Genomic DNA, 72,089 nt, shown 5'->3' on the forward strand with positions numbered 1-72,089 from the left:
ACTCCGCCATTGACCTTTCCATCTGTAGCCATAGCCTCTTACCGTCTGTCCAATGGAGTGTGCATGACGACCTGTGTGGTAGTGACCACTTTCCGATCTTTTTGTCACTACCACAGCGCCACTGTTCTGGGCGCCCTAGCAGATGGGCTCTGAATAAGGCTGACTGGGACTTGTTCTCCTCCACTGCCGCTTTTGAGCCTCTCTCTACCGATGACATTGATGCGGTGGTTCAATCGGTCACCACCGGCATCGTTACTGCCGCCGAATCTGCCATTCCCCATTCCTGTGGGTCCCCTCGGCGGAAGGCTGTGCCTTGGTTGTCGCCTGATATCGCTGAAGCGATTAAAGATCGCCGGCGGGCGCTCCAGCGTCACAAGCGACACCCCTCCCTCGACCACCTTATCGCCTTCAAACGGCTGCGTGCGCGGGCCCGCCTCCTTATCCGCCAAGGCAAGAAGGAGTGCTGGGAGCGGTATGTGTCCACCATTGGCCTCCATGTCACTCCCTCGCAGGTCTGGGCCAAGATTCGACGCGTCTACGGCTATCGGCCACCTGCCAGCGTCCCTGCGCTCTCACTGAATGGAGCAGTTTGTACTGACTCCGACGTCTATGCCCATCGCTTAGCAGAGCATTTTGCTATGAGTTCCGCTTCTGCGAATTACCCCCAGGCCTTCCGCTCTATTAAAGAGCGGCTGGAACGTCGGAGCCTTTCGTTTCGCACCAACCACCCAGAATCTTACAATGCTCCATTTAGTGAGTGGGAATTTCGCAGTGCCCTCGCTGCTTGCCCTGATACCGCTCCTGGGCCAGATGGCATCCACTGTCAGATGCTGAAACACCTTTCAGTGGACTGCCAGCGGCGCCTTCTCGATCTTTACAACCGTCTTTGGGTCGAGGGGGAGTTTCCGTCGCAATGGCGGGAAGGCATTGTCATCCCCGTTTTGAAACCTGGAAAGAACCCTCTGGAGGTGGACAGCTACCGTCCCATTAGCCTCACCAACGTTCTTTGCAAGTTGCTTGAACGGATGGTGAGCCGGCGCTTGAATTGGGTACTGGAGTCTCGGGGCCTTCTGGCTCCATCTCAGGGTGGGTTCCGTAAAGGCCGCTCCGCCGCCGACAATCTGGTGAGCCTGGAGTCGGCCATCCGTACTGCCTTTTCCCGCCGTCAGCACCTGGTCGCTGTCTTTTTCGACATGCGGAAGGCGTACGATACGACGTGGCGTCATCACATTCTTTCTACGCTCCATGGATGGGGTCTTCGGGGTCCTCTGCCGATTTTTATCCGCAATTTCCTGTCGTGTCGTACCTTCCGCGTGCAAGTCGCGGCCTCGTATAGTTCCTCCCACGTCCAGGAGAACGGTGTGCCACAGGGCTCTGTTTTAAGTGTCTGTCTGTTTTTAATAGCCATTAACGGGCTTGCTGCGGCCGTGGGAAATTCTGTCTCCGCTTCCCTGTATGCTGACGACTTCTGCCTTTATTACAGCTCTACTGGCATTGCAGCTGTTGAACGTCAGCTACAGGGCGCTATCCGTAAGGCGCAGTCTTGGGCTGTAGCGCATGGGTTTCAGTTTTCGGCAGCCAAGACCTGCGTTATGCATTTCTGCCGGTGCCGAACAGTCCATCCTGAGCCGCGGCTTTATCTTGCCGACGAACTCCTTGCTGTGGTGGAGACCCACAGGTTTCTGGGGGTGGTTTTCGATGCCCGGTTGACTTGGCTGCCTCATATCCGGCAGCTGAAACAGACGTGTTGGCGGCATCTAAACGCTCTGCGATGCTTGAGCAACACCCACTGGGGCGCCGACCGCTCTACACTGTTGCGGCTCTACCAGGCGTTAATCCAGTCCCGTCTGGATTATGGGTGCCTGGCATATGGCTCAGCATCCCCATCTGCGTTGCGGGTGCTGGACCCAATCCTCCACAGCGGGATACGCCTTGCCACTGGTGCTTTCCGCACCAGCCCTGTGGACAGCTTACTCGTGGAGGCAGGTGTCCCTCCACTGCGGTTCCGGCGCCAACGTTTGCTGGCCGCTTATGCTGCCCATGTTCTAAGCTCGCCCGGGCATCCTAACTATCGTCTCCTGTTCCCACAGTCAGTCGTCCGTCTGCCGGAACGTCGGCCCCGGTCGGGTTGTCCGATCGCCATACGCGTCAAGGAGCTTCTCTCCGGGCTTGGGCTTGTCCCTGTTCCACCTCCTTTCCGGGCACCTCTGCGTACACCCCCGTGGTGCGTTTCTCGCCCTTGCCTTCGGCTAGACTTGGCACAGGGCTCGAAGGACTCAGTCCCTCCAGAGGCCTTCCGCCGCCGCTTTTATTCCATCCTGGCCACGTATCAGGGCTCTGGCATTGTTTACACTGACGGCTCGATGGTTGCTGGTCGAGTCGGGTATGCGCTCACTCTAGGGGACCATTCCGAACAACGTTCCTTGCCGGCTGGCTGCAGCGTTTACACTGCTGAGCTGGTCGCCATCTTTCGAGCCCTAGAGTATATCCGCTCCTGCTCAGGTGAGTCCTTCGTTATCTGTAGCGATTCCCTGAGCAGTTTACGAGCACTCGACCAGTGTTTTCCTCGTTCCCGTCTGGTGATGGCTATCCATGAGTCCCTGCATACTCTTGCGCGTTGCGGCCGCTCTGCGGTCTTCGTGTGGACCCCAGGCCATGTTGGGATCCCTGGCAACGAGAATGTTGACCGGCTGGCGAAAGAGGCGACTAGTGCACCATCTCTGGACGTTGGCCTCCCAGAGACTGATTTGCGGGCAGTCTTCCGCCGCAAAATCTTGGCGCTATGGGACGATGAATGGCGCGAACTGCCAATGCGCAATAAACTCCGTGCTGTCAAGGAGACGACGGCTGTGTGGCGGTCGTCTCTGCGAGCCACTCGCCGGGACTCAGTAGTTCTTTGCCGGCTCCGCATTGGCCACTCCCGGCTGACACACAGTTATTTACTGCGCCGGGAGGACCCTCCTCTCTGTCGCTGTGGGGCAGCTTTGACAGTGGCCCACATTTTGCTGGCCTGCCCCCTTTTAGCAGTGGTCAGGCAGACATTTGCGCTGCCTGCTGCGCTCCCTGCCCTTTTAACAGACGACTCCACTGTGGCTGACTTAGTTTTACGTTTTCTTCGGGCAGGGGGATTTTATCATTTACTCTGAGTGTTTCTGTTTTATTTTATTGTTTTGTGTTGACTCTGGCCTTTGGCCTATGATTTTCCACTGTTTTTTTTAATGTGTTTCTAAGTGGTTGGCTTTTCCTTATTTATTTCTATGGTCGGCCAACCACCGTCACACTCTGTGTGGTTTTAGTTCGTTTTGTCTTGTCCTTGTCTCCGTCTCTCTTGTTCTGTATCGTCTGTGATCTCTTCTGTTCCTCTTTTTTTATTCTCTGTGGGTGTTCTTTGTCTTTGGAAAAAGGGACCGATGACCATGGCAGTCTGGTCCCTTTCATCCCCCAAACCAACCAACCAAACCAATCTAAAATTTATAAACTAGTCTACACCAGGCCTCTGGTCTTTGAAAGTAATGGACAAAAATGGTTTTGGCTTATATCGATAAGAAGTTTTGGATTTAATTCAATGTTACATCAGATAAAACTGCATCCCTTGTAGATTCAATCAGTTCACAATCTCATCTTCTTTAGCAGCAAACTCTTCGATTCACCACCACCACCACCACCACCACCACCTCTGCTGTTTCTTGAAGTGAATCCTTCACGACGAGTGCCCAGAATACGATGTTTCAGTGTAGATCTAGGAACACTGTGGAATGTAGCTGCTCTTGGTGGTTCTATTGCCATTCCGAACATTTTAGATAGCTTTTTCTAAATCCTCTTCAGAGTAGCTAATGCTAGTTCCCTCTGAATTTTTCTGACGTATGTTCTCACCATTATCTGCAAAAATAGTTAGCGAAATAGTCAAAAGAAGTTTCGGCTAGGTTAAATTAATGTTAGATTAGACAGTTAGAACTCTAATTCTACCTGATGTCTACAATTTAACATAATAATTTAGGGACGGAAACCTGGCTGAAACCAGATGTAAACAGTAATGAAATTCTAAACTCGGATTGGAATATATACCGCAGAGACTGGCTGGACAGTGAAGGGGAGGCGTGTTTATAGCGATAAAAATTGCAATAGTATTGAAGGAAATTGACGGAGATCCGAAATTTGAAATAATTTGGGTGAAGGTCACGGTTAAAGCAGGCTCAAACATGACAATTGGATGTCTCTATAGGACCCCTGGCTCAGCAGCTGTTGTGGCAGAGCACCTGAAGGAAAATTTGGAAAATATTTCGAGTAGATTTCCCGACCATGTTATAGTTTTGGGTGGAGATTTTAATTTGCCGTACATAGACTGGGAGAGACAAACGTTTATAACGGGTGGCAGGGACAGAGAATCGAGTGAAATTTTTTTAAGTGCATTATCTGAAAACTAGCTTGAGCAGTTGAACAGAGAACCGACTCATGGCGATAACGTATTAGACCCTCTGGTGACAAACAGACCCGAACTATTTGAAACAGTTAATGCAGAACAGGGAATCAGCGATCACAAAACGGTTACTGCATCGATGATTTCATCCGCAAATAGAAATATTGAAAAAGGTAGGAAGATTCTTCTGTTTAGCAAAAGTGACAAAAAGCAGATTTCAGAGTACTTGACTGCTCAACACAAAAGTTTTGTCTGAAGTACAGATAGTGTTGAGTATCAGTGGACAAAGTACTGACTTGGCATAAAATCCTAAGAAATTTTGGTCTTATGTCAAAGCGGGAGGTGGATCAAAACAAAATATCCAGACACTCTGTGACCAAAATGGTACTGAAACAGAGGATGACAGACTAAAGGCCGAAATACTAAATGTCTTTTTCCAAAGCTGTTTCCCAGAGGAAGACAGCACTGTAGTTCTTCTCTAGATTGCCGCACATATGACAAAATGGTAGATATCGAAATAGATGACAGAGGGATAGAAAAACAATTAAAATCGCTCAAAAGAGGGAAGGCCGCTTGACCTGATGGTACACCAGTTCGATTTTACGCAGAGTACGTGAAGGAACTAGCCCCTTCTTGCAGCGGTGTACCATAGGTCTCTAGATGAGCGTAGCGTTCCAAAAGATTGGAAAAGGGCACAGATCATCACCGTTTTCAAGGAAGAACGTCGAACAGATGTGCAGAACTATAAACCTATATATCTAACATAGATCAGTTGTAGAATTTTGGAACACATATTGTGTTCGACTATAATGAATTTTCTGGAGACTAGAAATCTATTCTGTAGGAATCAGCATGGGTTTCGGAAAAGACGATCGTGTGAAACCCAGCTCGCGCTATTCGTCCACGGGACTCATAGAGCCATAGACTCGGGTTCCCAGGTAGACGCCGTATGTCTTGACTTCCGCAAAGCGTTTGATACAGTTCCCCACAGTCGTTTAATGAACAAAGTAAGAGCATATGGACTATCAGACAAATTGTGTGATTGGATTGAAGAGTTCCTAGATAACGTCATTTTCATTGGAGAGAAGTCTTCCGAAGTAAGAGTGATTTCAGGTGTAGCGCAGGGGAGTGTAGTAGGACCGTTGCTATTCACAATACATATAAATAACCTTGTGGATAACATCGGAAGTTGACTGAGGCTTTTTGCGGATGATGCTGTAGTATATCGAGAGGTTTTAACAATGGAAAGTTGTACTGAAATGCAGGAGGATCTGCAACAAATTGACGCAAGGTGCAGGGAATGGCAATTGAATCTCAATGTAGACAAGTGTAATGTGCTGCGAATATATAGAAAGAAAGATCCTTTATCACTTAGCTACAATATAGAGGGTAAGCAAATGGAAGCAGTTAATTCCATAAATTATCTGGGAGTAGGCTTTAGGAGTGATTTAAAATGGAATGACCACATAAAATTAATCTTCGGTAAAGTAGATGCCAGACTGAAATTCATTGGAAGAATCCTAAGGAAACGCAGTCCGAAAACAAAGGATGTAGGTTATAGTAAACTTGTTCGCCCTCTGCTTGAATATTGCTCACCAGTGTGGGATCCGTGCCGGATAGGGTTGATAGAAGAGATAGAGAAGATGTAATCACCCCACGGAAAATTACCCTCTACCATGCAATAATTAATAATGGTCAATCAAATCGTCCACATTTATTCACTTTTGAAAAGTATCTGATCGGATTTTCTAGTAATATATGCGCCGACAGCTCGTCGACGCCAAGGTATTTTTCTAGTACGTTTATTCTTTGGAATAACAGAGATACATATATGGATTCTCCATGGTTATTATAGACGGATAACTAGGACAGCTTCGGAATTATCTGTTGGAAGATTGTCGGGTTGCTAAAAGAGACATATTTGCTCTTCTTCTCGCTAAAGCGAGCTATTAACGTTTGTGCCACTAGCGGGTTATTTGAAGAGAGAGAAAAATTGTAAACGCAAATTAAGTAAGACTGGGAATCAACAGAAAACGGAACATGTAATGGAGATGGATTGAATATACAATTTTCCTCAGAAATAAGGTTTGTGACCCTTTTATTCTAGAGTGAATGACGAATGAGTTCTCTGTCTGAATCATTGATGATAGTCTTGGCCCTGTAATTAGTGGGGAAGTTTCAGTTGTGACGAAGAGAGCCTGCAATCACCGAGATTTTATAAAATCGTCCAAAAAGGCTTCGGACACATCTGAAATTCTAAATCTGTCGTAAAATAAACGAATTGTTCAAACGATCGATTTTCCCAATTGAATGCAGCGCTTAACAATAATAATGGATATAAAGATCTTTTACAGCAAGCCAGCCGCTGAATATTAAGACGAAGGGCTCCACCAGAGATTCTATTGGGCTGAGTTCACGTAATGAAATATTATATTTAAAACTGTATATAGATAAAGGACAGAGAGAGAGAGAGAGAGAGAGAGAGAGAGAGAGAGAGAGAGAGAGAGAGAGAGCGAGCGAATGAAATTAGAGAAAATACGCGGAATCCTCCATTAGTATAATTGTTTGCCTGTCTTATCACGGATCAGCCTAAAGATAAAACAGGAGGCCTTTACTTTACTGTACAGGTTTATGTGTGAGAGACATTACACCAAGTTAGCGGCAAGCTGCATTCACATACTTTCATCATTTACAGTATAATCCATTATAAAGATCCAACAGAGAGCAGCACGCTTAGTTACAGGATAATTTAGTAATAGCGAAAGCGTTACAGAGATGACAGATAAACTCCAGTGGAAGATCTGCAAGAGAGACGCTCAGTAGCTCGGTATGGGCTTTTGTTGAAGTTTCGAGAACATACCTTCACCGAGGAGTCAAGCCGCATTTTGCTACCTCCTACGTATATCTGGAGAAGAGACCATGAGGATACAATTAGAGAGATTAGAGCCCACGCAGAGACATACCGACAATATTTCTTTCCACGAACAATACGAGATTGGAATAGAAGGGAGAACCGATAAAGGTACTCAGGGCACCCTCCACCACACCCCGCCAGGTGGCTTGAGCGGAGTATGGATGTAGATGTAGAGGTAGATTCACAAGTAAATAATAAAAACTCACTTGAGTAATGAATTAAAGAATAAAAATAATGATAATTAATGTACTTGCGGTAAATGGATATACGTGGGATAAATGTGTCCTGGGTGGGCCCAGGTACCCCAAGCACCTGGCCCAATTGCCCCATTTTTGGCAAACTTTTGGGGTAACTGGGCCACCCCCTCAAACTTACAACCTAAAGGATCACACATGCTGCCAGTAATATTTCAGGTGTCTAGCATAAAGTAGAAGCATGACAAATTACTTGTAACATTGATAATACTTGCAGTGAACCCTTAGATATTCTGTCAAATCGTGATGACACCACGTTGATATACAAATCCAGCACTACAAAATTGAAAACTTCCACATACGAAAACCAAAAGATGAGACTGCTTTCTCAAGGAAGACGCCATTATCCTTCAGTGCTGCCAACCACTTGAAGTGAAATTCCTCTGACAACTGTTGCAGGAAAAACTCGTGGCCCATTAACCCCCTGGGCCCGCATACCCCAACTGACCTTAGTCATTGATAGAAGCCATGTTAGGCAACGTTCAAGAGAAGTGCAAAAATACGGCAGTCAGTGTGAAACCTAAGGCTTTTCTTAGAAGGTAGACTGGAAGATTTGTTGACTTAAAAAGCCTGTTGACAAGCTGACTGGAATACGAGAACATTGAAATCTGGATATATGTTATACCTCATGATAAGTAATTTGTACGCTGAGTAAGCACTAAAGAAAACTGAAGATAAATTTGGAGTCACTATCAAAGTTCAAATGGTTTGTCTGTGCCATTATAATTGTCAGGGACAGGAAAGGACTTGCCAAAACGGTTAAACAGTATGAATAATACCTTCAAACCTGGTTATAATGTGAACATCAACAAATGTAAATAAGGGTGAAGGACCGTTGTCGAATTAAAACAAATGATCCAGAAGGTATTACAGTATGAAGGTAGTTACACAAACAGACGAGTTTTGATATTTGGGCAGCTAAACAACGAAAGAGTACAGAAGTGGAGAACTTATAAACCCCAGACTGGGAGCAGCAAGAAAATCTCTTCCGAACAGGAAACTATGTGGTAGGAAGACTTTTGTTCAAGTAACTGTTGGGAGACTTTTCTGGGACTGTTTGTCTGGAGGGTAGCCCTACATGAAAGCGAAACATTTACAATAAACTCTCTTAACAAGAAGATAGTAGAAACTTTTAAGATTTGGTGTTACACAAGATTTGATGTGTGGATCAGATAACCACCTGAGAGTTACTACTACTGAAATTAGTTGGGAAGAAAATATTTTAATGCCAACTTTTCATTAAAGGAAGGGATCAGTTGGTAGGGCATTATCCTGAGACAGCAAGAAATCAACTACAGTTGAACTTTCTAATGACATTGGCCGTAGCACAGAAATCACAACGTTATGATCCAGTCGTCGTTGTCGCCGTATTCCTCGTAAGGAACATACTTCTCATCCTTGATTAACTATACGAATGTATATGAGTATATCTCATATGTAAAGAAACTTTCAGTCTCAATTATCAACAAGATTTTCCAAATCAGTGTACCGTAGAAGTAAATCTGATGTAATATCGCAACCTGACGTATTCACCTCTGTGTCCTTCCGTCAACAGTAGGTACAGTATAGACTTCCCAGTCCAGTGTTACCCTAGCGCATTTGTATTACAGTAGTTGTACTGTTGGCGAGTCCTGTGATCATCGCAATTCACATCTGTTTCATAACAGTTCGTTATGAAGCTCACGCATTTTATAACTGCATGGCCAGTAAAAGAAATGTCTTTACGGTGGAAGAAAAAGTGTAAGTGATTCATGAAATCGAGAATGGAGCTAAAAAGGTTGACGTTTGTCGTCAACTTGGCCTCGTTCTTCCAAACCATTTGGACTGTGGAATTCACAAGGATAAAATTGTTACTGCGTTTGAACAAAACGCATCTAAAACTAAGCGATTTCGAAAATCTGAACGGGACGACGTGGATGAAGAGCTGCTTATGTGGTTTAAGTAACGGGGAAGCATCCATATTCCCATGAGTGGACCTCTCCTTATGGTGAAAGCAGAAGAATTTGCCATGAAATTATATTTTGGGGTATTTGTGAGCAGTAGTTGATGGGTTGACAGATTCAAGCAACGCCACGGCATTGCTTTTGGCGAAGTGAATGGTGAAACCAATAGTGTGACACTGAAACAATCCAACAATGGCTCACTATCGTGTGACCTACAATTCATGAACGACATGCAGATGTGACATCTTTAATGCAGGCGAGACTGGCATCTTCTTTAAATTGACACCTCACAAAACTCTGAACTGCAAGGGCGAAAAATGTGTTGGTGGCAAGTTATCTAAAGAACGAGTAACAGTTCCATCTGCGTCAGCACAAACCAGAATTGAGAAGAAGAAAATGTTAGTGATAGGTAAATCAAAAACTCCTAGGTGTTTTGAGCATGAAGGAAATCTTCCAGTGCACTACAATGCTAATAAAAAGTCCTGGATGACCTCCAAACACCTTGAAATTGAGATAAGCGTAGGGATCGGAGGTCAGAAGTCAGGGAAGGAAGATTGACGCAGTCCAGCACATCCTGCACTCTCCAGTCTGGAGAATATTAAGCTTGCTTTTCGTCCTGCGAATACGACATACTTGTTGCAGCCTACGGACCAAGGAGTAATTAGGAATCTGAAATGCCACTATTGTAAACTCGTATTAATGAAAATGGTACAATGCATTGAGAAAAAGTAGGGTTATTCTATTACACTGGTGGATGCGATTAGATGCATTACCAAAGCTTGGAGCCAACTAACAGCCCAAACAATCAAGAACTGTTTCCGTAATGCTGGATCACAACTGGAGGAATAAATGCATCCGAAACTGTAGACACGTTCTATGACACAGATGATCTGACGCCATCTGCATTGCAGCCAGAAATCAACTGTGATATTCTCAATCAGAGCGGCTATGAAATGTATGCAACAACAGCTGATGACCTATTTACAATCGAAGCGCAAAATGAAGACGAAATGGTAAATGAAGTGAAAATCAGGGCCACACTGACAATGAAGTGAGCGAGGGAGATGAAGAACAGGAAGAAGAAATAGATAGAGTGCCTATACCATCTGTGAGTGACGCTTTAGGAGCCACTAGAATTGTAAATATATTCTGTGAAGCTCGGGGAGGGAGCAGTGAAATTGCAAATGAAATAATGAAGATAGAACGTAATTTAGAAAGTGTGTGTTGGGCAAATAGACAGCAGAGTAAAATGACTGACTACTTCACCCCCCCAAGTAAAGAAGTTTGGTGAGCACACGACGTACTGCTGTATATACTGCTTTCATGTAAGATTAAGAGTGAATACTGTATGTAAAGTAAAACAAGGCTAAATAAATTTGTTGTTTACCATTTGTCACCAGAATAGACACCCCCTGCGGGTTCGGGGGTTAGAATAGGCCCGCGGTATTCCTGCCTGTCGTAAGAGGCGACTCAAAGGAGTCTCAAACGTTTCGGCCTTATGTGATGGTCCCCTCTCGGGTTTGACCTCCATCTATCCAAATTATTCCGAAGAGCGAGCCAATTGGGGAAGGGCACCTTACATGGTGCACTGTATCCTTCGTGCAATTAGACCTATTGCCGTCTTTCTCGTCGTTGCGATGGTGTCCCGCTCGTTTTCGATCTCATGGGCGATTACCACGCTGCACTCTGCAGTGTTTCTTTTAACTGTGACGACGACCTTGGCCATTTTTGCACCTAAGATCCAGCACGGTAGCCAGTCCGTTGTGGTGGGGTCGCCATGTACCCTCTTGGTTGTAGCCCCCTGACAACACAGGGATCGCTCTACTGATGCCTGCGCCGTTCACTCCCCACGTATGCCAAGGAGTAGATGCCCATCTCCCTGGGGCATCAGGACTCCCGGCAACGGCCATCCTGCCAGGTGGCCTTTGCTGTGGCTGGGTGGCGCCCGTGGGGAGGGCCCTTGGTCGGAGTAGGTGGCATCAGGGCGGATGACCCGCAATGAAGCGTGGTACATCATCTATCGCTGGTGGGCCTCCACCAGCAGTCTCTAAGCGATCGAGGTCTAACCTCAACGGGAAGAAATTGGATCAGAGATCGTTTCCCTCCCTAGCTACTCCATGGGAGGAACGTCTTGCTAAAGAAGGCAGTGGCGAATATTCACCCCGGTACCTTGTGTGTACGCGGGTTGATGGAGAATCGTTCGTGTCGACCAAGCCCCAGTTTTTTGTGGAGCATTTAGAGGACAAGTTCGGGGAGGTGGAGGGCTTGTCCAAGATGTGCTCTGGCTCTGTGCTCATCAAAACGGCATCCTCTGCCCAGTCACGGAGGTTGCTCAATTGTGACAAGTTGGGGAATGTTTCAGTTACCATCACGCCGCATAAGAGTCTCAACATGGTCCAGGGTATTATATTCCATAGGGATCTTCTTCTGCAGTCCGACGAAGAATTACGCGCCAACCTCGAACGACGAGGTGTTCACTTCGTCCGGCGCGTCCATCGGGGTCCGAGGGATAATCAGGTAGCCACCGGTGCCTTCATCTTGGCCTTTGAGGGTGATGTCTTACCCGAAAAGGTTAAGGTGATGGTTTACCGTTGTGATGTGAAACCATATATCCCTCCTCCGATGCGGTGTTTTAAATGCTGGAAGTTCGGGCACATGTCATCTCGCTGTACTTCCAGCATCACGTGTCAGGATTGCGGACGTCCTTCGCATCCTGATACTCCATGTGCTCCGCCTCCCGTCTGTGTTAACTGTGGAGAACACCATTCCCCCTGCTCACCGGACTGTCGGATCTTCCAGAAGGAAAGGAAGATAATGGAATATAAGACCCTGGACCGCCTGACCTACACAGAGGCACGGCGGAAATATGAGCGGCTCCATCCTGTGCCCATGACATCCACCTATGCCGCTGCTGCAACAGCGGTCCGATCCTCTCCCGTGTCGTCACGTACTGTTGCCTCTCAGCTATGTCGAAATGACCCGGCCCCCTTGGTTGTGGGGAGCACTTCGCCCTCTGTTGCTCCATCTACTCCAGGAGCGACACCACCCCAACCATCGGGGACATTCGTCCCCCCTTCCCAGCCGGAGAAGCGTAGGGCTTCTTCGGCTACTCTAGCCAGGAAGGGGTCCCTTGGGGCCCTCCCTTCCCAGGCTTTGCCCAGTGTCAAAGCGGATACCCGCAAAGTTTTGAAGCAACAACCGGTCGCTGGTCATAGGGCTTCACGGTCGTCGTCCGTCCCTGAGACTGACCCAGTGGGGCCCTCCCAGCCAGACCCTCCCAAGGCACAGCGTGCGAAGCCGTTGAAGAAAAAGGCTCCCAAGCATCCTGACATTGCGGTGGCACCTGTCCCACCGCAACCTTCAACCTCTGCGTCTGAGGACGAGGTGGAGATCCTGGCGTCCGCTGAGGACCTCGATCTCGCCAGTCCCTCCGACGCCATGGAAAGCACTGGCACAGGTGCTCACTTGGAGGCAGCGGGTGACCCAGTGGCGTAATCTGCCTTCCCCGTCCCGTCACGCCTTTCCCAGCAATGGCCAGTACCATCCTCCAGTGGAACTGCAGCGGTTTATTCCACCATTTAGCTGAGCTCCGCCAACTTATCAGCCGTCATCCTTTCCTTTGCATTGCTCTGCAGGAAACTTGGTTTCCAGCAATGCGAACCCCCGCCCTCCGTGGCTATCGGGGTTATTTTAAGAACCGGGCAACTTACGAAAGGGTGTCTGGTGGCGTCTGCATATATGTCCTGAACTCTCTTCACAGCGAGTTTGTACCTCTACAGACAGCTTTAGAGGCTGTCGCTGTTCGGGTGTGGACGCCACAGGCTATCACCGTCTGCAGTATTTACCTTCCACCTGATGGTACTGTCGCGCAGCATGTCCTGGCTGCTCTGATAGCACAACTGCCGCCACCTTTTTTGCTGCTGGGCGATTTCAATGCCCACAACCCTCTATGGGGTGGGACTGTCTCCGATGATCGTGGTCGGGCCGTGGAGCATGTGTTGGCTCAGCTCGACCTTAGCCTCTTAAACTCCGGTGCTCCCACGCATTTCAGTGTGGCCCATGGCTCGTTCTCGGCCATCGATCTCTCTATTTGCAGCCCTGGACTTGTCCCATCCCTCCACTGGAGGGTGCATCCTGACCTGTGTGGTAGTGACCATTTTCCCATCTATTTGTCACTGCCACAGTCATTCTTCTGGGCGCTTACCCCGCTGGGCTTTCCACAGGGCTGACTGGCCAGCTTTTACTTCCGCTGTAACCATTGCGTCTCCCCCACAGGGTGACATTGACGAGGTGGTCCGTGTTTTAACCACGTCCATCGTTTCAGCGGCCGAGGCTACCATCCCCCGTTCCTCTGGCCTCCCTCGGCGGAAGGCTGTCCCCTGGTGGTCGCCGGAGATTGCTGAGGCTATTCGCGACCGTAGGCGGGCTCTCCAGCGTCATAGGCGGCACCCGTCTCTGGAGACCCTCATCGCCTTTAAGAGGCTCCGTGCCTTCGCCCGTCGACTTATTGCACGGCGTAAGCAGGAGTGCTGGGAGAGGTACGTCTCCTCCCTGGGCTCCCGTGTCTCGTCCTCGCACGTGTGGTCCCGTATCCGGCGGATTTATGGCTCCCAGACCCCTATGGGTGTCCCTGGGCTCTCCTTGGACGGCGCTGTCTGCACGGACGCTGCCGCCATTGCTGAACGGCTAGCCGCGCACTTTGCTCAGAGCTCTGCGACTGCATCCTATCCCCCCGCCTTTCGCTCTCTAAAGGAGCGAGCCGAGCGGACGCCGTTCTCATTCCACACGCGTCGTTCTGAAACATACAATGCTCCTTTCAGCGAGAGGGAATTCCTCGCCGCCCTCGCCGATTGCCCTGATACAGCACCAGGCCCAGACTGCATCCACGCGCAGATGCTGAAGCATCTCTCCAGGGACTGCCAGAGACACATTCTCGCGATATTTAATCGCATTTGGAGCGAAGGCGTGTTCCCGTCGCAATGGCGGGAGGGCGTTATTGTCCCCATCTTGAAACCCGGTGCGGACCCACTGGCGGTGGACAGCTATCGTCCCATTACCCTCACCAACGTTTTGTGCAAATTGCTCGAACGTATGGTGGGGCGGCGTTTGTGTTGGGTCCTTGAGTCGCGCGGTCTCCTCGCTCCATCCCAGGGTGGCTTCCGTCGGGGCCGGTCTGCAGTGGACAATTTGGTGCGGCTGGAATCTGCTGTCCGTACGGCTTTTGCCCGACGTCAGCATCTTGTTGCTGTATTTTTTGATCTGCGGAAGGCGTATGACACCACATGGAGGCATCACATCCTCGCCACGTTGCATGGGTGGGGACTTCGTGGTCGGCTCCCGGCTTTCCTTCAAACCTTTTTATTGCGCCGCTCTTTCCGGGTGCAAGTCGGTGCCACCTCTAGTTCCTCTTATATACAGGAAAATGGGGTCCCACAGGGCTCGGTGTTGAGCGTCTCCTTATTTTTAGTGGCCATTAATGGTCTGGCAGCAGCAGTGGGGTCGTCGGTGTCTCCTTCTTTGTATGCCGACGACTTCTGCATCTCATTTAGCTCCACGACTACGGGAGTCGCCGAACGCAGGCTGCAAGTCGCCGTTCGCAAGGCAGCATCTTGGGCACTGACTCATGGCTTTCAGTTCTCTGCTGCCAAGACTCGAGTAATGCACTTCTGCAGGCGTCGGACGGTCCACCCTCATCCTGCACTTTACCTCGACGGCCACCTGCTTGAAGTGGTGGACACTTGCCGCTTCTTGGGACTCGTGTTTGATGCCCGGCTCACATGGGTTCCTCATGTTACTCAGCTGAAGCAAAAATGCTGGCGGCACCTCAACGCCCTCCGCTGCCTTAGCCACACGTCTTGGGGTGCGGATCGCTGCACGCTGCTGCGATTGTACAGAGCCCTTGTGCAGTCTCGGCTTGATTATGGGAGCCTGGCTTATGGGTCTGCATCACCCTCAGTGTTGCAGTTGTTAGACCCCATACACCACTGTGGGGTCCGGCTTGCAACTGGCGCTTTTCGAACGAGCCCCGTGGATAGTCTACTGGTGGAGGCCGGGGTTCCACCGCTGCGGATTCGCCGCCATCGTCTGCTCGCCGACTATGCTGTCCACGTACATTGCTCGCCAGGCCATCCCAATCGTCGCTTGCTTTTCCTTGCCATGGTCCTCCATCTGCCCGAACGGCGACCTAGGTCTGGGCTTTCCGTCGCTGTCCGCGTTCAGTCCCTGCTGTCGGAATTGGGTTCATTCCCTCTTCCGCCTCCCTTCCGGGTCCGTGCACCTACGCCTCCCTGGTGTTTGTCCCGGCCATCTGTCCGTCTGGATTTGGCACAGGGCCCTAAGGACTCGGTTGCGCCTGTGGCCCTCCGTCGCCGTTTTCTTGCGCTCCTCGACTCATTTCCGGGCTGTGAGCCTGTCTACACTGATGGTTCCCTGGTTAATGGTCGCACTGCCTACGCTTTTGCTCACGCTGCCCATGTTGAGCAACGCTCCTTGCCGGCTGGCAGCAGTATTTTTACTGCAGAGCTGGTGGCAATCTTGCGAGCTCTTGAGCATATGCGTTCCTGCTCAGATGCATCCGTCGTCATCTGCAGTGACTCCCTGAGCAGCCTTCAGGCCATCGACCGCTGCTATCCCTCCTCTCCTCTGGTGTCCTCCGTTCAGGAGACTGTTTCCGACATTGCCCGTTCTGGTCGTTCGGTGGTCCTGGTTTGGACGCCCGGTCATGTTGGCATCCCAGGGAACGAACGTGTAGACAGGCTGGCCAAAGGGGCGATCGACGCCCCGGCTTTGGAGATCGGCCTTACGGCTCGCGACCAGCAGATGGTGTTGCGCCGTAAGCTGATTGGGATGTGGGCTGCTGAGTGGCGTGGCATGACAGCCCCGAATAAACTGCGGGCTGTCAAGGAGACGACCGCCGTGTGGCGTTCCTCCCTGCGGGCTTCTCGCAGGGACTCGGTAGTCCTGTGTCGGCTGCGCATCGGCCATACGTACCTGACGCACGGCCATCTCTTGCGTCAGGAGGATCCCCCCCTGTGTCAGTGTGGGTCCCGGCTGACGGTCGGCCACATTTTGCTGGAGTGTCCTCGACTGCGCACACTCCGGCAATCGTTTAATCTCCCGGGCACTTTGGCTTTGGTTTTATCTGACGATGCCTCCAGGGCTGATGACGTTTTAAATTTTATCCGTGGTAGTCCGTTTTATGGTTCGATTTAGGGAGGTCCTGCACCTTTCCCTTTCTGTGTCTTTTGTCCTTGTGTCTGTTGCTGTTCTGGTGTGCCGTGAGATGGTTGACTCTTTCCCATTTTTGTTCTCGTGGTCAGTCAACCAGTCTCCGGCCATCTTCCTTTCTTCTGTTTCTTTCTGTCTGGTGTGCCTCTGTCCTGTTCTTGTTTGTAGTGTTTGTTGCTGCATTTGTGTTCTTTTAGCGCCTGGGGGGACGTCTCCTCCCCCTTTGGTTTTTACCTTCTCCGTCGATTTTGGGCTCGCCTGATTTTGGAATGGGGGACTGATGACCTTCGCTGTTTAGTCCCCCTTAAACATCCCAACAACCACCACCACCACCAGAATAGACTGAAAATACGAATCTCGGTTACAACGACACTCGTTTATTGCAGCATAACTCAAAGTCATTTTGTGACGCTTCCTATTGCTGCCTGCTGGCACTTCTACGTAATATCTTTTTTCTATGGCCAGCCAGTTTTCTTCACGTCGTCGAGAACGTGAAAGCCAGATGACACATTGTAGTCAATATTTGCTGATCAATAAGTTTAAATTCAAATTAACACCACCGATTGGCTGCGTTGTTTAGCGGTTTCTGCCAGGGATGCTCATTAACAGTTATTAGGCGCCCGATTCGGTTTTCAGAATGATCTGATTCGCGTAGTCCCTGTACACCGAATTAATTCCTTCAAAGATCACTGGGTTCATTTAACCGAGCACGATATTTTGCCCGTTGAAAACTATTCCCTTTAATATTAATGTTGAATAATTTATTATTATTATTACTCTTGTCCAGAGGGAATCCGATATACGGTTCACTTCTCGTGATACTCTGTTTGAAATCGTAGGACACTATAGTTTTTCCTTAACTCTGTTTTTACTGACACAGTTTCTTTGATATGATTCACTACGATGAACGTTCATACTTATGCCTGATGATAAATGTCCCAACAGGGTCTATAATCGAAAGTAAAGAAATTTACTTTTAATTTTCCCGGCTTCCAACGAAGTTAACTCTTTCACGCAATGATGCTTGAACTTAAGAGACAGGAATATTTAGAACTCTAGCGCTGAAAGCTCGGTCACTAAAACCCCAAACGCTAAAGTCTCCCAGAAGCCAAAGACTCACAGACGCTAGAGACGTTAACAATACATACGTTGTGTCTATATCATAATTATGAAATAATAGGGACGTTCATTAGAACTCTTTGAAAAAAGCCCTTTGCTACTGACCATATAATACTCTAAATAAAAGAATAACAACAGCCAATGGAATAATTTTCTCTGCTTTGAAACGAGAATTCGTTATTCTGTACGAAATATGGAAATTGTTCATGGCCAGTTCGAATAAATTTTTGTTTCAAAAAGACCAGATATTTAACAAGGAGCTACACTTTGAATGTTGTTGTAGCCACGTTGCACTGTACTCTCCAACGCTTCCCTTCATTGCGAAATAATCATTATAGACGCAGACTAGGAGTTGAAGACAGTAAGCAGGTTCAAAAGGACGTGGCTTACTGTGGTCACGCAGAGATGGAGAGATCTGCACAGAACGGACTAGCGTGCCGAGCTGAACCGAATTAGTCTTGGAACTGAAGACCTCAACAAGAGAAAGCGCCCTGACGACGAAAGGAAATTCGGGCGTACTGTGATTAAAATCTTCTGATATCCCTAAGATCTATATTACAGATTCCCTTTGAGATTTTCCGGCCATGACGGTGAGGGATGTTTTGGGTGTGCTTTGGCTTCCGAAGCGTCGATGCGTGGTCGGCTTCGGGCGGGCGCAGCGGAGTGGCTGTCCCAGCAGCAGCAGCAGCATGTGCTGGGCGAGCCGGTGCGGTAAACTGGACTGCAGCGCAAGTACGTGAGTAGTATTATCGGTGTTGTTATTTGGGTCGTCCCGGAGCTGGAACTTGTTGAACAGTTCTCGCAGTGTGAATTACCGTCGCGAGGCCGGATCCGTAGACGATCCGTAGACTACGAGCTAAACTTGCTTATTACATGAATATTATTAGTCATTTCTTAGCACTTGTTAGGGATGAGAAGGTTGCGGAGTAAAGTGAGTTCGAGAAGAGGTGGGCCCATCAATGTTTCCAATGCTAGAGAATCGTGCTCACTGAAACAACGTCACTCAAGATGATACGATGCAAGATACTGAAGTAGAGTTGTCGGCAAGGTAGCTATAGTTACAGTTTTCTGGGATTCCTCACTCCATAACGGCAACATTTTATCGTAAGTATATCTCTATTGATTAAATATCTGATATGGTCAAATGTCTTTGTGATGCCGGCCGTGGTGGCCGTGCGGTTCTAGGCGCTGCAGTCCGGAACTGCTACGGTCGCAGGTTCGAATCCTGCCTCGGGCATGGATGTGTGTGATGTCCTTAGGTTAGTTAGGTTTAAGTAGTTCTAAGTGCTAGGGGCTGATGACCTAAGACGTTAAGTCCCACAGCGCTCAGAGCCATTTGAACCATTTTTTTTGTCTTTGTGATGTGGTGTGGTGTGGTTGACTAAACAAAAGAATGTTTAACCGTAAGATTTCTATGGCCCGCAATTTAATGTAGCCACGTTGTAAGAGTAGTTGGACAATTAGGATAGCGAAGGATGTGGTGAAGGGGAGACGTTGAAAGACACCCACCCGCTGTTATGTTATACCTGCACGTGCTGAGAAAAGCATCACGGAGTCACCTTACGGACGCGAGCGAGCAGTAAACGAGCAGTTCTACATCTACATACATACTCCACAATCCAGCATACAGTGCGTGGCGGAGTGTACCTCATACCACAACTAGCATGTTCTCTCCCTGTTCCACTCCCAAACAGATCGAGGGAAAAATGACTGCCTGTATGCCTCTGTACGAGCCCTATCTCTCTTATCTTATCTTTGTGGTCTTTCCGCGAAAGATAAGTTGGCGGCATTAAAATTGTACTGCAGTCAGCCCCAAATGCTGTTTCTCTAAATTTCCTCGGTAGCGATTCACGAAAAGAACGTCTCCATTCCTCCAGAGACTCCCACCCGAGTTCCTAAAGCATTTGCGTAATATTCGCGTGATAATCAAACGTACCAGTAACAAATCTAGAAGCCCGCCTCTGAATTGCTTCTATGTCCTCCCTCAAACCGACCTTATAGGGATCCCAAATGCTCGAGCAGTGCTCAACAATAGGTCGTATTAGTGTTTAATAAGCGGCCTCCTTTACAGATGAACCACATCTTCCCAAAATTCTACCAATGAACCGAAGACGACTGTCTGCCTTCCCCACAACTGCCATTACACGCTTGTCCCACTTCATGTCACTCTGCAATGTTACGTCCAAATATTTAATCGACGTGACTGTGTCAAGCGCTACACTACTAATGGAGTATTCAAACATTACGGGATTCTTTTTCCTATTCATCTGTATTAATTTACATTTATCTATATTTAGAGTTAGCTGCCATTCTTTACACCAATCACAAATCCCGTCCAAGTCATCTTGTATCCTCCTACAGTCACTAAACGACGGCACCTTCCCGTACACCACAGCATCATCAGCAAACAGCCTCAAATTGCTATCCACCCTATCCAAAAGATCACTTATGTAGATAGAAAACAACAGCGGACCTACCACACTTCCCTGGGGCACTCCAGATGATACCCTCACCTCCGATGAACACTTACCATCGAGGACAACGTTAACAGACGACGTTAACCAGGTCTGCGCCGCACTTTGTGTACCCAGGACACGGCGTGCGAGATGGTTGCTCGTATTGTGGAAAGCATTAAACCAGACGATAGAACGGGGGTGATATTCGTGCTACTACCTTGTAAGCTCAGTGATTTGCGAAATTTAGTGGACGGTATTGAGGCACTACGGTATGTAGAGCAGTGCAGAGAAAATTATTCTCCAGGGAATACAGTTGATGACAAAGGGACAGAAGTCTTACGGGTGTTGGTTTCGATGTGATGTGAAGGGACGTTTCACCTCTTACTGCTTGCGACAAAGGGAGACGCCTGAACCAATACAAGATGGGTGGTCAGGTGTATCTAAGGAACTGCATTAAGCTGGGTTGTGCGGAATCAACGCTGAACGGTATGCTCCCACCACGCTTTTGGGGACTTTGGAGAGGGTGTGCGGGTTGTTAGTCCGGTCTCAGGGCTGATTTCCATATATCCACACTAGGCAACACGGGGCACACTTCTCTCCACTCAAACCAGCTTCTAATACTAACTGTTTCTGTACGTGTAGTGACGGACGAAATAACACTTGTCAGCACTATATTTAGTCGTTGATTTACTTCTGGAAGAGATCGAGTGGATACTACAACACACACGAAATTTAAGTATTTCAGTCCTTGTGCATACGAATATCACTTGTATTTGTTACTGTCGCTCAGCACTGACATGTCGCTTGTGGCAGGACACAGTGATAATCTCTTCTCTCAGTGTACAGGTGACTGTCAATTTCAATACACTTCCGGGTTGTAATACAGCTCGTGCTGCTGGATCCGACGCAAGACGGTGCTGTCGCCGTAAGCGACGACTGTAGACTGGGCCGAGCGGCGCAGGAATGCCCTGGCTGCGGTGGGGCGCGGAGCCTCTCGAGGGTGTGTCCGCACCGACGCCTCTGGTCCGCCACTACGTCTGGTTCCGTCGTGAGGTACCAACTTCGGTGTCGGCTGAAGAACGTGGTCCCACAGCACATTCCTGCCCCACAGACCTCTGCACCACCGTCTTGTAGTGCTGTGTCACGTGAATGGCGGGGTGGATGCCCGAATTCGGATGTAGTTGAGCAGGCAGGAAGTGTAATGACAGACGATGACAGGACCCCGGTAACTACCCGCGAGTGGCTGGGAACAGCAGCCGTAAAACTGGAGACCAGCGTGCACGCCCTCTGACGCTGCGGTCGGGCTGACCGCAAGAGGTGCCGCGACGGCTGTCTGGGGATGGCGCCTCCGCAGAGATCGGCTGGGGCTGCAGGACGGGCGACAGAGGTGGCCCGCCGTCCGCCTCTCCACCTCCGCCGCCCTGAACGGTGTCGACGGCGACTGCTGGAAGGGCGGGGGCGATTGCAGCGGCGGGCTGCGTCTGCGGGCCATTATTTGGCGGTGGAAGCTCTGACGTACGGGATCCGCATCCGGTTTAGCAGATGCTGGTGCGGCGCAGAGGAACCTTACACAAGTCTCGGGCCATCCCCAGAATATTGTTTAATGACACTGTGCTACCGACGCTGTTTCTTTCCAAAAACTCGTCCTGTGCCTCGACGTAGTCTGATTGGCGGAACGAAATGTTTCCACACTGGTCACAGGAGACGCTAAAAAGTATGGTGATGATCGTGTAATAATTACGCCGGCGATTTCCCCTCATTTCGCAAAGGAAAACCTTTAACGCTCACTCCAATACGTGGGAGGACTGGAGTTCCTCCGTGTGACTTTTGAGCCTTCCAAAGAACCATTCAGCTTCACCATTAGACTGATAGTGAAAAACAACAGTAGTTACGTGGTGGATGCCGTTAGCAGAGCAGAACTGTTGAAAACTGGCAGATGTGAACTGCGTTCCATTATACGAGACGAGGACCTCAGAAAGAACTTTGGTGTGGATGACATGGTGACAACACTAGGAAATTTACTGTATGCGTCGGTCACCAACAACGGTTCCTGTTCGAGAATTAGCCCGGAAAATCACTGCGGACACGTCGCCACTGTCGGAACGGTCGTGGCGTAGCGGAGACGGCGGTCGATTGATACTCCTCGCGCACGCACGCACACACGCTACAGCGAGAGATAATTTCCTGAATTTGGGTGTCCATAACCTGCCTAGTACAGTGACGGTGGGCAAGTTACTGCGTGTGAACAACGTTCCAATCACTTTGATGCAACAGTGACAAAACCCGCCACTGGAGGGAGTGAGGAATCACAACCTGTGCATCGTCATTCTCTGTGCGCAGCAGCAGAACACCAGACCGCACGAATACCGCGTGACAATTCAAAAAGCGCCATTGGGTGGGGAATTTCTTTCAGACCGTGTGATCACAATGTCGTACTTACTGCAAAACTACCTGAAGAGCTGCGTCGGCGGTTGTTAGTCCAGCAATACGCCTAAAGTCAAGTGGAAAACTTTGAAGAATTTCCTAATCTTGAGTATCAGTGTGATAACACTATACCTCAAACCCTGTGTCGGTACCAACCTGTATCCGAGACAAGGAATCAGCATTCGAATGTTGTGCAGTGGGCCTGTACAACAAATTGTATTCATAATTTGACAGTAACAGTGTCCACAGTATCAATTTTTGCGCTATCTGTTTTGAGACAGACCTGGAAGTACTGAACAAAGCATTAAAGGTAGGTGATCTATAATCAGATAGAACTTCTGAACATACAAGCATCGGTGGAACTTGAGAACATCATAGATAATACCGAGTGACTCTTATTCAGATTGTAATTGCACTCCGCTTTGTTGATCGTTTTCGAGCCAAAAGTAATCGTTTCATCAGATGGATCCATTCTGTGGGAGGGCACAGCTCCAATCCCGTACCAAGATGCACCCACATCTTAGCAGGATGAAACTGAATCAAACGACGACCACTTACCAACGCGCCCTGTAACTGCTGAAATACGTCCTCACATTCTTGGGCTCACATAAAGGGATTTCCGTCACAGCCGGTTCAGCGGCGCAGCCGTTTGCGCAGTGTTTCCAATATACTTCAACAAATATGACAAGAAGCTACAGGTGTCTCGATAAATTGTGTTTTGGGGTGCCAGCAGACCTTTAATCACAGATGAGAGTGAATAAGCAGAACAAGTATTTAGGACTGTGCATTTATGGCATGAGTATTGAATTTCTTCGTTGACTTTTTCTTGGTACTCTTGAAGCTAGTCGTAGCAAATACTTCATATAAACTTTCTACATCTGGTAAATGACTAGCAGGCATACAGTCCGTGACGACAATATATGACAGGTTTTTTGGCTCTTAATTGTTTCAGGAACCAATGGAAATATACCCAGAGCTGAAGCACTTTCTACAGTAGTGTTTGAAATGGGGACAAACCCAGGTGAGGGTTGATCACAAAATATTCTTTGGACTGCACGTCGAGTGGTGTGAGGCATACTTACAGTTACCAGTGAGTCTTCGAAAAGAATGTGGCCTGCCCAGTCTACCCATAAATTTCTCCGGTTTGTAGGTTTATTAAAAGCAGCACATGGGCGTAAACTTTCTTAAGGCTTTTTTGGGGTGATAATCCGAGCAGCCCCCTTAGATTGTTTGTAGATGACGCTGCAATTTACCGTCTAGTAAAATTATCAGACGATCAATTCCAAATAAAAAATGATCGAGAAGGAATTTCTGTATGGTGCGAGGTCATCCACATGGGTACTAAAAAAAGTCCGATAAATTTTGGGTACACGATAAATCGCCCAAATAAAAGGACTGTCAATTCGACTAAATACCTAGGAATTACTATTATGAGCAACTTAAATTGGAAAGACCACATAGATAACGTTTTGGGGAAGGCGAAACAATGACTGCGCTTTGTTGGCAGAACACCTAGAAGATGCAACACACCCACTAAAGAGACAGCCTACATTACACTTGTCCGTCCTCTGCTGGAATATTGCTGTGCGGTTTGGAATATTTACCAGGTAGGATTGACGGAGGACATCGAAGAAGTGAAAAGAAGGGCAGCTCGTTTCGTGTTATCGCGCAATAGGGGTGAGAGTGTCACTGATATTATGTGCGAGTTGGGGTGGCAGTCACTGAAACTAAGACGGTTTTCTTTGTGGCGAGATCTATTTAAGAAATTTCAAATCACCAACTGTCTCTTCCGAATGCGAAAATATTTTGTTGATACCCACCTACATAGGGAGATACGATCATCATAATAAAATAAGAGAAATCAGAGCTCGAACGGAAAGATTTAGATGTTTCATTTTCCCACGCGGCATTGGAGAGTGGAATGGTAGAGAAGTAGTATGAAAATGGTTCGATGAACCCTCTGCCAGGCACTTAAGTATGAATTGCACAGTAACCATGTAGATGCTTAATACCACCATAGCAACTGACGTGCTGAAATGGGTTGTACCATTCCAGTCCCTCTCCATCGTTGTAGTTCGTGAGCAACCTGCTCATATATAGCCTGGGGGAGAGGCCCTGGCATGTCCAAGTCATGGTTGCACATTGCCTTGAACGGTAGTATGCCATTCAGAACCTTCCAGTCTTCCTTAATTTGGCTCAAGATGTTCAGCGAAAGACTGTTCAGGGTGCTTCTTAAAACGAAAAAAATGTAATTCTCTCCACAGCAACATGAACTTGTGATTCATAATCTTGGTTGAGATGAACGAGTTCCTCACAAGTAATATCTTCCGGCCGAGAGTCGGGAAATAAGTTGATCCATATGAGATACATATCGGCTCTGAGCATCAATAAAAAAGAAAGGAAAGCGCGTCATACCGTTAACGTCGTAGGCTGTGCAGCTTGCTTGCTTTGAGTTGGGCGCCGCATTCTGACCAGTGTAATTCGTTACTGTTAAATTGCCGGAACTTGGGAGCAGTGATCGGTTGTGGAGCTGCTTCTCCCTACAGTAACGTTGGCATTTCTTAGACACTGAGCAACCATCATTCAATCGTTTTTAATAGTTAAGCGGAAAGAGGGTAGTTCTAAGAAAATTTCACTTTTCTGTATCCAAAGGGGTTTAAGAGGGAAACTGTGGCTCTTTTAAGTCATTATAGCACTTTTCAATTTGGACACTGTTAGTGGGAACTTGTAATTCCCATGGAGAACCTAACCTCAAAAAATCTAGAAGACTCAGAGAGTATGCAATAGAAATTGTATTGCACATCATCTTGAACCACAGCAAACGTGTTTTGACTTGGAGGGATCTAACTGACATTCCCACGGAGGAACTGAAATAAGCTGACGAGGCCTCCATGCTGAAGATAATTGAAGGTGCACATCATGCGACCACAGGCTCCTACTGGACCAGGCCCAAACCCAGTCTCTCTGCTGAGGCTCTGAACTAGCTCTTACCATCTGGTGGCTTCTTCTCATGGTGCACCAGGCGTGTCAGCTCCTCCCTACCCCCATAGCTGGTATCATTTGCTGGTGAACACTTCTGTATAAATCGTCCATGGGCAATGAGGCATTAGGAATCCATACAAAATGTGTCCTGCAATCCCTTGGTACGGGGCATGTACACTCTCACATCTGACCATCACCCAGGTAAGTGCAGAAGCTCGGAGTAATTTTAGTTAGTGCAGCGATGTTTTCCTACATTTTGAATGGGCACCACAGTTATGTGGCTGTCTCCAAAGGTGGGTCTAAACAGAAGTCTCCGTTGGTCGCTCTGTTGCCTTCCCTGATCGTGTCCTCCAGGTCTGGACGCCTGCAGAGCTCATTGTATTTGATGCGATCTCGAGAGCGCTGGAGCATATGCTGTGCCTGCTAAATTCCCCATCTGTTCCCATTCCCACTTCCTGGGTGCACTTAAGTTTCTGCAACGCTTTTATCCAGCTGATAAAGTAGTTCGGAATATCCATGACACCCTCCTCCAGCAATACATGATGGAGAAGGAAGCAAAGCTCACACATTGATACTGCATACCTTCTTATAGCCACATCGAAAAGATGAGGTTCTCCTTACTCGTCTTCACATAGGTCACAGCCCTTTGACGAATGGCTTCTTGCTCCAGGTGGAGGACCCTCCAATGTGTGATTTTGCTTGTGGCCTACAGAGCAGCATTGGAGCATTGGGTATCCTAGGAACTGGGAATATTGGCTTAACTGCCGGCACCATGAGGGAGGTAAAACCTCTACAAAAAAAACCACTCAGTCTCTAGATGTGGTGCCTGCTAATGAGATGCATGTCTCTTGAGGAAGAACTGTCACTAGTGGGCAACCTCTGTGCAACCTGCCGCAACTCAACTGTATACGGCCTACCAAGGCAAGTGGAGTTCTGTCTGGGTGCACTTCCTCCCCCCCCCCCCCTCCAGCTGCCTGTGGGAACACCATGAAACATAAATCAAATGTTTCTACGCCCAGTCATTTCTGAAAGTCACGGACAGTATTATGTGACTTGTTGTCATGAAACGTGTACATGGTTCTTTTGAAAACCTGTTGCCATTTTGGATACATAATGCTCTTGAGGGACTTGCAGGGCAACTCTGATCTATCGAGAGGTTGCATATTGGTGTTATTCTGCTGTAGACTATGAAGGCTCCCCCCTCTTGTCCTTACATGCATATGTCTATCGAATGTGGGGTGGAACATGCTCTTCAGCACTCCGTCAGGGACGTTCACTGCCGTAGATCTCTCTCGGCATGCTCTCCAGCCCTCACACACGCCGCTCAAAGGTAAGTGGTCGATGATCTGGACGGAATTTACCTGCCAGACGGAGTGATGACTGAAAGACATCCGCCACGATGGATGCTTCGTAGGGCAGATGCGACGCTTCACAACCAACTCGCTGTTTGTACTTAGTACACCGTGACAGTATCCAGCGATGGGTGGAATATATTACCAGTATGATCAACAACTCTGCTGAAGCATTCATCTGCAGTCGTCGGACCTACTGATAAGGCAGGCTGTCCTAAGGTGCGAGTAGCTGCACGCAAAGCCGCTCGTGGTTTCCTTGTATAGGAGTCCTCAGCAAAAATATCAGTGTGGTAATGTCTTAGTTGGTGGTTGCTCCAGGGTATGAATCTAATCCCTTTATAATTGCAGTTGTAATTCTAGAATTGTAAAAATAGTTGTAATTCTAGAATAGTAAAAAGTGGCTCGTTGCTGTTATCTTACATGTAAAAGTCGGTCCTCATTTTGTACACAGCCACGGACTTAAAACGTCAGTTTTCAACAAAATAGCATTCTGTGATCCAGGTCCCAAATTTATTGTATGGGCAGGCAGTTTGCTTGGGGGCTCCGAGCATAAGATCTTTGCAGCAGTTGCGTGCTGACAGTAATTAAGTGTGCGGGAGCCAGGCGCGGAACTTCAATAAACAATATGAGGCAATGAAAGGAGGTGCAGAGTTCCACCAGCCTGCTGCAGCCAGAGACGACTTTTAGTTCATCAGCTTCGGCAACGGCAGCGGCTGCATCTACACTTTCGGCAAGAGCAGTTCAACAGTAGCAGCCAGCACGACCGGTAAGTAAAGTACATGCGCTGATAGTGTTATTTGTGAAACTGCAGGGTCATCGTCAGTGATGCAGCCTACAAAGAACGGGCCGCAACCCAGTCTGAGTAGTTCAGGTAATACTAGTGGACCATTTAGTCCTAACTCCGATCGTAATAGTGTCGAAAGGGAACTTACTGCTTGGGCAGATAGTCCAAAATAGAGGGAAGAAGTAAGCTTTCCGACAATACATCGTCACACGTAATGCAAATTATGCTGGGGCATTGGATACTGAGCTATGTTCAGTAAAAGCGGAGGCAAGTTGTGTAAAAGATGATTTGGGTTCAGTATAAACAGAGTTAAGTTTCAAAATTGAGGGTATAGAGACAAACGTATAAAGTGTCAAAGCTGAGATAGGAAAGATCAAATCAGATATTGAATCGATGATAGATGCAAAATTAGGGGTTATAATGACACACGGAAAATTTCTGAGGAGGGTGGCCTATTAACATCAGAGTCGACACTGTGGAAAAATATTTGTGGGAAAATTTGGAAAAGGTACAGGACGAGCTGGTTGGTGATGTTAAGAACTGTGTGCTGAGGCAAAATGCGCTTGAGGAAGTGAAGGCTAAGTCTGTTAATATTTTGTGTGGTAGAGTGTGAAGAAGAAGTGGTGAAAATAGGACAATAAGTGGAATCAGGAACTAATACCAAAGCTACATAGTGGGGTCAGCAGTTTAAAGGCGCACGGGCGGAATTAAATTCGTTGGCAGCTATTAAGGCTGCCACTGTGATTGTCGTTTCTGAACTAACACATGGAACACGTAAGTGGTTTGTAAATCATGAAAAATACCATCCAGCTGATTTTGTCACCGCTTATGGCGATGATTTTTTGCGAGGAATATTGGAAGAGCCAAAAATTTAGTTCGCGATATGAAATCTTGGGGGCAACCCACGATCGTGAGCTAATTTAATGAGGGTTTCATGCACTGCCTAGGAAGTGTCTGTTTTGTGTATGTGAACTGATTACATGTGGCAAAATGGTGAGAAATGGTAAAATGTTAACTGACTTACAGTGTCGGACAAATTACCTGCCAGGAAAGAAATGTTTTCTCCTGGAAACTGGGCAGGGTGCTAGAAATGTCGAACTGAATCAAATGTATTTTTACTAAAGCTATAAATCAGTTTTAGCGTTGCTATCCTGTTTGCGAATGTATAGACTCCACTGGGGAGGGCGTTCAGTGCCTCAACTACGGGGGTTCGGAAAATGGTATGACCACCCAACAGTCGTCTTGCGACAGCTATTGCCGTTCAACACGGGCGGTGGCTGCGCATGGCCGCACGTTTCAGTGCGGTGTGTGGCCCGTGGAGGCATGAGTTTCTGCAGAGGCGGCGGGACTGCAAAGGGCGTAAATGTTGACACAAAAACACCGACAGTGCGCTGTGTACGAAATCGTGCCAGGGAACTGCTACGATAAAATGGCGAAAAAATTGTTGCCAAATGAGCACAATAGCGCTAAAAACTTTTACGAGCAAAATTTCTTTCAGTTTATATGATTTGCGTTTATTTCGGCGTTTAGTTAATATGTCGTAATTTTATAACTTGTCTTAGGCTTCGAATCGATTTATGCTAATAATATGTCATTTCCTAGGACGTACGTGCTGCTTCATACACCACCACAAAGATACTTACTCTATTCTCACAGCTATTATATTGTTATGTAAAAACGTCAAATTTGGTGCAACTTAATGTGCCATGTGAGCAAGCTAATGTGCCACATTCACGTGTAACGCTACACAACGATTAAATATTTCCAGAAAGGACTTTTAGGATTAACAACTCTTAAACGCTATATGCAATTTCAACTAACGATGTCTCAGATAGCAATGCACTGTAACTGTCATTGTCGCCTGGATGTAATTTATTTATCAATTTATTGCGTTTTATGTCTTTTTCATTATGCAGATGTTTGTCAGAACATTGTCTCCTGCACAATAACGAAGCAACTGAATGCAGCATGAATACTTCATATCTTGTCATACTCGTGTAGTTAGCTAATGAATATTTTACTACTGTCCCAGTACCGGTAACTTTATTCAAATGTTGATCACAATTAATATTGTAAACCGTCTTAAATTTAGTAGTAATCGCATGTATCAGCTGACACCGCCACTGAAAGGAGTACAACAAGCCGCTTCTATCAAGCAGACTTAAATACTTCTTTAAACAATATTTAACATTTTGTTTTCTTTTAACATGAGCGCATTGGCCCAAGAATGCTAACTCATTTATTTGTAAACAAACTTTTTTTATGCTTGCTGTGAATGGTCTTATTTAAATATTGTGCAATATGCTAGTTTGGTGCAGAAAGTGGTCAAGTTGAGTCACATCATGTCTGTAGAACATAAGAATCATGTATTTTCCGTAGGGATTCCTGCTGTGGTAATGTGTGGTATTCTTTTGTGTAGGCGGTAGATTTTGGGTGATGTAGCAGTTGTTCGATTTTAAATTCTGAGACATTTTTACGCCAGTTTCTGAAGAAAGCAGACCAGTGAGATATTCTGTCGTCTGGTTGGTTGATTCTGGGTGGTGAACGGCCTCTAGAAGACATTAACTTTTGAGACACTTCAGTCCAGATTTGGAAGAAGGCACATCTGCTTTTGGTAACGTGTGTTATACGGTCTTTAAAGTGACCGATTATGGGCCGTTTAACGGCCACTACAATACTTTAACGTGTGAAGGGACTACCGATTGCATTACGGAATTGAGAATAAACAGAGCATGAATTTCCATTTGATATCTCTTGTGTGTTACTGTGTTCATTGCCGTTCTGAACTCTGAATTGTTTTTAGATGGCGAATATTTTCTTGTACTGCTACAAGGAAATGGATGGATGCCGGCCGAAGTGGCCGTGCGGTTAAAGGCGCTGCAGTCTGGAACCGCAAGACCGCTACGGTCGCAGGTTCGAATCCTGCCTCGGGCATGGATGTTTGTGATGTCCTTAGGTTAGTTAGGTTTAACTAGTTCTAAGTTCTAGGGGACTAATGACCTCAGCAGTTGAGTCCCATAGTGCTCAGAGCCATTTTTTTTGAAATGGATGACTGTTTAGTTTGTGGAATCTGTCACCATTCTCGTAACTTCCTCAACGCGACTTAACAGCATTTAGTAAGATTTATTCAGTGAAGTATATTTAGAATAAGCATTATAATACAGACAGCATACCATTATTCAACAGAACTGAGTGTCTTATTCTATATCAATAAAAATGTTTCCATCTATCGTCTGTAATTTGTTGTTCATTAATCTTTCATTTAGTATTTTTTGGCATTTTATTAATTCGCAGTTGTAGCCAGTGGATGGCCTGTTCGACTGTAGGATCGCAGCTACAGGCAGGTATTTGCAGCGAGTTAGTTGTTGGACATAAAAGCAGATGTGTGCGACTCGAACCGTACATTATAGGGCATTTCTTTTGTAAACAGAGAAGTGCATAGCCCACTTACCTAAGATACGAGTAACCACAGGTAAAGTCGCAATTGATTTGCTCGTACGGGATGCTTGTTCGAGAAGCTGTTCAGCAAGAATACCAGTGAGAGGTAACGTAGCAGCCACGAGAGAAGTATGTAAGCTGCCAAATTCGCTACTTCGGTGCGCGGCTGGAATAGCCAGAAAAGCGATAAAACTTAGAGAACCGGAGTTCCGGGACCACAGTGTGATGATTCTGGTGTCATCGTCGCGAGTCTCCCATAGGGGCAATGAAGGTAGCTTGCGAGAGATGCGACCGCTTTCAGATAGATGTAGGTGTAGTGTTGACGACTTTCTGTGGTTTTCTATTCGCGAAAGGGGCGGGGGGAACACCACAGTCTGTTTCTAAGTCCACACTCCGCCAATCACTGTGAAGAGCATGGTAAAGGGTACTTCCTGTTGTAGCAGCTATTAGGTCCTCTTCCCTTTCCACGCACGCAAGGAGCGCGAGAGAATGATCACCTGAACGCCTGTGTGCGCACTTTAATAAGTCACATGCTCACGATCCCTACTGGAGCGATGCGTAGTATGTTGTAGTACCTTCCTTTAGGATGTTTTCTGAGGCTTTGTAAATAGGCTTTCCTGCAGTGGTTTGTCTCTCTCTTCAAGCGTCGACCAGTTCATTTCTATTAGGAGCTCCGTGATGCACTCCCATTCCTGCTGTCCCTCGCTGTACACGTTCAATATCCCGTGTTAGTCGTATTTGGCACAGGTCCCACACACTTGGCAAATATATTAGGATGGGTTGCAAGAGTGAGTTGTAAGCAACCTAATGTTGCGTTCCTTGGTATTCGATCAATAAGCCGAAGTGTGCTACCCGCTGTACATATGAATGAGCCTGTCTGATAATTCGATTTGATAATCCTACAAACTGTTACACCCAGCTGATCAATTCCAATTATAATTAGCTGATGCTGTACTCACAGGATACTTGGTTTATTCGTATCGTGAAGAGCACAATTTAGCATTTCTTAACATTTACAGTAAGTTGTCAATATCTTTGTATTAGTTTGAAAACTTATCATGATCTGACTCAATATTTGTGTAGCTTTCTTCAGGCCGTAATTGGTTATAGACTGAAGAACCAAAGAAACTGGCACACCTGCCTAATATCGTGTAGGGTCCGCGGGAGCACGCAGAAGTGCCGCAGCACGACGTGGCCTGCAGGGTTGTCCATAAATCCGTCAGATACGAGGAGCTGGACAAATCTTCTGAGCAGCACGTTCCAAGGCATCCCAGGTATGCTCAATAATGTTCGTGTCCGGGCATTTTGGTGGCCAGTGGAAGTGTTTAAACTCAAAAGAACCTTCCTGAGGCCACTCTGTAGAAATTCTGGACGTTTGGGGCGTCGCATTCTCCTGCTGGGATTGCCGAAGTCCGTGGGAATGCACAATGGACATAATGGATGCAGGTGAGCAGACAGTAAGCTTACGTACACGTCACGTGTCAATCGTATCTAGACATGTCAGGGGTCCCATATCACTCCAACTCCATACGCTCCACACCATTACAGAGCCTCCACCAGCTTGAACAGTCCGTCCGCTTGATACAATTTGAAATGAGACTCGTCCGACCAGGCAACATGTTTCCAGTCATCACCATCCAGCGTCGATGTTGACAGGCCCATGTGAGGCAGAAAGCTTTTGTGTCGTGCAGTCATTGAGGGTACACGAGTGGACCTTCGGCTCCGAAAGCTCATATCGGTGACGTTTCGTTGAATGGTTGGCACGCTGATTCTTGTTGATGGCCCAGCACTGAAATTTGCAGCAATTTGCGAAAGGGTTGCAAATCTGTCACTTCTGTCATCGTCTATTCAGTCGTCGTTGGCCCCGTTCTTGTAGGCTCTTCCTCCGAATGCAGCTAGATTCCCGATATTCACGGTACACTCATGAAATGGTCGTACGGGAAAATGCCCACTTCATTGGTACCTCTGAGCTGCTGTGTCCCATCGGTCATGTGCCGACTATAACACTACTTTCAAACTCCATTAAAACTTGATAACCTGCCATTGTAGCATCAGTAACTGGCCTAACAACTGCGCCAGACACTTGTTGTCCTACATAAGCATTACCGACCGCAGCGCCGTATTGTGCCTGTTTACATATCTCTGTATTTGAATAGGCATGCCTACACCAGTTTCTTTGGCGCTTCAGTGTAGAGAACTACATCGTCTGCGAAGTGTATGAAGTTACTATTAATATTGTCCTTAATGTTATTGATATGCAACTTGCACCAACTTGAACTGTAAGGGCACATTTCCCTAGAAAACGTGTTGCGTCCTCCCTACCAAGAAATGCTCAATCCAGTCACAAATTTCATTACAGATCCGATACGACTGTACTTTCGATAATAATCGTTGCGTCAAATGCTTTTCGGAAGTAAAGTAATACCCCATCTTCGTGACTGCCTCGATACGTGACTTTCTGGATGTCATGTCAGAAAAGAGCAAGTTGGATAGTTTTTTTGTTCAGTGGTAGTCTATTACTATTAAAATGAGAGGCAGCTCAGCTCCAAATTCTGCATAGAGTCTGACAGGGATGGCATTCCTCAGACGAAGAATTTTCAGCTGTTTCTCGACGCCACCAACACTAATGGCGATATGTCTCATCTTCGCAGTCGTGCGTGGAGTAAAGATTAAATGGGAGCAGCACATCTGTATCTCGGTACATTTGGAAACGGAGTCCAGTAGTTGAGCTTTTGGTTTGCTACCTTCAGTTTCATTTCTTGTGTCATTCGTGAGCGAACAGAGAGTAATATGGTGCCACTGGCAGCCTTAACGTGTGACCAGAATTTCTTAGCATTTTGTGAGACATTTTTCGATAATATTCTGCAGAACGCATTACCCTCTTGACAGCCATTAGTGCATCACTTGTCTGTCTACAGCCCTTCGCTTTGCTTTGCAATTATTGCTACGCAGCAGCTGCTGTTGGTGTAGAAGTTTGTATACAGTGACTGTGTACCACAGTGGGTCCCTCCCGCCGTGAAGTGCTTCTGTCAGGTAGCCGTGTGTCGAGAGCACAGTGTCGGCCGTGAGCCGCAGCCGCGGTCCTCTCATTCCTCGCCCCTGCTCGCTGAGGCGCTGCCGTGTTTTCACTGCTCCGGCTGCTCGCAGCGAAAGTCGTCGCTCTCCCGGGCTTGCGCCCGAGCTCAGTGAATCTGCGCGTGTTTTGCAGGAAGGAAAGCACAGACACCTACACACTGCTCCCACCCACCTATCTCCCCCAGCTGCGAGCAGTACCGTCACCTGTCTCGTTGGCGGCAGTGACACCTCGAGCACCGAGAGTTTAATTACGAGCACCCTGTGTCTCGGACACGGTACGATGGACGGTCAGACTGTGCGCCACATGATTTGCGTGTTTACTAGTGTCAGTGTCACGACTTGCGGCCCGGCGCCGGTGCATCGTATTAGTATAGCCGAGGATGAGATACGAATCGTGAGGGAATGAATGTTATGAGTGTTCTCACTGCGTATAAACATTCCTCACATTCCAGCGGAAGTGTTTATACCATTTTGGTGTATTTTAGCACGAAAGATTCAACTTAGACTAATGGGCACTCCAGGAAACTATGTCATGTGCCTCGGCATACGGTATTAGAAGACTTGCGTACTGCCTTTTAGTGTGCCTTGGCAGACGTTGGAACAGCTAATTAATCCTTCATTCTATGAGTTGATATTTCAGTAGTTTTGATTAGTTGTGGTTTACAAATTTCCTTTCGTGCAGTGAAAGGACAGAATCTCGGTCCTCGAGATATACTAGGTATGGGTCTTTCACATACTGTACTGCTCTCTCCTCTGTATTTGATACAGAACGTACTGTTGTTCAGTTGTGGCTTTGTGTGTGTGCTGACAATTTGATCTGTGTGTCACATCTCGTACAAACGTGATGCATATTTGTAAGTACTGCCTTTAACAGAGGATGTTTTCTTTTAGAGCCTCCAAATAATATTATCAAACTTGGTAAACGTAGATACAGAAGCAGTTGATCAAGAAGGTGTAACTACAATTGGGAATTTGTTGATGACCTTGTAAATACATGATTGTCATAATTTTTTTAATTTAATTTATTCATAGAACACTTACTTTAACATAATTTAGACACACAGAGGAAGTATTGGAAAGTTATATTTACTTTCTGTTAGGTAACCTTTGTATACAGGCAATTACTATGTTTTGCCTTGGTTAAACTGTCATCTGCTCACATTTATACAGCTATCACAGTGTTTTCCTACAAAATGTCTCTATCAGTTGAAACACACTAATTCCAATATCTCTCAGCTTTGCCATTATGTAGAAAAGCATCATACAAAAAAAAAAAAAAAAGAAATAAAAAAATGCATTTGTAGCAGAAGGTAGGAGTGGCACTCAATAAGAAATGCAGCATATTTCTTTTCTCAACCAACGTCAGTTCAAAAAAATGCACATGAAACACCTTGGAACACGATGAAACTATAGGGGCTGAAGTAGGAATATTCCACCAAGTCCCAATAAGTGGCAGCACTATATGTGACTTCAATATGGCGTTTGTAACAGAGGTACATTCTAGGGAGGGACCTGTTGAGTTTTCAGTGCAAAACCAGAGCGTTGCAGATGTTCATAGGCACTTGTAGAATATCTACGGAGACCTAGTAGTGGAAAAGAGAAGAGGGCCAGACGAACACATTTGTGACGTCATCAATATTGGAACATGGAGATCCATTGATCATGATAGATGAACCACCTTGCTGCTCAGCTGGATGTGTCTGTTGTTAGTGCAGACACACTCGTCCACCAGTTACGGTACTCAAAGCTGTGCCCCGCTGTGTTCCGCGCCACCTAACTGAAGACCGTAAAGAGCAATGAAGGAACATGTGTGTCAAACTGTCTGCATGTTATGATGCCGACAGTGATAATTTTTGTAGTACTTTGTAAGACGTCGGTTTGTCACCCGAACCAGAAGCAAAATGACAATCTGTGGAGTGGCATCATAACACCACCTCCAAAGAAAAAGTTCAAAGCCAGATCCTCAACCAGTAAAGTCATATTGGTGGTCTTCTGGGACTGTGAAGGTGTTACTGTTTTTGATTACCACCATCATGGTGCAACTGTCAACTCTGAAGTGTATTGCGCTACCATCAGGAAATTGGAGAAGAAAAGGTTCATTCAATTTTTTGTGACAATGAACATGCTGAAGTCGTTTCTTCATGACATCGCATGACCTCGTACAAGTCTGAACAATCGAGAGGAGCATATAAAACTTCAGATTGAAGCCAGCAGGTGCAAGATCCAGGCTGTTGGGTGGATGAGGAAGAATGGTCCAGTGAAGGGTGCACTCTGAAGTCAGCAGGGAATTTATTGATGCAACAAGGAGTTAATGCTGATGTCGACTAGTAGAATGGTATAATATGAGCATACAAGCCCTCCCACTAAGGTGGCAAAAGGCCATTACATTGAATGGATATTATGTTGAAAAGTAGGATTTTGTAACAAAAATCACAGGGAATATTATGGTGCATTGGAATACTAAATAAAACCAACCTGCTTTCAGAAAAATTGTCACATTACTTATTGAATGCCCCTCATAAATTTCAGTCAACACTTTACTAAATTGGAACATTCAGTTGTGTAGTGTGGAATATATTATTTTGTGTATTACAATCAGATCCATCAACCTGCATAGTTACTTTACACTCCTGGAAATTGAAATAAGAACACCGTGAATTCATTGTCCCAGGAAGGGGAACCTGTATTGACACATTCCTGGGGTCAGATACATCACATGATCACACTAACAGAACCACAGGCACATAGACACAGGCAACAGAGCATGCACAATGTCGGCACTAGTACAGTGTATATCCACCTTTCGCAGCAATGCAGGCTGCTATTCTCCCATGGAGACGATCCTAGAGATGCTGGATGTAGTCCTGTGGAACGGCTTGCCATGCCATTTCCACCTGGCGCCTCAGTTGGACCAGCGTTCGTGCTGGACGTGCAGACCGCGTGAGACGACGCTTCATCCAGTCCCAAACATGCTCAATGGGGGACAGAGCCGGAGATCTTGCTGGCCAGGGTAGTTGACTTACACCTTCTAGAGCACGTTGGGTGGCACGGGATACATGCGGACGTGCATTGTCCTGTTGGAACAGCAAGTTCCCTTGCCGGTCTAGGAATGGTAGAACGATGGGTTCGATGACGGTTTGGATGTACCGTGCACTATTCAGTGTCCCCTCGACGATCACCAGTGGTGTACGGCCAGTGTAGGAGATCGCTCCCCACACCATGATGCCGGGTGTTGGCCCTGTGTGCCTCGGTCGTATGCAGTCCTGATTGTGGCGCTCACCTGCACGGCGCCAAACACGCATACGACCATCATTGGTACCAAGGCAGAAGCGACTCTCATCGCTGAAGACGACACGTCTCCATTCGTCCCTCCATTCACGCCTGTCGCGACACCACTGGAGGCGGGCTGCACGATGTTGGGGCGTGAGCGGAAGACGGCCTAACGGTGTGCGGGACCGTAGCCCAGCTTCATGGAGACGGTTGCGAATGGTCCTCGCCGATACCCCAGGAGCAACAGTGTCCCTAATTTGCTGGGAAGTGGCGGTGCGGTCCCCTACGGCACTGCGTAGGATCCTACGGTCTTGGCGTGCATCCGTGCGTCGCTGCGGTCCGGTCCCAGGTCGACGGGCACGTGCACCTTCCGCCGACCACTGGCGACAACATCGATGTACTGTGGAGACCTCACGCCCCACGTGTTGAGCAATTCGGCGGTACGTCCACCCGGCCTCCCGCATGCCCACTATACGCCCTCGCTCAAAGTCCGTCAACTGCACATACGGTTCACGTCCACGCTGTCGCGGCATGCTACCAGTGTTAAAGACTGCGATGGAGCTCCGTATGCCACGGCAAACTGGCTGACACTGACGGCGGCGGTGCACAAGTGCTGCGCAGCTAGCGCCATCCGAAGGCCAACACCGCGGTTCCTGGTGTTTCCGCTGTGCCGTGCGTGTGATCATTGCTTGTACAGCCCTCTCGCAGTGTCCGGAGCAAGTATGGTATGTCTGACACACCGGTGTCAATGTGTTCTTTTTTCCATTTCCAGGAGTGTATGTGTAATAGGCATAATGAAATTTCTTTTGACACTTAGAATTTAATGTTAGCTGAGGTTTAGCCTGTAGGGACTACAGAGGCTTGTTAGATGTTTTCTAAATATTACTGTTCAAATATTTGATAAATGTAACAGCACTTTATGCACTACCATATGCTGTTAGATATTCCATCCATTCAGTTTTGTAATGTTGCACTTTGGTCATGATACAGTTCAACATGGGTACATATACCAAAGAAAGTACTTGTAATGTTAGAGAACATTGTATTGTGTCAACATGTTGCCTCAGCATAAATATGCAAATCTCACGTTATTAAATGTGATATGATCTTTGTTCTGCTTAGCTCAAATAGTGACACACGTATGACTGTTTTTAAATATGGCCAAACACTATCAGTGTTCTAGAAATGTCTGACATTGCTTCCACTTACTTGTGTCAGATGTATTGTGTATTCTTTTCTGTCTTTTGTGTCTTGACCAACTATTCATTTTTTTGATCTCAACGATATTAGATTGCGAGGCCAGAGGGTATCTTTCATTTCCTTTATTTAATCTTCTCTCTGATAGGGAGGAGGAACTCCTCGGCCATTGAATAACGAGAACAAGAGAAGATAGTGTCTCCAGATACACTACGGAGATACAAAATAGTATCGCTACTATCAGCAGTGCTTGTGTCTGAACAGAGTGGCAACTTTTTTATGGATGAGCATCATTAAATTTCCGTAAAGTTGTGCAGGAGGCTGGACATTCCTGACAGATGTAAAAGTAATTTGAAGGTGCCATGTGTTTGGAGAAGATTGAAGTGAAAATTAGGACAGGACACTATGTGGAGGATTGTTGAAAGTATATGAGGTACTGCTGTACCTCCTCCCACATTAGTTTCTTCTTAGTAAACAGTCTCCCAGATGCTTCTGTGTTCAGAGTTTTGTCTTTCATCACAGACCACATGGATGTCTGCCCTGATTATATCATTTGTATTTTGGTGTCCAATACCGCCAGAAAGATCATTGTCATTGTGGAAGAATGTTCTGCAAGTCCACCAACAGGAAGATGACATGAGGTCTAGCCAGCATTGCCAGATGCTCTAGTACCTCCCACCCATAGAGGGCTCCGCGTCCGCGGCGGCTATTCCGCGCAGCGGTTCTCGCTCAGCGAGGACACCACCGCTAAGCCACGTGCAGACAGCGGCCAATAGCCGCCCCCTATGGTTTCATATATAGGGACCCACTCTGCCCTGGTCCAGTCAGTCTGGCACTCGCTCTGGCTTGTGTCTGAATCTCAACGGTACTGCGTTCTGGTCATTGCTCGTTGTTGACGTTTGCCTGGCTCTGGTTCTGAGTGTATTTACTGTTGGTGTTTGGTGTGGTGGTTTCTACAAGCCTCCATTGTTTATCTCTTCCTTGTTGTGTCAGTCTTTGTCGGTTGTCATTGGTCTGTTGTCCGACTCGTCCTTGTGTTTACCTGGTGGTGTATGCTCCACCGCCGGCGGCTTCCCCGCCTGGCGGCTCCGATCCGCAGCCCAAGGTGTTCCTGCAGTTGGTTTTGGTTACTACAGATGCCTGAAGTACCTTTACCTGCAGCCTGTCATTTGGGAAGGCACAAAACTGTCTCACGTCACAAGCCCTAAATGTGGAGCAACACACTTCTTTCAGCCATGTACGTGCCTCACCATCCCAAAAATTTGCATCAGCATTATGAAAGCCAGGGAACAAATGTTTTAAGCGTGGTTCATGAGTGTCATCAACTAAAAATCATGTATTCTCCATCACACATTGACATTGTAGCTACTCGCAGCACATCGTGGTATCAGATTAGTATTGGGCCAAATGCAATGTTAAGTAGTAGTGGATATCTCTTTTGTCTGGTGTGCAAGTAGGCGGCTTAGAGAAAATAATGTGCAAGATGCCAGCCTTAGCCCAGCACCTCAGATGTGGAATTCCCTTCCTGATGTTTTAATGTTTTAAGACACAGCCAGTTAGACCTGGTTGAGTTAGTTATGTGTACATCTCACATGAAATGACTCTGGGTTTAGTTTCATTTTAGATGTACTTCACATGGTATTTAAATTTGTTTCTGTTTTGCTGCCTAATTTTTTTCTCCTCATGAACTGTTGTATGTTTAACCAAAGAATACTACTTACGTAAGTAGTTGTGATTTGAGCATCATTTCCTGCTTATATTGTGCAACACTATTGCTTCAGAGAAACTGTAGATTTACAACTGATTCAGGTGGTGCAATATATTTTAAATCAATATGAAAACAATATAGGTGCCATCTGAAGTAATGTAACTTGATTGAACGTAATGTGCCAGTTGAGGTAAATGATGTGGATAAGTGATGCAGTTATTTGTTATATTATAGCTGCCAATTAACTATGAATATTTTACCAATAACAGGTAGGTGGCATACCATGGCTTCAGAATGTAATGTTTTAAAAAAGAGCATTAATGTCACTATTTTTACCATGTATTTATTTAGTCACAGATACCACACCATTCATGCTCTTGCTTATTTTCAGTGGTGCTACATACATTTAATATAAATTATGCAGTCCGTTGTAAAATTGCCACACCAAGCTGTTAAGTTTTTTATATAAATGTGCTATTAGCTTGGTGTGGTAATTTTGCAACAACATATATCCATGCAAGCTGAGATGCTATTTTTAATAAGGTTTTAATATAGATTAATTAAGACAGTTACTGTGGTGTTCCCCATCATCATTTTTTGGGTTCCAAACATTGCATTACTCTATGATAAATTGCTAGTTGAATTATGTCACTTCTTTAATCAGTAATTAGCAAAAGATGATTATACAGGGCGTTTCAAAAAGAAAGAGCAGATTTCAAACATTTATTTCTCAAAAACTACAAATGATAGAAACACAATTCCAACGGTCCTTCACTCAATATGAGTACCAAATGTTACACAACAAATATCAAAACTGTACCTCAATATGAGCACCATTTGTTACACGACAAATATCAAACCGGTATCTCATTTCTTGCCACACACGACGCAACTGGTCTTTAGTTACCGAATTCACGGCCGCAACAATTCGATGTCGTACCTCTTGAAGAGTAGCGGGCATAGGTGGGACATAAACACAGTCCTTTATGTACCCCCACAAATAAAAATCGCAGGGAGTAAGGTCTGGTGACCTGGGAGGCCACAGACGATGACATTGATCTTGTGCTCCTGCTCTTCCAATCCACCGTCCTGGAATGGTGTTATTTAGGTACCGTCGTACAGGTTCAGAGAAGTGTGGTGGGGCGCCATCTTGCATGAAGATGAAGTGATTTGAATCTTCCTGAAGTTGAGGAAATAGCCAGTTTTCTAACATGTCCAGGTAAATGGTTCCTGTGATAGTTTTCTCCATGAAAAAGAAAGGTCCATAAACTTTGTTTACCGAAATTGCACAAAAGACGTTAACCTTTGGTGAGTCTCTTTCATGTTGAATAACGTCCCTCGGAGTTTCACTCGCCCAAATTCGTACGTTATGCCGATTAACTTTACCAGAAATGTGAAACGTTGATTCATCTGAAAAAATTAATCGTTCGGCAAAATTGTCCTCTTCCATGTCCTGTAGAATTGCAGTTGAAAATTCGAACCTTTTGTTGTGGTCGTCAGGACGCAATGCTTGCAATAACTGCAGTTTGTACGGCTTCATGTGCAGACGCTTACTCAGAATGCGCCATACCGTTGTTTTAGACATGTTTAGTTCGTGACTTGCCCGTGTCGTGGATTTTCTAGGGCTCCTTTCGTAAGCTGCACGGACACGCTCGACATTTTCATCCGATGTGCGTGGACGACCCGTGCTTTTTCGCTTGCAGATGCAACCATCTTCTACGAATCTGTGATGCCACTCATAAATTTGCTTATGACGAGGCGGCTGTTTGTTGAATTGACGGCGGAATGCACGTTGCACACCAACAATGGACTCTAACTTTGCAAATTGCAGCACACAAAATGATCGTTCCTGTGGTGTCGTCGCCATTTTCCTACAAACAAACGCCAGCGCCACTGCGGATTTGCATTGAACTTCTGCGCGGACCATTGAAAAACTTTGAACCTTTCTCTGACAAGAAACGTTTGAATTGTGTTTCTATCATTTGTAGTTTTTGAGAAATAAATGTTTGAAATCTGCTCTTTCTTTTTGAAACGCCCTGTATGACTGCAGAGATGCTATGGTAATGCTTCTTTATAATGCTGGAATCTAAGCACATAATCATGGAAACTCTGTGAAGCCTAGCTTCCTACACAATTTTTTTAAAATCACTAAAATTGTTTTGGAATACGAACCTTACCTACTCTATTGCTCTTTTTATTTGTAGCACTGCACTTACATTATTCACTTCAAGATGAATGGCTAGCCACTCACAAATATGAGGAGATACTTGTAATAGAAGATCCATAAATCATTCCAGAGTTCATTGAAGTGTACTGAGAATCTCTGAAATTTTTGAAGAAAAGCCCATTTGGCAGTTTTATCTGGTCATTAAGGATTTCTTATTTTTGTTCACTGTTAGAAATTTCAATCACAATATTTCACTCTCTCTGTACACAGGGCATGTCACAATTCCCATTACAAACATGTAGGGGTTGTAGAAGAAACGCTATACATTTCCAGACATGGGTTCATTAATGGAACCTAGTGGATAAAGTTTGTTCTAGAACCTCTCTGTAATAAGAATTGTGAGACACTCTGGCTTCTTTAGCGACCAGGGGAATGGCATGTGTTGAGTGTAGACTATTGAACCTCAGTAAGTCTACATCCTTTATATCTCGTATGCACATCATTCCACTTGTTACAAAGCAACAGATATTACCAGTATTATTACACAGAAAGAAACTGTATATTAATTTTGTGTGTGAGTTTGTTTCTTGTTATGATGCCAACCAGTCACTTTTATTATTTAGAAGTTTGTTGTTTGCAGTAAAGCTTATTTTGATGCCAATGTAGAGAACTAAGTTTTTGTAAAGGATTTATAAATTACTGAAACTTTGTTTTGCGGGTAGTTTGTTACCTGGGGGTGAAAAGAAACTTGCTTGCTCTTAAGAAGCTTTGCCTTAGTCTTACTTCATATATGTAAATACGCAATAATATAAATAAGTTGTTATTCTGAGATGACCATACTATTGTCTGTTTAGAAATTTTTGTAGAAATATTACCCCAGTCTGGAGTTGTTGGTCATGTTTCCCTTATAAATTCAATATTGCAATGGTGAAGAATGTGAGTGAAACACATTAGGTAATAGTACAATAGTTCGTTCATAAATGTTTTCAGACTGCTTGTGCCGTTAGTAAGAAAGCATGTATGTTACCCTTATTCTGTCACAAAAGACATATTTTGTTGTTCACAGGTTACTATAATGGGCGTAAATATGATTATCATGATGGCTTTGATATTGTGAATACTAAGACAATATTGCAGTGATATTTCCATGTTCCTGTTGTTCAATACCATATCATCAATATCTTATAGCTGTACCAGTAAATTGCTGATATTTTACAGCTTCTAACTCGGGTGCATAAAACGGCATCAAAATTCGGACTGCTTTGCAAATGAGCTAATGTGATAGATATTTCATGTAAGGCATAATTTCAAACTTTTGTTTAATATTTTCTTCCTTACATGCTTAAAGTCCATCAAAAGTCTGATCACACATGGAAATATCCAATATTCATTGAGTATTTCAACAAGAAACAACTTTGTTTTAGTTCTCCCCTTTTTTGCAGCAGCCTTTCTTTGAACTTATTGTTGTCCTCCATGAGTTCTATCTGATGCAGATCCCACACCACATAGTAATACTTCAGAAGAGGTCAGACAAGCTTGATGTAAGCAGTCTCTCTTTTAGACCTGTGGCACTCTCTAAGTGTTCTGCCAAAAAATCACAGTTGTAGGTTTCACTTTGTCTATATGATTGTTCCAGTTTAATTTGTCCATAATTGTAATTTCCAGGTATTAAGCTGAACTGACAACATTTAGATTCATGTATTGTGAAATAGAAATTTAGCGGGTATCCTTTCATATTTATGTGGATGATCTCACATCTCTTTATTGAGAGACAATCAGCACTCTTTGCACCATACAGATATCTTGCCTAAATAATTTTGCAGTTAGTTTTTATTATCTGTTGACTTTACACAATGGTAAATCATGGCATCATCTGCTAACAATCTAAGAGGAAAGCTGAGATTGCCTCCTAAATTGTTTGTGTAGATCAGAATCAGCAGAGGGCCTATAACACTTCCTTGGAGATCACCAGATATTACTTCTGTTTTAGTTGATTACCTTCTGTAAATTATAATGATCTATGACCTCTCTGATAGAAAATCATGAATCCAATGCACAACTAGGATGATAATACATAGCCATGCAAATTTATTAGAAGTGGCATCTGATGAATAGTGTTGAAAGCTTACTGCAAATCTAAAAATATCAAATCAGTTTGAGATCCCCTATTGATAGCACTCATTATTTTATTAAACTAAAGCACTAGTTGTGTTGTGTTGTTTCATGAGAAAGATGTTTTCTGAATCTGTGCTGACTGGGCATTTACAGGTAATTTTTCTTGAGGTAACTCATGATGTACGAACACAGTTTAAGTTCCAACATCCCACTGCAACTCTGCGTTAGTGATATGTGTCTGTAATTGAGCAAATTACTTCTGTTCCCTTTTTAGGGTATTGATGGGACTTGTGCAACTTTGCTCTTCGAAAGATCCACACCTGAAGACTGTAAACAGTTATATATGATTGCTGAATATGGAATTATTGTATTAGCATATTCTGAAACGAACCTGACTGGTTACAATCTTGACCGAATGCCTTTCTTGTATTAAGTGATGTAAGCTTCTTCTAAACATGGAGGATACCTACTACTACATTAGCTGCCTGTAAACATGGAGGATACCTACTACTACATTAGTAACTATGTAGATATTCCTGTATTCAAATCAAGAATGACTGCCAACATGACTAAGCACGGTTTTTCAAAATTCTTTCAGCAAAGAAATCTAAGCTTTAGAGGTACTTCACCACTGTTATTGTGCAGTGACAGTATTGATTACATCTTGGCACTGTGATACTTTACATATGACCAGAATCTCTTGGGATTCTGTCAGATTTCAGAACAGTTTCACTGCGGAAAGTTTTGCAAACCTCTCACACTGAAGTTTGCGCTATATTTCCAGCTTTTGTAAAACTTTTTTTTGCAAGTGTTGGGATTTTACATTTGGCATGTGTTTCTTCGTAGCTTCTGTAATAGTCTTGTGACCTGTTTTGTGTACCATGGGGAATCTATTACTAATTTTATTTGGTATATATCACTCAACTGCCATCGATTTTATGTATATATGAATTCAAAAGACATCTGGTGTAGGCTTGCATAGTCAGACTGGAATGAGTTGAGGCTGTCTCAAGTGCTTTTTATCTGCGCGCGCACACACACACACACACACACACACACACACACACACACACATGCACACACACACAGTCTCTCTCTCTCTCTCTCTCTCTCTCTCTCTCTCTCTCTCTCTCTCTCTACGTTAATTTTTGATGGGTGTGGATCTTACGATATTTAGACTTGCTAAACTGAGCATGTGCACAGTCCGTCATGATGCTCCCTGTTTGCTCAGGATTATTTGTTGATAATATGTCAATTATGTTTTTGCAATAATTTGTGCTTAAAATGGGCCCCTGAACTAATAATTATTGTTGGGAATAGTTCTCTGAGAATGCTTTCGGTATGATTTCGGATGACGTCTTATGCTTACAATCGACTTGGAGTACATATTTTAGCCAACATGTGGAGGGTAGATTGAAGTAATCTCCATCTGTAATTGTAGGAGGGAGGTACCTATTTGAAAGACTAAGCTCGTCTTTGAGCTGTTCAGCAACTTGTTCACGTGGCTGGTAAAATGAACCAATTATTCATTTGTCCCAGTTGTCAAATATAACCTATCCATACTATTTCGCAGGAACTATCTACATAAATTTCACAACAAGGTAAATTATTACCAACAGCAATAAACATTCCACCACTAACTGTATTTAATCTATCCTTTATGAACACCGTGTGGTCCTCAGTAAAAGTTTCAGCTGAATTTATTTACGGCTTTAGCCAGGTTTACATACCTGCAATGATTTGAGCTTCAGTACTTCCTATTAGTGATTTGAGCTCAGGTTCTTTCCCAACACAGCTTTGACAACTTGGAAGTACAATAGCAACTGCAGCTAGAACTACTTTTGTTCTGTTTTTGCCCTTCACCCTTTTAGACTGATGCCCTTCCTGTAACTTACTGAGACCCCGTAACCTAAGAAGAAGGCCAGTCGCCTCCATGCAGCCCCCACTGCCCAAGTAGTCACCTACTGGGTGTAGTGGACCACTAGTAAGCATAACCCAGGAAAACAACCACCCAATCTTTACCACTTCATCTAGCCACCCAAAACTGGACACACACCGATATCATCGAAAGCAACACACAGTGTTTGTACCGACACGAGTCATCATCTGCAGTTGACTGCAACCTCTACTCACCATGGTACCCAGAAGCACCTGTTCCACATCTGGAACAACTACTCCTGGTATGCAAACATACTTCCCTTTCCTTCACAGCCAAATCCCTAAGGAACCCCATTACACACCTACTGTTGGAGCTCCCAACTGCCAGCAATCCCACCGTTGGTGATTCCCAGACCTTAGCAAGTCAAGGGGCTTCCTATAAAACAGTGCAAGTGACAGCATATGACTCAGGACCTTTGTCAGCCACAGATAATGCCCAAAACCTGTCCATCAATGAACTGGGTGCCCCTCCGATTGGTCCCTTGGAAAGTTTTTCTCAGTCTGCCACACCTCAGAATCACTGCCCAAGAGACAACAGGGGTCTCCACTTCCAGCTCCCTGAAATAATATCCATTGACAACAGCATCAAGCTGTGTGACTGAAGCCAACACCTTCTGGATTCTGTGAGAGAAGAAACGCGAACTCTGCTCACATCTGGACGAAGCAATTACAGTTCCTATCTATACTGAAAAAGGTAGACATTTACTCCAGACAGTTAATACAAGATGGACCTGTTCCTGATAAACACACACACACACACACACACACACACACACACACACACACACACACACACACCAAATATAGGAGATAGAATATTATTTTATTTTTAAATATAATCTACACTGGTTGAAATTGTTAAATTTTTTACATGCCTTATTTCAGGATCTAATAAAATCAGTAATTTTTTGCATGGAAGGCTGTGGATTGCTATGTTATCAAGGTTAAATTACGTGTTTGTATTGGTCATGTCCAGAAGAGGATGGGCACCAGGCTGAGGAAGCTGAAACAAAGTTTGAGAGACAAGAAACTTTCTGATGGTAATACCATAAGAAGCAGGCTGACAGACTAAATGATTGATGAACTACAGCCATATTATGGGATGACCATTAGAAATAATACTGAGGATTTGTTGAAAATGAAGCAGACAGTATGGGCTACTTTCTTCCACAGACTGCCAACTGGCGAAAAAACAGTACACCACCTTTGCCCTCTTGGACCTGATTCATGGTGCAATTACTGCAATGCCCAGTACTCAAACAGTTCATACAGCCTTAAACATTCCATCCCAGCAGCAGTCATGGATACCATAAAAACAATTTACAGAGACCTGGAAAATTCTGAATTTCTGAAGAAGTGTGTGCATGGTCAGACTCAAAATCCAAATGAGTCATTCTATAGTCTTATATAGACTCACACACTTCATTGGTAGGATGAATGTGGGGAATTAATCCTGGAGAAAACTGCATCAGAGAACTGGAATAGATGGACAAGGTTTGCATGATAAAACAGAGTATGCATCACAGTTGGCCACTAAAGAGTCTGGAAAGAAGAAAAGAAGAAAAAAACTCAGAAAAAGATCAAGATGATATACAGTATTGTGCAGGGTGCATCTGAGTAACTAAAAATTTAAAAAAATGAAACATATATTAAGTGAGTTACAGTCTTTTGAAACTTTAGAAGCCATTCCTGAAAATTTACATTTTCTGTTGCATTTTTCCCTAAATCTCAGAAACCACTTCGAGCAGAGTATCCAAATTTTCAGGTAGTAATAACGCACACACATCCTTAGTCTACTGAAGTAAAAGAAGAACATATTGTTATGTATAATTATGATTATTTAGGATAACATACAAAAAAGTACACAACATTTTAACCATGTAATTAAAAAATTATATTTCCAAAAGCAATGGCTGAAATGCAATTATTGTAGTTCAGTGGACTCAGAACATACAGTTTAATGTCATACATAAGTTTGATGTTGATGGCTAAAGTGGTTTCTGAAATACAGGGAAGCCAATTTGCTGAATTTAACACTGTTGGGATAGGGTGTTCCAATTCCCCTTAACTAAAGAGCACAGAGGATATTTAGAGTGATGCTGCATCAGCTCAGAGAATGAAATGGTGTACTTTAGTGCTCTGCAGCAGTAATAAAAGCTTCCTCATCATACTGAAACGTAACAGTCCAATCAAAACTAATAAAAATGTGTAAATTTTAACCATAAAAAGCAGTTTCTGATGTACAGGTGTATGGAAATATGTACTTGTGAAAAAGTTATGAAGAAAATAATTATGAAGTCTTAATTACACTAATGTGTAGAGATCTGTTAATTGGTAGTAACATTTTATATGATGTGAATCTTCTGTAATTAGTAAATATAACAAGTGTATTGTTAACATTTGATACCTAAGTGTTTATACTTGCTTCAACTTATGTAGAGATTATAATTCACTGATGTGTTTAATATATAAGACTCTAGGTAATCATTAAATATGTCATTTGTTTTAGGATGAGAGTTTTAATTGTTAATTAATGAAATAATAATTTTAAACAATGTCGAGGATTGTTCGGGATTTTTAAGAAAGTATAAACACTAACAGCCATGTTAGCAAGGGGTCTGACTGGTTTTGGTTTTTGAGCAGTGAGCTTGTAGCTGCTCCTTTTGTATTGTAAGTATTGTTTGTCTTTGTAATAATACTTTAATTTTGTTTTGAAAGTGTAAGAAAAAACTATGAAACTTAATGCAAGCTTAAACAAAATCAACTGTCCAGTAGTTGTTTTACAGTGACAGTAAATGTTCTGAGGAGCATGACTGCAGCAGATAAAGAGTAACTATGATCAACCCCATTACTATGAGTAGTTAGAGAAATGTTATAATTGGTGGAGGATCTGGGATGAAGTGTAAACCTGTAAACTAATCTTGTATTTTGTTTCAGAGTTAATCCACTTGTAAAAATAATATTCCATTTTTCTGAGAACTGGACAGAGAAGAAAGTGAGTAACACTCAAAGTGTACTTATGTGAAAACGCAACTTGGAGAACCAACTATCTGCAAGTACAATATAATTATTTGAACTTTCACTGTTTGAAATTGTTTTTTGTCCGCATTGTCATTATGGGGGATAATAGAGAGGTTAACAACAATAGGCAAGTTAATCGTAATGGGGAGGTTAATGGAAACTGGGAAAACAGTGTAGATATTACTGATAGTAATGTTGTTAATCAGGACAATGAAATCGGAGAGGACAGTGCCCACAGTAGTGTACTTACACTCTTTCATGGATATGAACCTAATGTATCAGCCTTGGATAGACTAGTTCAGCTGATGGAAGAACAGAAAAAGACAATTGAAAAATCGTTTGATGAACATAAAACTTTTTTTGACTAGAAGCTTGATTCTATCGATAAAACGTTAGACAACCATGGAACCCAGATTCGCAAGACAAAAGAGAATTTAGACAAGTGTTGGGAAATAGTAGATGAGAATACCAAAAATGTGTTGGCTATAGAAGGGGAAATTGTTACCTCAAAACAGGAAAAACAAAAATTTGAAGAGAGACTAGACTCCATAAAAAATTTCAAAAAAGTTGCTACTGTTGAAATGTTACAATTAACAAAGCTCAACAAAGATTTTGTAAAAAAATCACAGAAACAGACCAAAATATACAAAATTTCACTGAAATTGCAAACGATAAATTCGCGGAGTTAAAAGAAGATGTAGGCACTTGTTTAGGTGAAATTTTGAAGTTCAAATCTAAATTTCAAGAAATCAAAGATTCCATTGCTGTGAAAGCTTTCTGTAGTTACAGTCCATTGTGGAGTAATCTAAACATAAAAACATTTTCAGGAGAGGGCAATTTGATTTCATGTACCAGATTAAAGACAACTTGACTGATAAAATGAGTGATAATTTGAAAATTATATTTTTTTAAAAGTTCTTAGATGGGCGAACCAAGCAATCGAACCCAAAATGTCCTTTAATGAGGTAGCATGAGCTTTCAAGAACATATTATGGTCAGAAACTAATCAAGCTAGAATTAAGTCAGAATTTTTGAATTGGCCAAATTTCAAACCGGGTAGTGGACACATGAAAACTTTTTGTGAACAACAGTTGAGAACTTTAGTACATCTTGATAAATCACTTGATGAAATGATCCAAATAGATGCTCTAAAATGTAGGTTACTGAATAGGTAACAGTGGAGTCTTGTCTATGGACCTGATGATTCAATTGAACAATTTCTTAGATATTGATTGGATTTAGCATGGGAGAGAAATGACAGATGTAATGACAGACCTGATGATACAGGAATAACAATAACAGAGCTTTCAATGATCATTTCAATAGCAGATTTAGAAATGATGACAGAAGAGCTGGGGAGAGGAATGATAGGCAGAGACCTGAGAATAGGAATTTTGAACCAAGAAATAGGCAGTGAGGGCAAAATCAGGGAAACAATAGTAAAAATTTTGAAAACAGAAGAAATGATCCAGTAAACTGAGACCTGCCTCTTTCGGAGCCTGGCAAAATGGGGCAAATAGACATGGGAATTACAATCAGGTACATTGTAGTAATTTCAGAAGGGGAAGAACAAATAGAACATACCAGAATCTTGTACCAAGAATACAACCTGAAGTGAAGAGAATGAAGTTTGATAGGGAATTTTGGGAAATTTTTTTATCTGAAAACAAAGATGAACAAAAAAGTAAAAAATCTGAATTTGAATTAGAAGAAAACACTTCGACAAATTTCTTTAACAGTAGTAATGCAGTAGTAGCTGTTGATAGTGATGAGAACAAATCTGGTGAGTATGGTTTAGTGAGAATGTTGAGTAACTGTGAAATGAGTGAAAATGCTGGTACTCATGCTGTATGTGTGGAAGCTGATGTTCATGTGCTAGGCAGTGGAAGTGAGAATGACAGAGTACTTCCAGATGAAATTATAGTAGATAATAAACAGGAAAATGAGGATGTGGTAGAACAGAGTTGTCACAGTGTTGAGGTTGTTGAAGAAGTGTGTGAAGAGAGAAATGAGTTTGGTGTTGAAGGTAATATTAAATGTGATAATAATTTTCTAATGAGAATGATTCAGAAGAAGAAGAAGAAGATAAAGAAGAAGAAGATGATGATGATGATGATACTTGCAGAAGTAGATGGATGGTATATGTAGAAGTTAAAGTTGATGATTTGATGCTGAATGATTCTGGATTTTCTGGTGAGTGTTCGAGTAATGACATAGAAACCAGTAGAGCAGTGCCTGATAGATTAATGTTACCAGATGATGTTAGTGATGATGTGTCTGAATGTGTTTGTGAAATGGAAAAGATGATCTAATTAGTGATAGATTACTGAACGTAGTCAATGATTATAGTAGCAAATGTCAGTATGGTGATCAAAAGTGTATGGTCTTAAGTGAAAATTGTCAAAGTGTGCACTCAGATGATAAAATTGCCATAAAAATGTTGAACAGTCTCCTGGTGGTAGTATGATTAGTAAATCTGTAGAATCTGTAATAAAAGGCATTGATTGTGATAAAGGGGTGAATTTTCGGAACATAGAAGAGGATTTGTTATTTGAAAATGAGATCAATGAAACGGGTAAAGAATTTAGAAGTCCATATATTGTAGTACAGATTAATGACTGGATAGGCAACTGTCTTCTGGATACAGGCAGCCCAATTACAGGAATATCGAGAAAGCTAAGAGACAGGATCAAAAATAATGATAATAATTTCACAGAATTTCCAGTAACAGGGATAAGGATAAAAGGGGCAACAGGAAAAAGCAGTAAGTAGATTACCAGACAAGTCTTACTTGAATTTAAGATTAATAATGTACAATTTATACAGGGATGCTTAGTAATTTATGATGTAAATGAAAACTTGATTCTAGGTATGAAGTGGATTGTTAAGGCTAAAGTAAATTTTATCTGGGGTGACATGAAAATAACATTTGTTGAACCAAAAGTGGAATTCATGGGAAAATGAGTATTTTAATGGAAGATCATGGTCTAAATAGTCAGATTAGAGAGATGCAAGAGCCTGACGGTGATAGTTATAGTGAGGAAGGGGAATAATTTGGTACTGATGAGGGTAGTGCTAATTATTATAGTAAACTAGTGTATAAAAAGTATCTGCAACTGAAAGCCTTAATGCACAGAAAACAGAAGAGAGCTTGAAAATTTTTTGTGGGATTATAATGACATATTTGATGTAAAACCAAGGAGAGTAAAAGGGTATTAATGTAGTCGAAAGTTGAAAGTTGATGATTTGTTTTTCATAAAACCGTATGCTATCCCTATCTGTAACAGAACGGTAGTAGAAAGAGAACATCAGAAAATGGAAAGGTGGATAATAATAGAAAGAAGTTGTAGTTCTTACAATAACCCATTAGTGGTAGTTTCGAAACGAGATGGTGGTATTCGTTTAGTGCTCGACTCTAGACACCTGAATAAATATTTGGAGAGAGAAACTGACCACCCTGAAAGTATAGATGAACTACTAAATAAGTCTGAAAATGTAAAATATATGACTAGCCTTGACTTGACTTTTGGATTTCATCAGACTGAATTAGAAAGAGATTCTAGAAAATACGCTGCATTTTTGTTTAATGGGAAATATTTTCAATGTTGTGATGTACCATTTCGTTTAAATGTATCTGTAGCAGAATTTATTAGGGGATTGGACTTTGTTTTGGGTAGAGAACTCTTAGAAAAGTTAATTATTTATGTGTATGACATTTTGGTATCAAGTAAGACCTGGGAGGAACATATTCAAATTTTAAAGGAAATTGGAGAGAAAATCAGACAGGGGGGTATGACTTTGAAATTAGCAAAATGTAAGTTTGCCATGAAAGAATTAAAATTTCTTGGCCACTGAGTGAATGAAAAAGGGATTTTGCCTAATTGAGAAAAGATTGAGGCCATCGCAAAGTTCCCAAAACCTAGAAATAAAAAAGATTTAAAATCTTATTTTCGAGTAGTAAACTTCTATCAAAAATATGTGAAAACACAGTCACTTAATGCACCATGATTGAACAACTTGTCAAGGAAAAATGCATTGTGGGATTGGTCTGATGAATGGCAGACAGCTTTTGACAGAATTAAGAAAGGATTGGCAGAAAATGAAATCCTCCATAGACCTGATTTATCTTTAGCATTTTGTTTGATGGCAGACAGTTGTGATTATGGACTGTGGGTAGCCGGCTGCAGTGGCCGAGCGGTTCTAGGCGCTTCAGTCCGGAACCGTGTGACTGCTATGGTCGCAGGTTCGAATCCTGCCTTGGGCATGGCTGTGTTTGATGTCCTGTGGTTAGTTAGCTTTAAGTAGTTCTAAGTTCTAGGGGACTGATGACCTCAAATGTTTAGTCTGATAGTGCTCAGAGCCATTTGAACCATTTGACTGGGGGCACATTTATTCCAAGAGTAGGAAATTAATGGGAAAATTGAACATCATTCTATAGCATTTGCAAGCAGAACCTTACAAAAACATGAGAGAAACTTCATGATAACTGAAAAGGAACTTATGGCAATTGTATGGGGATTCAAAAAAATTAAAAATTATTTGCTTGGGCATGAAGTCAAAGTTTATACAGACTATAAAGCATTAAGAAACCTACAAGAGTGTAAACTGTATCATGGGAGAATTACCAGGTGGTCACAGTTCATTTTATAAAGGGTAAGGAAAATGTCATTGCTGATGCCCTGTCAAGAATGCCAGTGGGGAATGGAAATGATAATCAAAATAATAGTCAGGAGGGAAAGTTTAAAATAATGTATTTTAAAGATGTCAAATATGAAAATGAAATTAGAAAAATCTGTAATCAGTTGAGTATATATGAAAATCGTGACGATCATTGGAAGCTTGTTAAAAGTTATTTAGAGAAGAAAGGTCATGAGGAAGTACAAATGTTATATCAGGTTTTGAAAGGTATTCTATTTTATAGACATAGCACAGATAATGATGCCTGGAAAGTTTGCTGGCCAGATTCTCACATAAATACTTTCATAAAGTACACACATGAAAGCTTCAGACACTGTGGCACATTGAAAAATACAAGAGTGTATATATTTTCATAATATGTCCAGGAGAGTTAGGACCTTACTTGCCTGCTGTGATACATGTCAAAGAACAAAAGGTAGTAACAAAACAAGGGATTTTTACAAAATGTGGTACCACATAAACAGTTGGATTTGGTAGGGATAGATTTGTATGGTTAACTTCCAAGAGCTAAAGGGGGATTTCAGTATATTTTCAACATTGTAGATTTGTTTTCTAAATATGTGAAATTTTATCCTTTAAAGAAAGCAACTAGTAAGAAAATAGCTTCTACATTTATGAAGGATGACTTTAAGGGGTACACCTAAGGCCATTTTATCTGACAATGGGAGCCAATTTGCCTCTAAATTTTGGAAGGAATTTGTAGAAGAACATAACATGAGACATATCTTAATATCATCCTATTCACCTAAATGCAACCCGACTGAACAGTACATGAGGGAAATTGGTAGATTGTGTAGAACTTACTGTCAGAAAGATCACACAAATTGGTCATGTTATGTTAAAGAATTTCAAGACATTATGAATAGCCTACAACATCCTACCACAGGATACTCTCCTTATGAGGTCATGTTTGACCCAAAATGACCTTACATAATCAAAGAACTTATAGAGTTTCCAGCTTGTAAATGTATAACAGCAGCTGAAAGAGAGGAGATAGAAGAACTATGAAAGATTATTATGAAAAAAGAAAGAAATGGCATGACAAACAGATAAAAAACACAGAATTCAAAGTTGGGGAGCTAGTTTTGGTAAAAAGTTACACCAAATTTAAAGCACTAAATAGAGAAATAAAGAAATTTTTGGATATTTACATAGGTCCATTTGAAATTGTTGAAAACCCACACCCAAATACTTTTAGACTTGTTTATCCTAAGTCCAAAAGATTATTTGGACTCGGGAATGTTATGCAGCTGCAATTATAAAAACAGCCTTCATCATTCATATAACATCATAAGAATTACCTTTCCTCAGGAGGTTGCAAGCTCTTTTTGCAATTTGGGAGTGGCAAACCCAAGGCTCTGAGCTGGTGTGACTCTTTCTTTTTCAAGTCACATCCTCTCTTACTTATCTGTACAAACTCATCCCTTTCCACTTTCTGATTCAGATAAATAGTTAGAGACTGGATGACAAAAGAAACTGGTGCACATATTTTATATTGGGCAAGCTGCCTTTTTCTGGTTATCTGAATACGAGTACAAACTTTGAACAGGTTTAGTAATGTGTGGTTTAATAATACAACCAGAGTACGAATTTTGAGGAGAGTTGATGTAATATTTACTTATGTCTGTATAGTCATTATCACTATGCTGATAAAGTTATAATCTCAATTTGTTGATGACTTTACGAAAAGTTGAGAAAATATATTTAAAGTTGATGTGAAGTTTACTTAAGATATCTGTGCTGCTATAGCAACAATTTATTACTTCACAACTGAGATGTGATTACAATTAGGTTAGACTGTTTGTAGCCTTATATATGTGTTCTCATTTGGTTTCACCTGTTACTATACCTATTATGTGAAAGTCACTGGATAGATGTTGATTTACTATCAAGTATGAAATACTTTGTCTTGATCTTGTCCTTAACATGTGTTAGATCTACTGTGTAACAGGAAAAGGAACAATTATCAGAAAAGAAATTATTATGTTTAAATTACTAGAATGGCTCCATCTGTGGAGCATAAAGAAAATGGAATTTTATGTTGGAGATAGTTATTGGGACAGAAGTATTCTGATCCCCAGGATTTAAGACTCACACAGTTTTATTTTCATGTAATTTTCTACCACTTAAACGACTAAATATGACAACCAATGGTTTGATTATTCTTTTGCCATCCTAGTACAATAAAATAGGGATGATGTACAGATACCAGACATGTAGCAAACAAGCCATGCTTTCTCTTTAGTATAGATACAAGGTGTTCTTTGTCACAATGTCTACACAAATCTGAACTGTTCAATACTGCTGAATGTTACAGCAAGTCAATGCTTTTAATATATACAAATTTTAGCTTACAATCTGATTCTTATTGGAGAAATTTAACCAATTTCCATTATCTTATTGAAAATATTCTGATGACCACTAAGGATTAATGTGTAATGAGTACAAATGAAAAACTAAAGATTGAGGATTCGTAATCATGATATAGTTATAGATCTTGCGGACATTTACTTTCAATTGAAGACGATTCATTAATATGTAACTGATGATGGAATATAAATTTATCATACCTTTAGAGTGGCTGAACTAACCATTTTACTCCTAGTATTAACCGATTTATATTTAACCACTAGAACTTTGCCCTTGGCCTTAACCTATGTTGGAAGTTGCCTTATCTGTTCCCAGTTTTAATTACTGTCTGATCTGATGTTGCTACATCATGTATAATGTGTTGATGACCAACAAGAAATCTGTCAACTAGTTGTTGAGCAGTATGTGTTCTGGAAGTAACTAGCTAGTACTTAATTTGCGAATGTAAATCTGATTTTACAGTAGTATGTGACCATGGTGGCTCTCAGTCTCCACAAGAAGATGCTGAAAAATTTGGGATGATGACTTTCAAGCCACAAGAACAAGGTGCCTTTGACAGCTATTGGGGGCAAATCCTTTTATCTGTCCTTGTGTTTTCCTGACCTGAAATGTACATGTTGGCTCAGTTGTTCTAAAATAGGAGTTTGACTTGTAAAGAGATGAGGACGTTTGCTCCTACAAGTGGTACAGTCATTATGTCTATGTGCATTTCAACAGTTGAAAACTGACATATTTTTCCATGAAAATATGTGTCTGAAAGGCTAACAATTACTGGTTCTTGTAAATTGCTTGACAACTACCTATACATGATACGATGCATACTATAATCATCTATTTAATGTGGTCTGTCTAGACTCAATACAGTGATATACTGTTACATGCAATATATTCCTTTATAAACACCTATTGTCAATGTAATTTCAAACTTTGAGTGTTTATTCATATGCACTGCTGCTTGTAATATTTTTTGCCTCTACTTAATACAATGATATACTATTCTCAGCAATCACTTATTATCAATGCTCTTTTCTTTTCAAAAGAAATGCACTTACTATAACTATTCTACAACTTACATGCACAAAATTAGAACTACTGGTGTACTGACATATACTATGATGTGCTGTCACATGCAACCTAATTCTCTGTAATTATTCATTGTATTTTTAGTAAACTGCTTTCTTGTGGCATATAGCCTACCCCAACAATTATTAACAGCAACATCATAACTATAATTGATCCTATCACTCTGCTAATGACTGCTTATTTATAAGTACTACCATTTAAAAAACTTATATATATCTTTTGTCTTTGGCTTGCATAAAATTTTGTAACATTATAAACACAGTAAACATGTGCTTGAACTTAATGTAAGACTTATAGAAGTTAGTTTTCCAAATGTCATGGCATATATATCACTTGGCTGAGATTCCAGTAACTTTAATTTCATGTCTCAGACCTGCCTCTTGTTTAATTTTGAAAATGTAACAAAAAAAAATTTCTATTGTCATTGTCACACTTTAGCAAATATATTCATGCATATGAAAGTGCTGCACATAATGTGAACATTGTAACACTTGGATGATCTGCCCAATGAGGCAATTGACTTTGTTTATTTTTTTGATATGAGGTATGTGCAATTTGATGCATTTGGCAACCTTATTTCTATTTTTTCATGTTTATGTAATAATTTATCTTTGAACAGCAATAGATATCAGAGGAACACAGTAATTCTGTACCTCACTTTAGTAATTTTCATGTATATGTCTCACATATGACACAGGTTTCAATATTATTTGTTTATGTAATTGTTTATGTTCGATCAAACACAGATACTAGAGGGACTGCTGGTAGGATCTAGCACTTGTTACTTGGGTTAACCAATACAGCATTATATACTTCATTTACTTTGTCCTGCAGAATGCTAATTGTTCACCCTTCGCTGATCAGTCAATAGGGAGTGTTGAGGTTAATTTTCAGGGACTGGAAAGGTTAAGCTGTGGAAAGTCCATTCTGCAGGATATGCCGAACACTCTTCTCCCTCCGGCGCCACAGTGAAGTACTGGAACAGTGGGGGTCCTGGGTATGGGGGTTGGGGGGTTTCCTGTCTTTGGAGTTGAAGAAGAAAAGATGACAGATCTCCACACTCCGAATCTTCTATTTCATTTCTTACTTCTCATTAGAGTACCAAGCTATCCTTCCCTCTGTCCACATGCATATGTCTCTATTGCTGAGACCCTTCTAATTTACTGTGTCAGCTTCATTAAACGGCTGAAACCTATTCTATAGGTGGATCCGGGGAACAAGCTAGCATTTCTGAATTATTTGATGTAACCATGCTCTGTCATACTATTATTTATTTATGTCTGGTTTTGTTGTATGTTGTCACCCAAATCATTAACATTTACTTATGTATTTACTTTGCTATATAATAGCATCCAAATCTTCTATTTAATTTATTACTTGTCATTTGAGTACCAAGTTATTCTTGTCTTTATCCACATGTATATGTCTCTGTTGCTGAGACTCATCTCATTTACCCTGTCAGCCTATTAAATGACTAAAGTCTGTTTTATAGGATATATATATAATGCTCAACCATATAACTGTCATGATGTATCTGTCACTTATGTACCAAGTTAACAATATATTATGCTCAAACAAACTTACCAATGTATAAAACCTATTCATATTATTGTCATGACGTATCTGACACTTATAAACCAATTAGCAATATATAAAGTTCAATCACATAATTGTCATGATCTACCAATCATTTATGAATCATTTATTGTGTATTCACACCCAAGTTGTGAACACATACCTGTATATAAGGCCCAACCACATAATTGTTGGTGCTGTTTCAATTACTTGTAAAACACAACCAATATGATGTATTAGTCACTTACATTGTCACTCAGAGTTATATGTAACTGCACTCTTATGTATCATTCTGCTTCTTATTGTCTGAATGCTTGTAAAGTAGTGTTGGAAGTGTCTCGACAAATGAAAAAATGGAAAGATTGGACATTGGTCAGACATTTTATGCTACATATGTAGACTGAATTATTTTAACTGCTGAGGAACTATGCTCTAAGAATTTACTTGTACTATATTATAATAATATATTTGTTATTCAATACTATCTGTAAGTGTCAACATAAATTGCAGAGACCTGTGCTGTAGCACTTTAAAAAATTAGTGATATGTTATCAAAGAACAAGTTTAAACTACATTATGAGTTATAAGGCAGGAAATGTTTAAGTATAAACAGTTGGAATTTTACTGAATTGAACTATTCTATTCAAAACAATAACTTACACAATATATATGATTGTCATTAGGAGTGGAGTATGAGCCACATTTCAGGTTTTTGCAACGACGAACTTCTGACGAGCAGAGATCTACAGTGTAATTCACATTGCTCTTCATTGCACATAGAGGAGACTGAACGCTTTGTTATATTATGGTCAAATACATGGTGTACTTGCCAAAGATAGGAGGTGGTTAGATACAAACTAATATGGATTTTGAGTATTGTAGTATCCGATACTAACTCTCATTCCACAACGTATCGTCAGTATTGAGAAAGAGCTATAAACACCAGTGTCTCCATTGCACTCAGGAGAACCTAGAGGACCTAATGACAGGCATAAATATACAGAAACAAGACCAATTCAGCTACCTTCCAATATGTAATTATCTGATTGAGATAGATCCTCATTTTCATGTTGTAATACATGCTGCAGACAAATTCTGTGAATTAACTTGTTCTTTCTTTGTGTTATTAATTAATATAGTTGAATCTGATACAAAATGATCTATGACAATGTTACATATTTGGTTGTACAAATTTTTACATATCGCTTGTTCATCCAATTGATTGTAAAATGAGGACTGTTACGCAGATTTGTCAGAGAGAGTTTTGTTCAACTTTCAGTTACGCAAATCCTTTTGGGGCTTGTTGAAACGTAACAGTCCAATCAAAACTAGTAAAAACATGTAAATTTTAGCCATAAACAGTAGTTTCTGACATAGAAGTGTATGGAAATATGTACTTGTGAAAAAGTTACAAAGAAAATAATTATGGAATCTTAATTACACTTATGTGTAGAAGTCCGTTAAATGGTAGTAACATTTTACATGACATGAACCTTCTGTAATTAGTAAATATAACAAGTGTATTGTTAACATTTGATACCTAAGTGTTTATACTTGCTTCAACTTATATATTAAACACACGAGTGAATTCTAATCTCTATATCAGACTGTAGGTAACCATTAAAATATGTCATTTGTTTTAGGATGAGAGTTTTAATTGTTAATTAATGCAATAATAATTTTGAACAATGCTGAGGACTGTTCACAATTTTTAAGAAAGTATAAATATTAACTGCCATGTTTGAAAGGGGTCTCAGTCTGGTTTTGGTTTTTGAGCAGTGAGCATGTAGCTGCTCTTGTATTGTAAGTATTGTTTGCCTTTGTAATTATACTTTAATTTTGTTTTGAAAGTATAATAAAAAAACTAAAACTTAATGCAAGGTTAAACTAAATCAACTGTCCAGTAGTTGTTTTACAGTGACGGTAAATGTTCTGAGGACCATGACTGCAGAAGATAAAGAGTAACTATGATCAACCCCATTATTACAATTAGTTAGAGAAATGTTATAATACATGTCCATTAAGTACTAGGCATGATACTGCAATGCAACATGAAATAGAATGAGCACGTAAGTAAACTAATAAAGAATAGGAATGTCTGATTTGGGTTCATTGGGAGAATTTTAGGAAATGTAGTTCATCAATAAAGGAGATTGCGTGTACATTATTCTTGACTGCTGTTAGCATTTGGGGCCCTGACCAGCACAGGTAAAAGGAAGACTATGAAGCAATTTAGAAGCACACTGATGGATTTGTTACCTATCAAGATGCAAGAGTAACACACGTGCTTCAGTAAGCGGACAGCGGAATCATTCTGCTACAGCCAACGTAGACCTATGTTTCACATAATCAGCGTGAAGAAATGATAAGAGACATTAGGGCTCTTGCAGAGGCATACAGACACTCTTCTCTTTCTCACTCCATTTGCCACTGGAACAGGAAAGGAAATGATTAATAGGGGTTTAGTGTATTCCTGGCATGCATCATGCGGTTGCTTGTGGAATACGTATGAGGTAGTACCTGAGTGAGATCACTTGTTTAGGATTGTCAAGAAGTGATCCAGTCCACATATTTGAACACTATGGCAGATGCACTTTGAACTGTGACAAATGCTTGTGTAAAATATGTCTGTTGTTAATTGTTAATTACCATTCACATTTAATGAACAATCAAAGCATGATGGAGTCAGAAAGGTGAACTCAACATAGAAATTTAAGTGTAAATGACGGAAAATTTTCCCAACTTCAGTAAATATGAAACCAATTTATAGAAAAGAGTGATATCTTACGTGCAGGGGAAAGGAGGCAATTATCGAAAATTTTTGTTTTGTGAATATAACTCTGCATATATTAATAAATGAGGGTTTTAACATAATTTATTTTAAATTTGTTTGTTTCAATCACTTCACAAATTTACTTACTTCTTTTAATTCTGCTATAAATAACTTCTAGAAAACTGAAAAATGATGATTGTTTTCTGAGACCAAAAAATCTCAGATATTGTGATATTTATCACAACCAGAACTTTCCCCATGTGTTCACATTTGGCACTGTACCCAGGAAAATTTTGCGCCACAAAACATGCATTCTGTGTCTCCACTTGCTATTTCAGAATGCATTCTGACCACCTCATCAGTGGAATCTGCCAAACTACTGACTCCAGTGATTCAGACATACTGAAGTAGCAACTCTTCCCTCCATTCAAGCTCCTTTGAGACCTTCTTTGTCTTGATCATTTCTGGTACAGATTGATGCAATTCAACACCTTCTTACTGTGTGTTATAGGTGATATGTCAATGGACTCCAACTAACCAGGAGAGCAGACCAACCTGGCAGAAAGAAAATACTTTGTTTATTTATGAAGTTGCATATTGTTTTGAGCCTTGTCAAAAAACAAATCAAAGCCTTGTTGCAATAGAGAATTAACAAATTCTACTAACCCGCTTTAGTTCAACCATCACCTAGCTGCTCCTGATTTTCTTGCTCAAAAGGACATTGGGTAGATTATCTATTCCCAAGACTTCCATCATTTGCAGCAATGAAGTCAAGATTGCTGAAAACATTTCTGTTGGACAGGAAAATGACTGTAATGCTGAACACATTGATGGCAGTTTCACCAGTCAGAAATTTTCATATAGGATCGACAAAAGAAATCTGCAATGTTAGTTGGTCCTAGAGTACTGTTGTGTGCTTGAAGTCATTGCCAGATCTCTTCACGATAGTTGGTCTTTGGCAGTCTCATAAACATTTGATGTTATCGGTGCAGTGAGAAAGGAGGCTAACTAAACATACATGATGACTCCCAGCCAGTTCAACTACCTGAGTGTTTTAGGTGTGACTGTAATGGCCATCTGAGGTGAGAAATGCAGAAGACTTCATACTCGGATGTTGTAGTTGTTGTTGTTGTGGTCTTCAGCCCTGAGACTGGTTTGATGAAGCTCTCCAGGCTACTCTATCCTGTGCAAGCTTCTTAATCTCCCAGTACCTACTACAGCCTACATCCTTCTGAATCTGCTTAGTGTATTCATCTCTTGGTCTCCCTCTACAATTTTTACCCTCCACGCTGCCCTCCAATACTAAATTGGTGATCCCTCAATGTCTCAGAACATGTCCTACCAACCGATCCCTCCTTCTAGTCAAGTTGTGCCACAAGCTCCTCTTCTTTCCAATTCTATTCAATACCTCCTCATTAGTTATGTTACCTACCCATCTATACTTCAGCATGCTTCTGTAGCACCACATTACGAAAGCTTCAATTCTCTTCCTGTCTAAACTATTTATCATCCACATTTCACTTCCATACATGGCTACACTCCATACAAATACTTTCAGAAACGACTTCCTGACATTTAAATCTGTACTCGATGTTAACAAATTTTTCTTCTCCAGAAGCACTTTCCTTGCCATTGCCATTCTACATTTTATATCCTTTTACTTTGACCATCATCAGTTATTTTGCTCCCCAAATAGCAAACCTCCTTTACTACTTTAAGTGTCTCATTTCCTAATCTAATTCTGTGGTGTCACCGCCAGACACCACACTTGCTAGATGGTAGCCTTTAAATCGGCAGCAGTTCGTTAGTATAGACCCGCGTGTCGCCACTATCAGTGATTTCAGACCAAGCGCCGCCACACGGCAGGTCTAGAGAGATTTCCTAGCACTCGCCCCAGTTGTACAGCCAACTTTGCTAGCGATTCTTCACTGACAAATTACGCTCTCATTTGCCGAGACGATAGTTAGCATAGCCTTCAGCTATGTCATTTGCTATGACATAGCAAGGCGCCATTATCAATTGCTATTTCTCTTGTGATGAATGTACCGTCAGACCGATGTTCACCAATTATGGATTAAAGTTAAGTATTCCAGAAGCTACGTACCTTTTTTAACTAGTCTCAACTCCTTTAACTGTTCCAGACCTTACGCTAGCCTGCGTGAGATTAAACGCGTGCGTTTCGGCTACCTGTCATAGTGGCTTGGCTGTCTTGCCAAGTCACAACAAATTCATTCAGCATCACCTGACTTAATTCTACTAATTCCATTATCCTCATTTTGTTTTTGTTGGTGTTCATCTTATACCAACCTTTCGAGACACTGTCCATTCCGTTCAACTGCTCTTCCAAGTCCTTTGCTGTCTCTGACAGAATTACAATATCATCGACGAACCTCAAAGTTTTTCTTTCTTCTCCATGGATTTTAATATCTCCTCTGAACTTTTCTTTTATTTCCTTTATTGCTTGCTCAATATTCAGATTGAATAACATCGGGGAGAGGCTACAACCCAGTCTCACTCCCTTTCCAACCACTGCTTCCCTTTCATACCCCTCGACTCTTATAACTGCCATCTGGCTTCTGTACAAATTGTTAATGGCCTTTCACTCCCTGTATTTTACCCCTGCCACCTTCACAATTTGAAAGAGAGTATTCCAATTGACACTGTCAAAAGCTTTCTCTAAGTCTACAAATGCTAGAAACGTAGGTTTACCTTTACTTAATCTTTCTTCTAAGATAAGTCGTAAGGTTAGTATTGCCTCACGTGTTCCAACATTTCTACGGAATCCAAACTGATCTTCCCCGAGGTCCGCTTCTACCAGTTTTTCCATTCATCTGTAAAGAATTCGCATTAGTATTTTGCAGCTGTGATTTATTAAACTGATAGTTCGATAATTTTCACATCTGTCAACACTTGCTTTCTTTGGGATTGGAATTATTATATTCTTCTTGACATCTGTGGGTATTTCGCCTGTCTCATACATCTTGCTCACCAGATGGTAGAGATTTGTCATGACTGACTCTCCCAAGGCCATCAGTAGTTCTAATGGAATGCAGTCTACTCCAGGGGCCTTGTTTCGACTCAAGTCTTTCAGTGCTCTGTCAAACTCTTCACGCAGTATCATATCTCCCATTTCATCTTCATCCACACCCTCTTCCACTTCCATAATATTGTCCTCAAGAACATCGCCCTTGTATAGACCATTTATATGCTCCTTCCACCTTTCTGCTTTCCCTTCTTTGTATAGAACTGGGTTTCCATCAAAGCTCTTGATATTCGTGCAAGTGGTTCTCCTTTCTCGAAAGGTCTCTTTAATTTTCCTGTAGGCAGTATCTATCTTACCCCTAGTGAGATAAGCCTCTACATCCTTACCTTTGTCCTCTAGCCATCCCTGCTTAGCCATTTTGCACTTCCTGCCAATATCATTTGTGAGACGTTTGTATTCCTTTTTCCCTGTTTCATTTACTGCATTTTTATATTTTCTCCTTTCATCAATTAAATTCAAAATTTCTTCTGTTACCCAAGGGTTTCTACTAGCCCTCGTCTTTTTACCTATTTGATCCTATGCTGCCTTCACTACTTCATCCCTTAGAGCTACCCATTCTTCTTCTACTGTATTTATTTCCCCCATTGCTGTCAATTGTTCCCTTATACTCTCCTTGATACTCTGTACAACCTCTGGTTCTTTCATTTTATCCAGGTACTATCTCCTTAAATTCCTACCTTTTTGCAGTTTCTTCAGTTTTAATCTACAGTTCATAACCAGTAGATTGTGGTCAGAGTCCACATCTGTCCCTGGAAATGTCTTACAATTTAAAACCTGGTTCCTAAATCTCTCTCTTACCATTATATAATCTATCTGATACCTTTTAGTATCTCCAGGGTTCTTTCATGTATACAACCTTCTTTCATGATTCTTAAACCAAGTGTTAGCTATGATTAAGTTATGCTCTACCAGGCACCTTCCTCTTTCATTTCTTAGCTCCAATCCATATTCACCTACTATGTTCCCTTCTCTCCCTTTTCCTACTCTTGAATTCCAGTCACCCATGACTATTAAATTTTCATCTCCCTTCACTACCTGAATAATTTCATTTATCTCATCATACATTTCATCAATTTCTTCATCATCTGCAGATCTAGTTGGCATATAAACTTGCACTACTGTAGTAGGCAGTGGCTTTGTGTCTATCTTGGCCACTATAATGCATTCACTATGCTGTTTGTAGTAGCTTACCCATACACCTACTTTTTTATTCATTATTAAACCTACTCCTGCATTACCCCTATTTGATTTTATATTTTCAGCCCTGTATTCACCTGACCAGAAGTCTTGTTCCTCCTGCCACCAAACTTCACTAATTCCCACTATATCTAACTTTAACCTATCCATTTCCCTTTTTAAATTTTGTAACCTACCTGTCCGATTAAGGGATCTGACATTCCACACTCCGATCCATAGAATGCCAGTTTTCTTTCTCCTGATAACAACGTCCTCTTGAGTAGTCCCCGCCTGGAGATCCAAATGGGGGACTATTTTACCTCCAGAATATTTTACCCAAGAGGACGCCATCATCATTTAATCATACAGTAAAGCTGCATGCCCTCAGGAAAAATTATGGTTGTAGTTTCACCTTGCTTTCAGCCGTTCGCAGTACCAGAACAGCAAGGCCATTTTGGTTAGTGTTACAAGGCCAGATCAGTCAATCATGCAGACTGTTGCCCCTGCAACTACTGAAACGGCTGCTGCCCCTCTTCAGGAACCACATGTTTGTCTGGCCTCTCAACAGATACCCCTCCATTGTGGTTGCACCTACGGTGCAGCTATCTGTATTGCTGAGGCATGCAAGCTTCCCCACCAACGGGAAGGTCCATGGTTCATGGGAGGGGGGAATAGGTTTTGAAAATGAGATGTTCAAACCACTGCATCAAGGTTGCTCTGTACCCAACAAGAGGAACAACATGCGGGTAAAGACCCACATGTTGCTAATTTCATTTACTGCTTTTTCATGTTGTTCTTCAGTAAGCTACATGATTGGAGGAATGAAGGAACCGCCAGGTCTCAAGCACAGAATGACTGTTATGAATGAGCCTCCTTGTATCACTGTGAGAGCTCCTATTTGACTTTCCCATGCAACTTATGAGGCAGAGATTTTGCTTTGAATGACCGATAAACTGTTTCCACATACACTGAAGAATTTTCACACTATTTTTCAGTTGAATCTAGAGAATCTAGCCTGTGATGTGCCAATTGGATTCTGCTATGATAAAATATTTTTGTGTCTCCTAAAATATAGTCTCAGTCAGACCTTTTGTGCAATCCCATCCCTACCAAAATGATTGTTGATACTGTTGCTAATAGACAGCTGATAAGCCATCTAGCTAATATCTCTTCTTGTTCACTCACAGAAAAGAGACTCCATCCTTAGGCAGTAGGTAGTAAGCACCTCTTGAAGATTCTCTGGTAACACAGTTCTCCATGCCAATTTTGTTGTAACTGCACCCTTCTCATCAGAAGTTTCATACTTCACCAGCAAAAACGGTGCCATCCAAGGGATATGACACTGTGGGTGCTTTCAAATATCTCTTTCTTTTCTGTACTAATGTAACAGCTTTTGACATTTGTCTTGTGACACAATTTTCTTGTGACTGGGTATTACTGAGCTATCAAAAAACTTGGGACTTTATTAGCAGACTATATTTTGCAGTAATTGTTTAAAATATATGAAACAGTTTGAACACCAGATTTAAGATTTAAACAACCATGTAAACATTGAAGGGTTGAGGAATACTAGCAAGCCAGACAGGCCCAAACCCCCTCTCAAATATAACCTGACTTTGCCCATTCAGTGAATGAATAACTTCTTGGGCCTTCATGTGGAGTCACAGAATAGATGTACTGTATTAAATTTTCTGACACCATCCTGCACCTGAAAGAGCTTGTACCTATACTTTGCACCTGCAGTAGCACCCTTAAGGACTGCACTCAGTTTTCTGTAACCTCATGAATCTTCCAAATACCCCAACCAAGTTTACAAACGTAAATAGATTTATAGTAGAAGATGCCTATATAGAATCTATGAAGAAAGCTGTAGAAGAAGCAGTAATAGAAAACAGTGGTAATGGAGACTTGACTGTAGAATTCTGTGGTACCTGGGATAAACAGGGACACAAATCTCTTCATCCTGTAGTATCTGCCACCAGTATTAATACAAGAGAGAGCTTTACATGTAGCAGTAATATCTAAATATTGTAGATGCCCACAAAAAATAGATGTATACATGAAATAATTGCACAGATATATGTTGTGACAGTTGTGGAGAAGTGGAAGTGGCTAATGTTGATAGTCTATTTCAATTTTCTGTTGCGTGTGATATGTGAATTACCTTGGTGTCAGTGATGCTAAGAGTTTCAGACATATTCAAGGACTAAATTCCTATGTGATGATAAAGTAGTGCAGGAATTTGAGTGTATTGGACAGATGCGGAAACAAATGGGATCAAGACTTTGGTGACTGAAAGCTTCATACAAAAAACAAAAACTCAGTGAATGTAAAGTATTGGATGGGAAGGGAAGGTTAACTGACAGTGTAATTGAAAAATGCAAAACTATTATGGAAGGTCTATTAGGCAAAACACACACAGTGTTGATGAAATGGACACTGTTTGGGCTCTTTCCTTTCATACTTTTTCAAGCAATGAAAGTCTCCAGCATTACTTGTATCCCAAAGGAGAAAGCAGCTAGTGCAAGTACAACAATGGATTGTTGATGAAGAGTACACCATAAACATAGTCTGCCTGATGCGGCAGTGGAGGTAATGAAACCAATTTTCAGAGACTTAGGAGCACATCAACTGTTGAAAAAGTGTGTTCATGGAAAAACCCAAATGAAAATGTAAATAGTGTTACATGGTCAAGAATCCCCAGGACTGTGTTTGCTGGAATAGAAACACTTCATTTTGGCTTGTATGATGCTGTTGCTACTTTCAATGATGGCAATGTTGTAAGGTGCAAAGTGTTCCTAGGTACAGGAATGAAGATAAATTTCAACAGGACATGTATGACGCTTGCTTTTGACGGGGAACATCTTAGGGCTGCTGAAAGGGTTGTTTATAGCATAGAAATACAAGCCAGGGTAAACAGGAAGAGGACAATGAGAAAGCTGCTGGAGAAGTTTGCAGAAGATGAAGATAATCCAGACTGGGGACCTGGAATGCACTAAGAAAGTAATCCAAACAATTTCAGTTCTAATTTTCAGGAAATTCTGCATGGTCCATTATGTGTAAATTAACAAAGACTTTTTCCAAAACCCTGTACATTGTTAAATTTATAAACAAAAAATGGCACAAAAAGTGTGAATTTTTGTTACTGTACAATAGAAAAAATTTAATCTCCAACAACTGCATTGAAATTTTTAAAGTCCCTTTCTCCTCTTAGTACCACTGGTGTCAATATGACCTGATAAGCACATTTCTAACATACATCTCCCTTGTTTTCAAAATGATTATTTTCAAAATTTATAACTTTGTTTCTCTAAGTTGCTTGTATGGAATTACATATTGTTCAGTTTGCCATTTACAACATATTAAAATTTATTCATGGGCTCTGCACAGAGTACCACTGGGGTCAGCATGACCCCAGTCTAAATTTTTGTGTTGGTTCTTGAATGTAACATTATGAAAACAGAATGATGACTATTATGTTGAATACATGTTATACAAAACACCTGCAACAATGAAACTAGCATTTCCCACTTAATATTTATATTGAGACAATATGGCACCGAGTGAGGATCACAAGTGTGTAAAGTCCAGAAAATGTGTAAAAATAGCAAAGAAAAGTGTTTATCGTGCAATATAGTCAGTGCGTACTGTGAAAACTTATGCATGCCATGCTACATAATGAAAAAAGTCACTGAAAAAAACTGTGGAACTACAAGAAGTAAGAAGGAGAATTACACATTTGGAGCATCTACATTGTCTTTCGGGGAACACAATGGGCATAAATAAATTGCTCAGTGAATTTCACTCATGAATCATAAACTATAGTAGCAAAAATACAAGACAAAACATGGGTAAAAAGTACGGGAGAGTAGGCAGTAATGGCATATGCAAAACAAAGTTCCATTCTTGGTGTGCAAAAGTTGATCCACTGGCGAAAACACATGAAAAATCATTTGCAGAATGGAAATATGATACCAATGTTTACAGGGTCAGACTAAACCCACCTATTCAACTACAAAAAAGGTACAAAGTGCTAAGCGAATAAAGTGTATTTTCAAAAATATTTTCTGAAGCACCATCATCAAAGGTACATGTTTCGGCCATTGCTGCTGTCCTGAGTAGGCCTACATGCAATCCATATCAACATATGCCTAGGTCACAGCAAAAACACATAATCACATGGGAAAACTGCACATTTTACCTGATAGCCATGGACGTGGAATAGCCTCTCTTGTTGATGAGGCATCACTTATGAAATCCACGAGTTATGTCAAGCCTGGGGCTTCCCTTATGGAGATAATTAAGAATGTTTACACTGACGAAATTATCAAATGACTTCAAAAGACTTTGTGGCTTTGTTTGGTGGCTCTAACGATGTATATAAAAATTAAACCTATACAGCCTGCTCAGAATTGAGAAAGCATCTGGCTCACATACAAACATTCTCTTTGTCAACATTCCATATCACTATGATCTGCCATCCTGGTCTTGTGTGCACAAAGAGATTAGTACTGCTAAAGAGATTTCTTCCAGTATATGCAGTCAATTCGAAAATGTTTGTAGTGTTGATATTAATGGCATTGGTTGGAGATTCCACACTTCTCATGGCCTTCATTTGAATGGCCTAGGGAAGAAAATTGTAACTCAGAAAGTATTAGACGAAATAAAAAGGTACCAGCAAACATCTACAGCACCATCAACAACAGTAACAGTAACATCACAAAAATCAATAAAAGTAGGTTCATCATAAGTAGCAACAACAACAGAAGCAACAGCAACATCAAAATCATCACCAATACCAGCAGAAAAATTATCACAAATGGTCAAACCACCACTAGTAACAGCAACAAAACCATCAGCAGAAACAACAGCAAAACCAACAGATACTACTACAACAGATAAACCATCAACAGAAATAGTGCCAATAAAAGAAACAAAGGCAGCAACCAGAAAAAGAATCCTGTCAGTACCACAACCACAACCACAACCACAACCACCTCCGGCTGCAGAAACAGCAGCAGCAGTAGCAGCAGCAACAACAGAACCAACAACAACAGTAACAGTAGCAACAGAACCAACATTAACAGAAGCAGCAGCAACTACATCAACAACAACGGTAACAGCAGCAACTAAACCATCAACAACAGTTGCAGCAACACAACACTACTTAAGCAGGAGTCAAAGACAAGGTACATCTACATAATTAAATCAGAATTTTTTGTGGCTTCAAACAAAGCAAAGGAAAAGATTGTGACAAACCAGCAAGAAAATTTGCAGGTAAGTGACAACTACTATGGAAAAAGCAGCACAGTACCAGGTAATGACAAAAGAAAAAATACTTGGCAACCAGTCAGGATAATGTGTCAGAATATTCAGTGCCTCACAAACAAAGTGCTAGATCCAAAAGTGGCTTTAAACAATCTTGATGATGTCTCTTGTATTTGTTTACCTGAACACTGGTGCAAGGCTAGTGTATTAAGTCTCATAAATATAAGCAACTTTAATTTAGCATCACATTATTGCCAAAGTGTTTTTAAAAATGGTGGGGTATGCATTTACTCTAGAGTATG

This window comes from Schistocerca americana, chromosome 3, assembly GCF_021461395.2.
Source record: "Schistocerca americana isolate TAMUIC-IGC-003095 chromosome 3, iqSchAmer2.1, whole genome shotgun sequence".
Classification (NCBI taxonomy): Eukaryota; Metazoa; Arthropoda; class Insecta; order Orthoptera; family Acrididae; genus Schistocerca; species Schistocerca americana.